The sequence below is a fragment of the Triticum aestivum genome, chromosome 1D (genome assembly GCF_018294505.1).
Source record: "Triticum aestivum cultivar Chinese Spring chromosome 1D, IWGSC CS RefSeq v2.1, whole genome shotgun sequence".
Classification (NCBI taxonomy): Eukaryota; Viridiplantae; Streptophyta; class Magnoliopsida; order Poales; family Poaceae; genus Triticum; species Triticum aestivum.
This window is the reverse complement of record NC_057796.1, coordinates 4,146,343-4,217,440: the sequence shown is the minus strand read 5'-3', so window position 1 is coordinate 4,217,440 and position 71,098 is coordinate 4,146,343. Positions and strand designations below refer to the sequence as shown.

The 71,098-nt window shown below is 45.2% G+C and overlaps 4 protein-coding genes and 1 long non-coding RNA gene across 6 annotated transcripts; 2 read left to right on the top strand and 3 right to left on the bottom strand.

The window, feature by feature from the left end:
- The first annotated feature begins 29,593 nt into the window (after positions 1-29,593).
- On the top strand, positions 29,594-30,456 carry LOC123179803 (uncharacterized). The gene is made up of 2 exons (XR_006490593.1): positions 29,594-29,975; positions 30,048-30,456. It is a non-coding gene; the product is annotated as an uncharacterized lncRNA (long non-coding RNA).
- Positions 30,457-34,894: 4,438 nt separating this feature from the next.
- On the top strand, positions 34,895-40,273 carry LOC123179801 (putative disease resistance protein RGA1). Its single transcript, XM_044591692.1, has 3 exons — positions 34,895-35,351; positions 35,465-39,732; positions 39,907-40,273. Exons 2-3 carry the CDS (start codon positions 35,502-35,504, stop codon positions 40,011-40,013), a joined length of 4,338 nt encoding a protein of 1,445 aa, XP_044447627.1. The 5' UTR covers positions 34,895-35,351; positions 35,465-35,501; the 3' UTR covers positions 40,014-40,273.
- Positions 40,274-40,889: 616 nt separating this feature from the next.
- On the bottom strand, positions 40,890-44,322 carry LOC123179802 (leiomodin-2). Of its 2 annotated transcripts, none has more exons than XM_044591693.1 (2): positions 44,137-44,322; positions 40,890-41,746 (listed from the first exon to the last, which is right to left on the bottom strand). In XM_044591693.1, the coding sequence occupies exon 2, from the start codon at positions 41,730-41,732 to the stop codon at positions 41,184-41,186; it is 549 nt and encodes a 182-aa protein (XP_044447628.1). In that variant the 5' UTR covers positions 41,733-41,746; positions 44,137-44,322; the 3' UTR covers positions 40,890-41,183. The 2 variants fall into 2 exon arrangements, with proteins under 2 accessions (XP_044447628.1, XP_044447629.1); XM_044591694.1 differs by having other exon boundaries at positions 44,165-44,299.
- A 1,014-nt stretch (positions 44,323-45,336) lies between these two features.
- Positions 45,337-49,326, bottom strand: LOC123179799 (inversin-B). The gene is made up of 13 exons (XM_044591691.1): positions 49,156-49,326; positions 49,007-49,069; positions 48,716-48,889; positions 48,437-48,568; positions 48,153-48,292; positions 47,726-47,812; positions 47,250-47,375; positions 46,809-46,961; positions 46,657-46,704; positions 46,420-46,521; positions 46,041-46,211; positions 45,824-45,903; positions 45,337-45,711 (listed from the first exon to the last, which is right to left on the bottom strand). Exons 1-13 carry the CDS (start codon positions 49,181-49,183, stop codon positions 45,639-45,641), a joined length of 1,377 nt encoding a protein of 458 aa, XP_044447626.1. The 5' UTR covers positions 49,184-49,326; the 3' UTR covers positions 45,337-45,638.
- Positions 49,327-51,814: 2,488 nt separating this feature from the next.
- On the bottom strand, positions 51,815-56,102 carry LOC123179798 (protein DJ-1 homolog A). The gene is made up of 5 exons (XM_044591690.1): positions 55,586-56,102; positions 53,101-53,439; positions 52,703-52,987; positions 52,418-52,558; positions 51,815-52,338 (listed from the first exon to the last, which is right to left on the bottom strand). The coding sequence occupies exons 1-5, from the start codon at positions 56,003-56,005 to the stop codon at positions 52,138-52,140; spliced, it is 1,386 nt and encodes a 461-aa protein (XP_044447625.1). The 5' UTR covers positions 56,006-56,102; the 3' UTR covers positions 51,815-52,137.
- Positions 56,103-71,098: the final 14,996 nt, after the last annotated feature.

Sequence of the window (71,098 nt, the reverse complement as noted above, 5' to 3'; positions counted from 1 at the left end):
GTATTTAAGGTGGTAAACACCCTGTTCGCTTAGCAGTATGGGACTAATCTTATGTGCGAAAGGGGATGGTACGTTTGCAATAGAGAGTGTTGGAGAAAAGCGTTACTGCTAAATATGTTAGCAGTAGCGCGTCTATGAAAAGGGCGCTACTACAATACATAGTCTGGGGGCAACCCCTGGCAATTGTAGTAGTAGCGCTTTTTTATCCTAGCGCGCTACTGCTACTTTGGTATTAGCAGCGCGCTACTGCTACTAGCAGTAGCGCTTATTTTTAGACCACGCTGCTGGTTATTTTCTGTGTATAAGGTTTTCCCTAGTAGTGACACGTAATCCTTGTTTATTCTTGTTCTTGACTTTCTCGAGTTTCAGCTAATGTAACCAACTTGGGCAGCCAATAATGTGGTGGATTAGCGCAACGCTATTGACGAGTGATTTGGTGAGATCGTGATCCGGGAAGATTTCTTCCAGTTTCCTTTTACCATTTTCCCTCTATGTTTCTGTAGTCGAGTTTCCTTCTACGTTTGATGGAGGTTTCGTTGTTTGCATGTTGAGCAACCGGAGGAGGATGACCGGTTGTGGCTAATTAATTAGCACATGCTAATAATTTAGGGGACGCTAGGCGTCGGCCGGTCCGCCGGCTCGGCAGCCATTAGATCTAGTGCTAACCTATGACCCAGACACGTTCTTATAATTGCAACAACGATGTTGTTGCGGAAACTTTTGCAACAGATGTCATGTTACAAAAACTTTTGCAACAAAACTCCTGTTGCAGAAATTTTTGCAACAGAGGTCCTGTTACACAATGTTTTTGCAACAGAGGTCATATTGCGGAATTTTTTGCAAACCTCGGGTGATAATTCACTGCAGCGAACACACAACGCTTCTGAGCCAAAGAGATAAGACTAAACGTGGCCTGAAAAAAGACACGTGGCGATTGGAGCAGGCGGTGGATGCAGCCGAGCTATCCACCGGTTGATTATTAGCATCTCCCAATAATTTAGGCCCACCACTTAACAAAATCAACGGTTCAAACTTTAAATCAATCTGGTACTCTTACTTTTGCTCAAAAAAAATCTGGTACTCTTACCTAGTGTGAGGTAAGAGTGACCATCTTAAAAGGGCTCTTGTTGTTCTTGATGTGATTGATCCTGAGGGCGGAATTCCAACATTCTTCACCTTCCTCCTTACACCCAGTCACAAACCTTCATGCAAAATGCAAATTAAATTTGCTGGGAAGCATTAACCTTGCACTTGTCTTTCAAGTATCAATGACGGAAGAGAAAAGGAAGAAAAAGAGGCAGCCCAATGAAGAGAAAAGATGGAGGCGATGAATACCTTGGCCGGAGAGGGTGTCACCCTGGTTGCACATGCGAAGCTTGGTGCAACCTCGCGGAAAGGGCTGGGAGGGAGCGCCAATGGCAGAGGAAGTGGTGCCGAACCACTGCTATCACCCATCGGAGTGAAGCCACATCGGGCGAGGCCGACCAATCTGAAGAACCTATCCTAACGGTTTGTAGTTGTAGCCCACCACGGCCGAGCAAAGGTGGATAGCCATTGAGAGGGGAGGCCGGGGGGGGGGGGGGGGTCGCATGGAGAGAGGAAGTGGGTGAGGGGGCTGCGACGGTGGTATGGTAAGCGGTCCGGCGACACATGAGAAGGGCCTGTGTTGAGATGAGGAGAGATATGGGTGGGTTTGGGGTGTGAGAATTGTTATTGCTGTTTCGGCTCAACCAACGATAATACATGGCAATAAGCCAAGTGAAACAACTCAGGACCAATAGAAGACATATCAACGCTGGAAATCACGTCCGCAAACACACAGAAGCGTATGGTAAACCAACCAGACCAGCCCAAAACAAAAAACCGGCTACAAAACCGAAAATGAACGAAGTAGAAAACCAAAAACAAGTATAGTCCTAAGAGAGAGCACCAATATGTACGCACCAATATGCCTCTAGCTACCTTGCTAGAAACGTGTAAGCACCAATATGTTGTCGGTGTCAACCAGGTCGCCCGGCCGAGTAGAGAGACATTTGAGGTTGATGCCCCGAGGGACCGTAATCTTCCGAGAGAGTGGGTTCATCAACAAGCACCCGTCGTCGCTGCGGACAAGGAAGAGTGTGCTGCCTGTGGAGACACGATGAGCGACGTCATCATCCGGGAGGAGGACGCGGTGATGGACCTCACCATCGGGAAGGCTGAGGAAGGAGCCGTCTCGAAGAGCGAGCCAAGGGAACAGGGCTGGCAAAGGAGCCTACAGGCGCCCCACGGGTGGCAGACGGACGCGGTCGGCGTGGGACGGCAGGCGCTGGACCACAAGGCCCAATAGCTCTGACGGGAGGTCCTGTCATGATGGGCGGCGGCCGCATTGACTCGGCGGCGCCAGTACCTCCATCGCCCTTATGTTTTGCCCTAGATGGGTCTAACCGGTCCTCTCTCTTGTTTCTTGATTGACTTGGTCCAGTCCAAGTCCAAGCACGTTCGAACGACTTACGGTAAGATCGTTCCTGTCGGACGAACATGGCCCGGCTCTGTTAAGCAGCGCGTTCAGGACTCTCGGCACAAGGCCCTTGCCACGGCCTGCCGGCATCAAGGCCCTTGCTCTCTCGTTCACATCCTAAGAGCATCTCTAACGCGCCGACTAATGGATGCGTGCTTTATTCGCTTTTTGTCCAGTTTAGGTCGACTCGTCAGCCCCTTTTGTGTTTAGGTCGACCATACTTCCAACGAGCAGACCCAAGTCTCATGCACACTTGATTTCAAAAAAGGCATGCAGCCATAGATTGTGCCAGGGGCCATGTGTAAGTGCATCTAGTGCCCCTTAGTGATTTTGGTGTATTGAAGATTTATAGGTTAAGAAACTGATGAGTTTGTGAGTGTACACAGGTCTATAAGTTTATGAGAAGTTTGATATTTACAGATAAAGTCGACCCCTAAAGATGAATGTCTTCGACTGAAGACTTTGGATTTCTGAAGACTTTTTTGAAGACTTTGAAAGTGAAGAAATTGATGCGACCGCGATGACTTGATATTCATGCAAGGAATATGAAGCTTGAAGACTTTTGTTTTCATAATTTGGTTTTTCTCTTTCTTGAGTCATAGGAAATACCGTACTGTTAAAGGGGGTCGAGGAAATACTAAGGAAAAGTTATCAAGTGATGCTCATCTGAAAATCCTACACCTACCAATCCTTCGAGTGAAGCCATTGAAAATCTCATACAGTTCAGTCAATTTCTTCAGTGACAGAGACGAAGTTCTTCTAGTGGCTGAGGAATTTGTTCTGACTGAGGAGTTAGGAATTCGCCAGTGCGAATTGCCTACAAGTGAGGAACATGATAGCCCTGAGGAATTTGATACTCACATTTCCGACCGTTGCTGTGCTATGCGCCAGCGGTCCCAAAATATCTTATCCACCTAACGGTCATATCATTGAAGAGCATTTATGTCTTATCATGTCGGGCTGCTCCCTAGGCTATAAATAGCCGCCCCCTACAACCACTAGTTGGTCGGCTGCTCCGAGAGAAACTGACACTTGTCATTGAGAGCAACCCATCCTCCGAGGACTTTGAGAAAAAATCAACAAGTGAGGAAAAACCCCAAAACCCAAACACCTTCAAACCCAAAGTGATTGAGTATCACTGAAGAGATTGATCATGTGTGTATCCGACGCTTGTTACCTTTGAAGACTGTGCATCTTTCAGACGGTTAGGCATCATGGTCTGAGCATACAAGAGGGAATTGTGGATCGCCGAGTGACCGAGTTTGTGAAGGTTTGGAAGTCATCTAAAGACTTACCACGAGTGATTGGGAGAGGTCTGTGTGACCTTAGCTCAAGGGGAATACTGTGAGGACTGCGTGTCCAGGACTGGGTGTCCGGGACTATGTGTCCTCAGGTTTAAATACCTAGCCGCCCTAACCAGACGTACAACTGTCACAACAGTTGGAACTGGTCTACCAAATCATTGTCTTCACCAAGCTACTGGTTCTATTTCCTCAACTCTTTCATTTCCTCATTTCTGTATTATTGCACTTGATCATTACTGTTTGAAGACTTTGAATGAAGAATTTCTCAATTTCCTCAAACCTATTTCTTCAGTCAGTCCATCTTCTGCCTGCTTATCCTCTGTTTACGCTCTCTGTACTCTGTGCTAGTTTTCATTTCATCATGATGACCATGCTTATGCTCTGCTATGTTTGCATCTGAGTACTTATTCCGCTGCAAGTAGTTCTTCACCCAGGAATTTCCTCACCCTTAAATTCCTCAGTGAAGAATTCATAAAAATCGCCTATTCACCCCCCTAGTTGATATAACGCACTTTCACCATGCCATCGCCTCATTCCGATGCCATGCCAGCGGCCGGATTACATGCCAGTCTCCAAGAAAAACAACACACAGTTCATGCTGGCGCACTTGCCAGCACACACATAAAGACGAGAGTTCAAGCACATCATATCGGCCGTGGTCATGCCGGCACACTTTTCGACATAAAAAAGATGGCACTCTCCACCATAGATCACTCATCATCGAAATTGAGCATGTCGGCCTGCATCTTCTCGAACAAAGGCCTCTTCCTAGGCGACACCATGCTCAAGTCCACCTTCTTGATCTCCACCCCTATAATCATGCTAGTGAGATCCACTTCTTTTGCCTTAGTCTTGGCATTGGTGGCCTCGATCTTGATTATCTTCCTTTGCTTCTCTGCCTCCATCTCGAGCTTCTTCGCTTGCTTCTCAGCATTAAGCTCAAGCCTCCTCCTTTGGATTTCCATGAAGGCCGTCATTTTCTCTTCTTTGTCTTGCCGGCGCTTCTCCTTCCTTGTGTCCTTTTTGGTCATCCTGTCTTCCAAACTGGCATGCAAGGGAATCGGCGCCGCATCATGCCTGTCCTCTTTCTTGGAGTTGGTCTTCCCCCGTGACCGCGGCTTCTCTCCCTCACAAGGGTCCTCGACAGCTTTCTCCCCTCCACGCGCCTTGATGGCGGCATATTGCGCTTTGAACTTCTTGTCCCCGTTGATGACCATCCAACAATGGATGAGATTGAAAGACTTATTGTCATGTTGAGCCTTGAATGCCTTTAAAGTTTGGAATGCCTACAAATGAATGCCTCCTAAACTAGCTGGAAATCATATTAAGAATGTCGTGACGAGAAATTCTTGGCTTGTTTACTACCCATGGAGTGGAGCACAGTTAGGGTAATAATCACCAAGTCTGTGTCTATGTCACGAGCAATACTATATATATGTTTTTTCGGAGGTGGTGGTTTATGGGGAAATAGCACATGGACTCTTTAATTAGGTGGATGGATGTTTGTCTGGTGAGAATTAACATGTTCGGCTGTGGTGGTTTACAGGCCTTTTTTAACATGCTCTCTCTTACCTCCCTAATTACTAGCACATGTTGTTTACCGAAGCAATCCAAGAGCTCTATGTTATTACTTCCTAGTCAAGTGATGGTACTTAATTAAGGACAAAACTAGCATAACATGCATATAATTTCATCTACTACTAGGAATTGGTTATGTTGGATCATACAAGACTAACCCATTTCCATATGCAATAGCCGTTCGACTACTCATTCATTCAGAAACTTCTCGTCATTCTTTTAATCGATCAAGTTCCCTTCAACCAAACACAACATTTGCCTTCACTTTGTTTCTGGCAAGGGGTCACAAACTAAGCACACAGGTAGGGTCGTAACACATGATTCTGTAGTCCAGTGACATAATTAAAAGGCATGATAAACAGTTCTTGAATTGCTTTATCAACACATACCCCATGCTCACTGTTTGTTTTCCTCGGAAACTAAAAATGCAAGTAGAAAGGTCATATGATATGATTCTGCAGTCTAGTCACATACATGGCTAAAAAGAATGTTTTTGCTTGTATCGAATTACTGGTCTTCACATGATAAAGAAATGACAAACCGCTTTGACATACCTTTCTTAACACCGTAAGTCCGTCATGCGGGCGACATGCTGTTCTCAAAAGGTAGCTGAAAACATAGCTGAAAATGAGTTGGTTCCATCGACTAGAATAACATGCATATCAAGTTCTACTCTTGTAAGTTGGTTACTGTGAATTATTCAGGACAAATTTATTTGCAAATGCAATTCCCTTCAACAGCAGGCTCGTTCGAACATTCTTTTCATGTGAGTTGGCTTTAACAAAACATAGTATTTCCCATCATTTAGTTTTCGTCGAGGAATCATACACGAGACATGCAATTAGGATGTCACATGACTGCAAAGACATGATTGAGTGGCTTGCTCAAGACATATCCCATGCTCACGGTTTATTCATCTATTTCTTAGAAAGAGATAATGAAGAAAAGACATGCATAGAAATCCTATATATACTCCACTGTCTTAGGATGTCAAACAGTCAAAGTGAATGTGGTATGTTTTCAGATTTGCTTCTCTCTTTATCCAGCTTCAGTCTATCTAAAATATTGGAGGGAAACAAATATACATCTATCCTCTCCCGCCTAATCCATCTCCCAATGTATTTCCTCAGTGGTACGAGCCCATTCGCTCCACCACTGCCTTTGTCAAGCTAGAGCTCATGTCTATGCCACCATACGACCTTGCAATGACACTAGAATCCAAGGTCGTGGTCATGACCATCCATGCCTCGTCGACGAAGGGAGCACAAAGACAGGCCATGCAAACGCTAGGTTGTGTGTAGCATCAGTGGAAGCATAGAGCTTTGTTGATATGACGATGGAGGCTGGCAATGCCAAGGCGGGCTGCTTTGGTCGGGTTGCCCAAGCTCCGTGACGCTAACTGTTCATGCAGTAGGCGTGTTCGAAACGTCGACCATCCTCACCATGGCCTCGACTTGCGCGATGGTGTGAAAAAGTCTACTTCACTCCGTTTCAGTGTTCTTTAAGTGGCTTCATTAAATTAACCTGTGAGCTCAGTATTGTTCAGTTCCAACCTCACCGAGACGTTAAGTAGTGTCGAGTTGCAACATGTTGGTTGAGGTTGCGGATGAGTTCCAAAGTCAAACATCTCAATTTATTGTATGTAGGACGGCACACACAATGTGTGTGGGTCGTGGCGTTTTTAAGATGAGTACTTTATTATGTGTGTTCCTTTTTGGTGTTTGTCCTGCCCCGCGTGTGTCCAGATTCAAGCTCTACGATCTAAGGCCTGAGATGGCCTAATCTCAGCCTCCCTATCTTCTTACACCTCGTGTCACTTTTATTCTTCTTTTCTCCTTCGATAAAGGATCGCGTTGGTCCCAGCCCTCTCTCATTTCCTCCATGGATTGTCGATCTCGCTGACATGAAAAAATGGATCACAGTACATCAGTAACCATTGTCGATGTCTCGTGTAGTCAAATCGGTCACTGTATTCGGAAAAGTTGACGTAGTCACACTGAGACTAAGTAGGTCATTTTTTCCTATAAAGGGTGGATTTTATTACTCAAAATGAGCATCAAGATAATACAAACATAGTGAGCACAGACCCGGCCTCTTCATATCTAGGATGTACACAGCCAACACTAACGCACACACACAAAAAACCGCCGACAAATAGCAAAGTCTATAAACCAAAGCTATGCCTAAGCAAGAAAAAAAAAGCCCTAAAGCGTTCTAAATCACGACCGACAAACTACAACAATGACCATATCCGCATCAATCATCTCATGACACCACAAGGAGATCGAGATTCTTTAACAGCAACGCCTTCAGGAAGGGAGCGACGCTCGAGCACCGCCATCACTGGAACCAACCACCAAAGAGCAAAGTCTAGATTTTCACCCTGAAAAACCTGTTCGAGCGTTTTCAAGCAATGTCTTCAACATGGTAACGACGGCAAAACACCGTCATTACCAGGTATAACCGACATGGACCAGACCTAGGTTTTCGCCCTGAAGCTCAAGACCGGGTGCTCAAAAAGCACCACCATCGAAGTCAAGCATGTGTTATTGTCGCTACCACTTTTCAACAATCTTAGCAGCTACATGTGTTGGGTTAGCAAACCAACAGTCTTCGCTGCGCAACCATACCCTCTGCGTCAGGGCATCGTCCATAGATTGCATAACACTGCCGAAGCAACCACCTGATATTGGAGAGTATCGCTCGCAAAGACCTTTCAGTCTCCATCGCAGTCCGCTGTGAGGCCTCTGCCATAACCAACACCGACGAAGTAGCACTTCACCACCTATTGCCACCTCGCCGGCCTTTGAACACCACCGTGTATATCCAGCCAAGCCTGCTACTACCGGTCGGACCTCACACGTACCAGTCTTGCCGCGATCCGTGTTGCACCCGCCGCGCCAGAATCCTTTCAGAAGCGCGGTGGAGAATCCCGATCCAGCTAAGGACGAGGGCCTCACGTCGTCACCCTCCCTGGCCAGATGCAAGCCGGACCACACCGGTGACACACTGTTGTAGGTGTCGGACATGCACCAGCCAAAGATCTGGGACCAACCGATTGCATCTCTATTAGGCACTACCGGCCATGACGGAGGATCGTGAATCTGCTTAAAGGACTCAGCCGGCAAGGAGGCAAGCCAGCGAGAGCCGTGCCACCCTGCAACTAGGAGCCACCATGCCACCGGACGCCATGCCCCACCGCCAACCGATGGGTTGCGTCGACACGCCATCACGAAGTGCTGCCCTGCAGCACGGGAGCCGCCGCGAGGAGACGCCCCGTCACCGCAGTCGGCCGCGAGGGCTTCTCCCGGGCGGCGGCGCGGCGGGAGGAGTGGGTAGATCGGCTGGCGGCGCTAGGGTAGGGCGTGCGCCCGAGTCACCGTGGACTGGGCGATGCGGGGCTCTAAGTAGGCCGTGGTGAATCAATACAGTCACCGAGCCAAGGTGCATCTGCTTTGGGAGACGAAATGCCATACATTAGGTTAGACACTGCACTTGTTCTACTCCAATTCATTACTGGGCAAGGATCAAAGGTCCCTTCTCATACGCAATCCTGGTTCATACTGATGGTTCAGCGGCAATGCCAAATTAGCCCTTCTCAGGAGGAATTAATGCAGCTTCAACTTGTTGGGAAACTTTGCTGTACTCTGCAGTTGGGAGTCCTGCGGAAGGATGTTGTGATTTTCTTTTTTCCCGATAGAAGGCCTCCCCGATGGCTGCTGCTCTGCTCGGGGAATGATTTGTGATTGCTTGTGCGGCTATGCTGTACTGCAGTAGCTGTAGCAATTCAAGGAGAAATAGTTTGGGCCTGCAGTGTAGGATGATCATGCTTTTAAATCTAGGCCGATACGGCCGATATATCACTTTTAGGGCTCTACCGATATAAACATAACATATCATTTCGTAAATTTCATTTTCAAACATATCATCCGATATGAACCGATATATCGTCTGATGTGGCCGATATCTAGCCTGATATGTCCACCGATATAGAACGATATGTAGATGACAACAATTATTTATGAGAATGTAGTGAAATAAGATTATGCATTTACAACTACATTATATGTTATCAAAGTCATGCACAATGTTTCGTGCAAATGCATATATATCATATTGTTTCCATTCATAGAGTAAGGATTTTGTGAATCTTTCCCTAATAGTTTCTTTTTTTCGACAAAGGAAATATATTAATATCGCGGAGATACCAATAGTTTCTTAATCAACAAGTTAATAAACTTGAAATGTAAAAGTGTCATGTTAATGCATTGACATCATACATTATGTTTTACTAAAAATAAATGTTTTGAACAAGAATAATGCGAAAAAAAACTAGACATGTTTTCTCCGATGTATCTATATATCATCCGATATATCACCAATATCCGACATCCGATATGTCAAAGCCAAACCGATACCAACCCGATATCCGATATTTCAAAGCTTGAGGATGACTGCTTGGTGTGAGTGGAGTCGAGTCGATCATCGCTGGATCACTTCCCCGGACGGCCAAGAAGATGTGCTCTGGATTTGGTTTTCTGCTGCTCCTTTTGTTTGGGTTGTTCTATACAACAGGCGGGGGTCAGCAGCAGTTTAGTCTTCCTCTGCGCTGTAGCCAGTAGGTGGTGTAGATTCTAGGCTAGCAGGTGGTACTGCTCCAGCATGCAACTCATGTGAACGGCCATCACTATGACCAAGCCTACTATCAAAGATGATGTCATCTATCCATCTCGTTCAACTTTTGTGAAGACGGTTTCTAATCGCGAGACCAAGAAATTTAAGCATTCCGTGCGAGAAGCGGGCAGGAAGGACATTTAATTTGAGCATGTTGCACGCTAGGTTTGAAATTGGTCGGGGTCCTTCTCGTTTCTAGAACAATAAGGATGTCTTGGCAAATATTCTGACATGTTGTGTGATCCTACACACCATCATATCATCATTGAGGATGAGGGGGCCGGGATATTCCAAGCCCCATGGACCATGAAAATGTTGGATCAACTATGAGGCCTAGCAGGCACACAAACCGCATTCAAGCATTTCTTTAGGTGTACAGGAAAATTGAAGACTGGGTCTCCCATGATGAGCTATGTGAGGATATCATTGAGCATCAATGACGGCTAGCTAGGAGATAGCTATGATTATGTTTCTTTCAAATTCATTTATTTATATTTGGAAATTTTGTTTCATTGGATTTTTAGTTGTATTTTAATTATTTGTTATACTTGGATTAATGGTTTTTAATAATATTTGCTAAATTATTCAACTATTTGATCTAAATTCAAGTATAAACTAGAAAACATAAAACATAAAAAAATGGAACACGCATTACGGTGATTATGTGCTTGCGTGAAGCCTCAAAAAATTATGGAGCATGCTCCATACACATTATGGAGGCTACGAATATGGCCACTCTACTAGTGATGTTACCCACCGCATGCCACTTCTCATTTCTTGTGGGCATGCAACTGGTAACCATTTTTTCAGTAGTGTTACTTGGTAGCATTGTCAGGCCTACAACCGCACACAGGGACACAAGAGACCCAAGGGCAGGGGCAGAGCCAACACCACACCACCACCACCATCACCTCCAACACACTACAAGGAAATCAGTCTATCGTACAACAAAAAATTGTTGCAATGAATCCAAAATCATGGCTGTCGGGTCTATGTTCATGTATGACGGTGTAGGACACATAGCGGCACATAGCCAAAAGAACAACTATGGAGGAAGAATGCATAAGTAGACGATGACATGGCAATGATGGGCTAGGGCGGTCGGCTACGTCAATGCCTTGGTGACCGAGGTGAGGCGGGCTGCACGGGTTTGATCCGGATGACGTGGGGCTCGGCGGCATCCGACGATGACTTCACATCAAGGAGACGACCCACAATGAATGGTGTCGTGATGACTGAGGTGACACAGGAAGCGACGGGGTAGATCCAGGCGATGTAGGAGGACTCTAGATGTCGGGAGCGAGAGGAGTCGCGGCTAGGCAGGAGAGTGGTGGCGAAGATTTGGTTGAGAAGCGCTCGATAGTGATACAAGAGGGAGGGGTAGGGAGATGAGTGTTTGGGTTATGGGAAGGCAGTCGAACGGCTATAATGCCCCTTGAGATCACCACTGAAAATTTAGCGAGGTGGCCGGTCAATGGTGTCACCGCTCATGGGCGAAACTTGGCAACCAATCTGTAATGGCGATGTATCAGTGATACGCCCACCCGAGCAAGAGGGTGAACTACAATCATTGGTCCATCTGTGTTGACTAATCTACATAGCCATCGATGTCTCATTACTTATCGGCCGGTGTTGTCTCGTCTGTGAGACTGTCACCACTGACAAATGTTCAGTAATTGTAACATTATTTATGGTAGTGATCTTTCTCAATGGTAAAAAGTTCATCTAGATAGTAGTTTGCCAAATGTGCAATGTGATGTCGTGTATGGATTAATGGTACGAGAAAATAGACAAGCAACCATTAAATGTGGATAAGTATATTTTCATGAACAAAGAACAAATAAGGTAAAGCATGTTCAAATTGTGAAACAAATAAAAAAATACTTTTTTAGTTTTCCAACCTTGGTGTCTAATTAAACTATATAATTTGGTTTATAAAACATGAATATATGAACATTTAGTATATTAATTAAAACTAAAATTAACATTATATATTGTATTTGATCATTGTATGTTTGAAAAACATTTATGAATAATATGAGAAGCATTAATATAATGAAAAACGTTTCCAATGCATGTTGTGGTGGTCCCTTGGCAGGGCGGTCTGCCGGAACTAGAGGCGACACTTTTCAATCAATTATTTGCTTCTCTTGATCTTTAATAAGCGAAGCAACGAGCCTATAAGGTGCTATTGTGGTGATATAAGATGTGTACATGTTGAGATAAATAGAGTAGTGGGGATGAAGTAATAACGAAAAACTGTTTTTCATGCATGTTGAGGTGGTCCTTTCATGATGTGGCATGTGTGCACGCTAAAATAAATATAAGCAGTGGTGATCAACTACTAGATATGTACAATTAGGCATAGTACTAATTGTAGGTTCAATTAACTAGCTGTTTTGATTTGAATGCAAACAAGAGGGAATAGTTAGCTGTTGGTATTGGAACTTGGAAATGATTTTTATTTCTAGTGCAGGAATTTGGAAATGACTTCATACAATATTGATGGGTGACTGTTAGCGCAACAAGTTTCTTGTGTGATGTGATGACAAGGACTGGCTGAAGGGCCCTATTTAAAGCTTCATACATGGTTGAGCATAGCTATGTTGTAAGAATTTTCCTCTAGATGATCAAAGTCCGAATCATGTTTCTGCTACTTAACTTTGTTATGTAATTGAGATTTGTACATTGAGATATTGGAGGAACTACCACACATTTGCAAAGCAGGCATGGCTACTAAGATTGGTTATGCTTCTTCGCATGCTCCTCTCTTATCAGAGTCCACAACCCCTTACAATCGACCTGGACAACCAGAGCTTCGAGGAGGTTCACCAAGCAATGGAGCGGGCGTTGGCTCCTCGCCTTCCGACGGTTTGCCAGGCGAAGTGGATACTCTTCCATGCGGACGGCCTGCAGGCTCTCGTCTCCTTGATGACTGCACTGGCAGATGACCTACAGGCTGGCCGCATCCCGGCCAAGAAGGCCAAAGCTGTTGCCGTGCACTGCCACGATGTGGTTGAGGAGGAGGTCGACTTCGGCGAGTTGGGGGTCCCCCCTGCACCACCTACCGTAGGACCCCGTACTGCATGATGGACGAATTGAGCGCTGACATCTCTATTTCGCCAAAGCTCCCATGTGTCTGTCGTTTGTCGGAGGGAGGATTCATGACATATGTTATCGTCCTGGTTACCATGACAAGGCAATGCTGGTTTGAACTTGGTTCCTGCCGCAAGCGGCTAGATGTGCAGGTACAAAGCTAGCACCACACTCCCTGATCGATTCCTTTGTGAGAGACGTGCTAGTACTAGTTGGCCGTTGGCAAAAGCTAGCTTAGCTAGAACGATCAGCTTCGATCGACTTCCTAAATAGCGTATCCTATCCGGACACTGCGTACACACATACTACGGGAGAAACCCACGTCGGGTTTAACTTCAACAATAGCAATCTCGGGACCGCTAACACCAGCGTTTTCGACGCACCTGCGTCACCAAATCCAAACGGAGAGCAACACAGACTTATGAGAGGGGACACCGCGCCTTTATAAATTATGTTGTGTCTCCTCCCACAACCGATGTGGAACTAAACCCAACAATCACAGACACCAAATCCGAGCCCTTAAATGCCGCGCACGCGTCCGGGTGCGCCCACGCGCAGTGACCAGTCGCATGTCAAATTTTCCTTTAAACAACCGTACACCTCAATTAGCAAACCTCAAATCCATACAAACACATCCAACGTAACATAAACAATGCAACACAAATCGTCCGACTACTACATCAGGACGATAGATTCAGTAAAGGAAGGCCTCGAATCAGCTGATGCCATCGGACTACCAAAAATTTGCATGTTCTACCTATATACTAGCTATGGAGAAGATCATCCATGGCTGCCCTTTCCCTTCCCGTCACCCATCTTTCTCGCGAAGTAGCCCTAAAAAATGCAAAATGGATCAAGTCGGATCTACTCTTCGTCGGAGCTATCTGACCCATTGTTGTCCTCCTTCTCATCTTTGGGGGGGCAGTCCAGCCATGCCACAGGCCACCCAATTGTGCTCTCGGGCGAGAGCATGCGTGTTCCTCCGCTGCTACTTTTGTTGGATGCGGCCACGGATGGCCTCTTCCTCTATGACAGAGTGCCCCACCTATTCCGCCACCAACATGTCGGCAGTGTGGCGGGCCTCGGCCACCCTCATTCTCTCCTTCCCACAACGGCCAAACCGGTCCCGGTAGCACTCATATTCCGAAGGACCGGAGATGGGGAGGCTAACGGACCACAATGATCCACCCCTGGCGGACCTGAGCACCCGTTGTGCCTATGCAATGGATTCGCGTCGGACATATCCCGCCGTCGGTCGGGCGCAGTCCTCCTGGAGTGGTTGAGGGCAATGCGGACGGCCATAGCCTCCTCCAACCCGCATGGGTCGACACCCGGCGGATCCAGAGAGGTCGAAGTCAGATCCGCTTCCTGCCATGCTGGAGAAGGCCGAATATCGCTGGATGTGAGTTTGGGGGCGGAGTGGAGTGGCTAGGGTTTGGAGAGATCTCCATTTCCATATAGGGGCATGTTTTCTCTGAATCAGTTCGTTCCTAGCTAGTCTATAGTGGAGCTTATATTATTCTGATGGCCGTCATGGATATAGTACTAGACTATATACGTATCAAACAAATGGAAGGTCGAGGCCAAAGCAGAGGAGGAAACAAAGGAAGAAGCACTTCTGGTTTACTTTCAAGCGTTTTTTTAGTTGATGCCCAACCGTATATGGTTTACCAGTACCAGGTCTTAAATACTTTAACCCCGAAAAATTTCTACAGTAAAGGTATTTGTCGACGACAGCAATTTTTAAGTTGCATGACGGATCTCCGTATATTAAACAATTTTGCCCTACTACTATGCTGGTTCATGTGTGATATGACTCGTTATCTTAATTTGAGTTCTGGCAGGGCATCAGAAACTAAACATGATTCAGATATCTTTGCCGCGAGATACACCTATTTAGCATTTGCCAGTCTATTTTAAGACCTCAATGGGTCATTATTACGTTGGGTTGCGTCTACTCTTCGTCATGCGGTTGGTGTTGCCCAACTACAAAGCAATTCATGCTGATTTTTTTTTCATTAACCATATTGTCACTTGTATGCAAGTAGCTCTATTATGTCACACAATTTTGTTGTGTACTCACATGACAAAGAAATAATAACAGCTCCTGAATGCATGTTAAAAAGTTAACACATGTCATGCTTACCTGGATGGAGAAAGATCCTAACAAAGACTGTAGTAGATATAAGCCAGACCTATATGTATGTACTCGATCACCTGTCTTGCCTTAGTTAGGGCAGTTCTAACCGATCCCCAATAAATAGTGGAGGATCCGGCCAAGTAAACCCTTAGTGGAGTACATTTACTCCACGAAGTTTTGGCCGGACCTAGCCGATCCCCTATATATAGCGGAGTAATTTTTTGTTTTTTCTGAACTTTACAATTCTATTATACATTGCAACTACATATTAGCGCACATATAGAAACTAAACATAACATAAATGTTCAAGCAAATCACGAATATAGTTTACACACCGAATTTAAAGATTACAAACCGTTATTCAAATTTGAACACATCAAATGGTCCAAATGTATCGAAGAACATGTGATAAAATAATAGGACTCACTATGACCTTGCTAGTGATGCTTAATAAGATTTTCTTGGAGTTGAGCATGAACATGTCGGTTCTCGATCTTGCGATGCTCTTCAAGGAATGCCAGGATCCTGTTCATATCATACTCTGGCTCAAACGGAGTCCCGTTGGTGATGTACCAAAAGTTCTCAGGCATATCCCTCTCGTCTTCAATGATCTTAAAATATGATGCAACAAGTCACGATCCGCCATAGAATCTTGGAGCTCCAGTACTCGGTAGGGACACGAACAATTGCAAAGCGCTTCCGAAGCACACCGAAGGCTCTCTCCACATCTTTGCTAGCAGCTTCGTGACATTGGGTAAAGTGAATTTTTTTTTACCTTTTGGACACGAAATTGTTTAGTTCTTCCTGATTACATTGCATATTTGACGGAGAATCTGCTGCCAAGTCATGTAAACATGCCGGCTGAATCCAAGAAACCATCTTCCACCACTAAGCCAGAGTTCTGACAAGTCCTGATGCTGTTGCGGTGGGTGGAACGGTCAATCAGAGATATACACTTTCTCCCGCCAGAAAACAGATATACACCTTAATTGTGGGGAACTGCAAACACGCCTTAATTGATCATTGTCTCTGTATCTAGTATTACCTCTATCCCAAAAAACTTGTCTTAGATTTGTCTAGATACATATGTATTTGTGCTCTTGTCTTTTGATTCCAGCATCGCGTCCCACCAAAGTACTTCTTTTGCTTGTTCAGACTTCAGAATCATCCTTATTGATCAGTGTTTTTTTTTCAAGCCAAGAGCCACATCGTCGATTTCCATTAAAGAAACCGCAACAAAGTTTTACATAGAACATAAACCATAATAAAGAAAAAGGGAAGCAGAGGGCACTGCATGGTAAAAAGGCCACATCCAGCCCATGCAACTACGCCATGAAGCATAACTACAATTCATTTGTGCACTACAACTAGAACAGTGGAAACCAGTATTATTTGTGTGCCCCACTTCATTTTTGTTCTTCCTGGTTTGTAGTGCTGCATCTGCGAGACCATTCTTTTTTGCTTCCTAAAAATCCTTCAATCAAAGTGATTATTTCTCATGTTTCATTTTGTAAGGATTATATAGGCAACTAGGCTCCAGTGGAGACCAAAATTTTTATTAATTAATACCTGTGCATCATGTTGTTTGTCAAGCATATTAATGCTTTGTTGGGAAAAAAATCATCTCTTTCTATTTGTGTCATACTGCAGATGTAGTGATTGGTTGCCATCTAGCAAGAATGATATATCATTTGAAAGTTGTACTGAGCACGTTGCTGACGAAATACACCACCATAATTATATCAATCCACTGTTTGATGGATCCAGTTTAATTAATCGTTCAACTAAATGATGATTTCATACATTTCAACTGTTATTTGTGTGTGTACAAAAGCTAGTCTTGATGAATCTTTTGAATCCAGTGCATTTTCGCGGGTAACATTTATCTTCAGCTACTTTGTAAATGATCTCCGGTGGGTGCAGCGGTCGCAAGGCTTCTTCGATTTTGTTGATCCGCCATTGTCGGCATTTGTTCTTTTTTTTCACTTTCGTTTCTTTTGGGCATGACTGTGCTGCTTCCGCCTCAGCACCTATCGTTGGTTGTATTGGTATTGGTTGCTTCGTAATACGAAACGGGAAACCCTTTTTCGGAGTTTGTAAATGATCTGGCAGCTGCTGAATGTGTTGGTAGGTGTGGTGCTCTCATTGAATAGAGTGAGGGAGGTGGGCCATCTAATGGAGTGAGAGGTGAGCCATTCAATGTGTGGGTAGGTAGAGACATCTGCTGGCCTTTTATCTGACAGATGAACACCATTGTCACTGTCCTCCCTGTTGCATCATTAATTACAAAGATGATATTGTTTTTGTTCACTATTTTAGTAAGTGAGCTATCAACTTTTTAACCTTTGTGATAAACCTTTTCCCTACACCTTTCACTTTCTATATTTTCTTCACTATTACACATTTTTCTTCCTAAACAAAAGATATTTTCAATGGTCGTTGAGTAACTAGTCCGTGTGAGTCAGGATGGCACTTTTTACCATTTCACGCCCTTCTAAAAGTTCTATTCTAAATTATACTGTAGTTGCTTTAGTTGACTTGTTTTGTTAATTTTGTTTCACCACTATTTTAGCAAGTATTTTCAGTCCTAGCTAACTTGCCACTATCTGAAAATGGTATTTCTGTGAAGCTAAATAGAATGGAACATTATGCATGTGAATGCTAGACTATTTTCTTTTTATTGAAAAAACTTTCCTATTATTGGAGTTAAATGTGTGTGTGTGGTGGGGGGGGGGGGGGGGGGGGGTTGCAAGATTAATTGCATTCCACAGTGGAAGCAGCGTTTGGACTCCACGACAGTAGGCTGAATCGCAACAGTGGTGTCGCACAAGTTGTGCTGCAAGACTAGACCAAAGTCTTTCGTTTTCCCACAAGCTAGTACCCGGTGACTTTAACTCTCAAGCGCCAGTAGATAGTTCGGTGATGCATTTATATAACTCCTTCTGTACACAACCTAGTCAAATAATGGTGGCCTGCAAAAATGTCATAGGCCTCAGTCTTTCTCTTCCTCGCAAGCCAGAAGGCAACACTTCTTCCTCACATCATTCTCTTTTCCATTCTGCACTACACTAGCTTGTGTGTTCTCCTGTATTGTGTCGAGAGTGTTGTGCCACAGCCAGTTGAAGCTTTGGACGAGAAGCGCGCGGGGGGGAAGGGGGGCACATGCCCCCTGTCCACCCCATAATAGTGCGCCATTATCTATACCTAATATTAAAGGATGAAGACTTTCATAGTTCTCCATACATCATTTGTTTGTATCCGTTAATTTTATGTTACACAAAGATCGATAGACGAGATTTAAAAACAGGTAGATTTTTTATTTTAATAAAAAAACAATTCATCCATTTGCCGGTTTACATTAGACCGTCTTCCGTCATGCCCTGCCCGGCCACGCGCCCACCGAAAAAAATTCAAGCAGGACTCTAAGCCACGCAACGTGGTTAAATAGCACCGAGCCCTCACAGAGCTAAACAATGTTTCGTGGATACATCCAAAAAAACATGAGCCGGCGCATGCCTACCCGTTGGTCCGTCCCAACGACCCGATCCCATTGATGCCCGTCGGAGCACCTCTCGTCGCTCTCCACCGCCGGTGACGCCAACCTCCCCCAAGTCGCTGGTGTCTGCGCCGATAGCTCCACTCCCGACCAAACAGACGAGGCCAGCACGCCACCCCCGGCTCCTCTCATCCCCGATCCGGAGCACTAGCCTCTTCTCCTCCCTCAACCCACATCTGGCAGCAGCGCCAGGAGCTAGGCCAGCGGCAGCGATGCTGGTTGTTGTTTTGCTAATAGAGGAGAGATGGTTTGGCACTGCTGCATGCGGAGGGCTTCAAGATCGGATCCACCAGCGGTCGCCATCTCATCCAAGCGAAAGACTTCATGATCTGCATCAACACAAATCTTGTTGGAGCACACTGGCCGAACGACGGCGTCCAGGCGGCTGGGCGACTCATCATCATCAGCAACTCCGGCGCGTCTCCAGCTCCATAGCCACGCGCCTGCAGCGTCGTCATCAACCCATGCACCGATCTGAGCGGCGTGCAGCTGCGAAGGACACGCGTACGTCCGATCACGGGAGGGCGTTAGCTCCCGCGTAAATTTCCTTCGTGTACAAGTATGGACGAAAGCTACCGGCGTACACGAATCTCCGACAAGTGGCAACTCCGACGCGGGCGAGCGACTTGAGCCAACTTCGATCCAGACAACACCCCGCGAGCAACGGTTGGGCACGCGACCCTCAGCCATTCCACATGTGTGGCATCCAAGACACGTGAACACCAGCAGAATCCGGCAAGACGGGTCTCATCATCATGAAAGCACACGATCAACTACGCGCGCCACGCATGATACGTCTACATCTACGTAAGCTATAACATTGGAACACCAGCCGGTATGCTGACACCAAGTCAACTTCCGTGCAACCGAACGAGAGTAAATTGCTGAAAGCCATCACATTTGTGGCACGGATACTGCTAAGCCACCACTTTTGCCAAAAATTTCAAAAAACCACCACTTCCTCGGCAAGTGAGTAACAAAAAGCACTAAACGTGCTGTGAGCCGCGGCTAACTGAGAATCTGACTTATCGGGCCCACCTGTCGAAGCCGCCTGGCAAAGGGCAAACGGCAAAGCGGAAACGGCCGTTAGGACCCCGCTAGTTAAGCCCAGCGCGCGCACGTTAGGGCATTCCTCCCCAACCGCTCTCTTCTCTGCTCTGCTCCTTCCTTTCTCGTCGCCGCCGCCAGCGCCGTCGCGAGCAGCTTCGCACCGCTGACGGGAGGGGAGACATGGTTTCTTGGTCTGAGCCTTCCGACTCTTCCGACTCTTCCTCTGACGATGTGAGCCGGGTAAGATTCTGCTCATGTGCATCTAGGGTTAGGGTTAGGGAGAAAGGGGAATTTCTTCCCGATAGCAATTGACTTCATTTTCCCTCTGCTTAGGTACCTGCCAAAATGGAGTGCACGGAATGGAGCAGCATTGCTTTGAATCATCCTGCACGTTGTGAGCATCGTGCGCCCTGTGAGAAGTTTGTTGCCTTTGAATCGACTGACAGCGGTAGGAGGTTCCTGGGGTGTGGGAAAAAGGTGATTTTCTGACCAGTTCAATTAGTTCTTGAAGTGTTGAAGTGATTTTATGTAACATGTGAATTCATTACTAATAGAATTGGTCTGAAATATGTGAATCCACTGAAGTGCTCAGTTGACTAATACAATAAGTCTGAAATTAGGCAGTGATACAACAACAGTACAAAATCCATGAGTAGGCAGTGGAGTAGTTTTGTACAATAAGTCTGAAATTAGGCAGTTTCCAATTTCTTACAGGTTGTGGCCATTCTGTTTTTAAATCATTTTAGCTCTATATTTGCTATCCAGTAGTAGGCAATGTTGTACTAGAAACATGGATAATTAATGGATTGTTGTTTTTTATTTTTATCACTAATGTTTTTAGAAATTGGTTTAATTAAATTTCCTTTCTTCATACATTCATAGGATGTACCCAAGTGCAACTTTGTGGACTGGATTCCCAGAGTGGCCAGTCCAATTGAAGCAAGCTTTAAATACCATCTGGACTATGCATGAGGAGGAGTTGACCAATAGGTTGAGGCAGAATGTTCTTAATGCTGAAGAAGTAGTGAAGGTAATGGAAGAGAAGAGGAAGATGAAAAATGACCTGAGGTTTTTTAAAGTTGACTTTGCCAAAATGGTGGCTGACAAGGAGGATGCAATTACCCAGTTAGGCAATGCAAGGTTGGTTATTAGTGACCTGAAGGAACAGATTGAGAGAAAGAACTTGGCTGACAAATCAGACACTAACATTCATCAAGTGCTGAGGGCCAAAGCAGAGAAAGAGAGAGACCAAGAGAAGGAAGAGAAGGTGAAGCTTGTGCAGGAGATGGACAAGATCAAGCAGGAGAGGGCCACGTTGTTGGAGGAGAAGGAGAAGTGGAAGCAAGAGAAAAGGCACCTGGAGTCACTATAGGTGATCTGTTCAAAGAGAAGGGGGCCACCAAGGGGAAGATCAGGAAGATCAAAGAGATAGTTGATGAATGATTCAATGATTTTGTAGTTGTATCTGCTAGAGTACTCTATCTGCTATTTGTGTCACTAAAAGTGCAAGACATTTGTACTGAATTTAAGCTGGATTAATTTGTGTTGCTGGATAATGCTATTATTTTGTGTTGCTGGATAATGCTATTAATTTGTGTTGCTGGATTAATTTGTGTTACTGGATAGTGCTATTTCTGCCACATTTTTGTTGAACCTGTTGATGTTGATGTACTCCAGGTCTTCCATATTTCTGAGGTATTTTACCATCATCAGCAGGTGATGTAGATGTATAAGTAGAAGTACCAGTTATTGTTTAGGGAGTAGGTGGTTTTGGTTGTTTTTGTTTAGGGAGTAGGTTGTTTTGGTTGTCGTCGAGGGTTCGATGACCCCTAATCTAGGGTAAGGTAGTTTAGGTTGTCGTCGAGGGTTCGATGACCCCTAATCTAGGGTAAGGTAGTTTAGGTTGTCGTCAAGGGTTCGATGACCCCCAATCTAGGGTAGGGTAGTTTAGGTTGTCGTCGAAGGTTCAATGACCCCTATTCTAGGGTAGGGTAGTTTAGGATGTCGTCGAGGGTTCGATGACCCCTATTCTAGGGTAGGGTACTTTAGGTTGTCGTCGATTGTTCGATGACCCCTATTCTATGGTAGGGTAGTTTAGGTTGTCGTCGAGGGTTCGATGACCCCTATTCTATGGTAAGGTAGTTTAGGTTGTCGTCGATGGTTCGATGACCCCTATTCTAGGGTAGGGTACTTTAGGTTGTCGTCGATGGTTCGATGACCCCTATTCTAGGGTAGGGTACTTTAGGTTGTCGTCGATGGTTCGATGACCCCTATTCTAGGGTAGGGTACTTTAGGTTGTCGTCGAGGGTTCGATGACCCCTATTCTATGGTAGGGTAGTTTAGGTTGTTGTCGACGCTTCGATGACCCCTATTCTAGGGTAGGGTTGCACCCAAATGACCCAAACCATTTAGGCTTGACCAAAACCCACAATAATTCTGCTACAATAAGAACATGTAGGATTGACCCAAAACACACAAAAATTCTGCTACACTAACAGCATTTATGCACTCAAAACCAACAATAATTCTGCTACAATAACAACATTTAGGCTGCACTCAAAACCAACAATAATTCTACTACAATAACAGCATTTAGGCTTTACCAAAAACCCACAATAATTCTGCTAGATCAACATAACTCCACAACAGCATGAAGGCTTGATCACACATAACATAGGTTCACATAACATAAATACCACATAGGTTTTTAGGACTCAAATTGAAACATAGGTTCATAGGACTGAAATTACCACATAGGTTCAGAGGACTCAAATTACACAGGTTCACATGACCCCAATTCAAACACAGGTTCAAAGGACTCAAATCATCACACATCCAAGTTTCTCAAGACAGATACATGGTTTATAGCCCCAAAAGTTTCAAGCACTGGCAGATATCAAAGATCACACATTTCCACTTGCTGTGAAGTAGCTCTTCAGTCTTCCATATTTCTCAGGTTTCTTCCTTGAACCTGTTGCAGCATTTGATGCTCCACCAACTCTTCCACCTCTCACTGACCTCTGTTTTTTAGCAGCAGCAACAACAGTTGATGAAGATGTAGAAGTACCAGCAGCAGAAGAAGTCCCTTCTCCACATGCAGGCCTAGCTGCTGGCCTTGGTGCTGAGAAAGCAGCCCTTGTTGCCCTAGGAGCAGCAGTTGGTGCCCTAGGAGCAGCTCTTGGTGCCCTAGGAGCAGCTCTTGGTGCCATAGGAGCAGCAGTAGCATTAGGTGGAGTGTAGGATTCTGCCTTTTGCCTTCTCTTTTCCTGCAGTTTTTAGAACAAACAAATAATTAAAATCTACATAAGCAAAATCAGATACAATGATGAAAAAATATGTACCATGCTTCTATTTTTCCTCATCTGGAGATCAGGCCTCAAAGGTTGTCCACAATTAGTAAACCTGTGGCACATTAACCTACAGTTGCCACATCTGATTGTAGCCATTCTAGAGGTATCTTTTGGTTTAGGCACTTCAAACCTTCCCTTCTTCCTCTTTTCTTCTTTTCTTCCACTCTGGTCCTCTTTGTGGAATACAGGAGGCTCAATATCAGGTTTTCCTGACTTGACCCAAGCATCTTCTCTAGGAACTGGATACACTATTGGTTTGTATGCCTCCAAATACATTGCTTTCCTCAAGAAAGGACTTACAAAATCCTCAGGTTGCATCTTGGCCTTGTAAATTGCACTGCAACCATGGTTGCATGGCAAACCTGACATGTCCCACTTCCTGCATCCACAAGTGTGCTCCTCAAGGTTCACAGCATAGGTCTTTGGCCCACTGCTTACTTGCCACAGGTTAGGCCCTGCCCGAATTGCTTTGAAATCTCTTTGAAACTTCTTGCTCATCTCCAGCTGCTCTGCATATGTTGGAGCTATTTCCCATCTAGAAGTTGCTGCACTTTCTCTTTTTCCATCAAACCTGACTAGCAGCTTGTCTTTGATTCCATTAATCATTGTCACTATTGGTTTGTTTCTAACATCCAAGATATATTTATTGAAGACCTCACTTATGTTATTAACCACCAGGTCTGTTTTGCAATTTGTGTCCATTTCATGCCTAGCCCATGTGTGTACTGGAATACCAGATAACCACCTCCATGCATCCTCACACTCATTCTTCAAATTGGCCATGGCTACATCAAAACCATGCTTTGTGTAGGAATAGCTAGCACTGTCCATGCATTTTTTCAGATCTTCACCTCTAAATCCAGCTCTTTGAAAATTTGCATAAATGTGCCTTAAACAAAATCTTTGTGGGCAGTTTGGAAATACAGCATTGATAGCATTAAGCAGGCCCTGATTTCAACCAAAAAGAAAGTAACTAGGTTTCAATCTTAAGTTCAAACGATCACTAACTAATAAACAATCCACTAACTAGTAAACAATTAGAGCATACTTAAGGCACAAAAGAAAATATGTAGGTTTGAAAGAGAATATAGATCACTGACCTTCTGCCTATCTGACATGATGGTGTATTTGCCAAACTTTCCCTCTTATGTGCCTCCCAGAGCATACTTAAGTTGGGTGAGAAACCAGCTCCAACTGGGTGTGTCCTCCACTCCTACAATTCCAAAAGCAATGGGATACATGTTGTTGTTGGCATCCCTACCAGTAGCTGCTAGGATTTGTGCTCCAGTTGTAAGCTTTATGAAGCATCCATCCAAACCAATGAAAGGCCTACATCCATTTAGAAAACCCTCCCTAGGTGCATTGAGACAAAAGAAAAGACCATGGAATCTGGGACCTGGATGTGGGTTTTCATTTGTGCTTTTAGGAGTGACAGTTGTGACAATGCATCTAGATCCTGGATTGCATAATTTAATTGTTTCAATGTAATCAGACAACCTATGGTACTGCTTCTTATGATCTCCTAGGACAATTTCCTTTGCTACCTTTTTAGCTCTCCATGCCATCATCTTTGGAACTTCAATTCCAAATTTCCTCTTTGCCTTGTCCACCAATGCTGGCACAGTTGTGTTTGGGTCTGATCTAATTGTCTCTAAGATAGTGCTTTCTAGCCACTTTGAGCTCACTTTACTATGTTTGTCACTAGTTGGGCAAGTATGTTCTGCTCTGAACTTCTTTACACAAAATGTTTGCTCATTCTTGATCTGAGAAGCAACAATATAAAAAGGACATCCTTTGTCCTTGTGGTCACACCAAGCAATGACCCTGTCTTTGCAGTTCCTGTGATATCTGAAAGACCTCAGCTGCTTGATGTGAAAGTTAAGTAGAGCACTCCTAAATTGGTACACATCTTTGAAACATAGCTTCAAACAAAATTGCTGCTCTGGATTGAGTCTGCTTTCATCATACCATTTTCTTGGCTTTGCCTTCTCTGCTCTTGTTTTCCTTCCTGAGGGAATAATAAAAGACATAGGCTCATTGCCATCATCATCCTCTGAGTCCAAAAAACCAAGATTTTCATCCTCATCACCTGAGGGAAACCAGTCAGGCTCAATTGGATCATTGGCTGATGAGTGTGTTCTTGCTGTTGGCTCCACTCTCTTTCCAATCTTAAGCACAGGCTGCTGCAGTACTCCATCTTCATTCAAATGTTCTTCTTGAGCTTAATTTGGAGCTTGTTCAGTGTGCTCTTCCTCTTCCTGCTCCTCAGGAACATCATAGATGTCCTCTGGTTCTGTGTCACCCTCAAAGTGCAGTGCTGCCTTCTTCATATCTGCTACAGTTGACTGCAGGTCTGCACTATCTTCATTAGAGCTATTTTCCTCCTCACTTTCTGAATCCAGATCCATGTCATCCATGTCTGCATAATTGGCCCTGTCAGGAGGTGGCATAGTTTGGATGGGCTGGTAATTTACACTCTGTTGTGTGGCCAGGAACAAATATTCATCTGTGCCTCTGCATGAACTTGAACCAACATAATCACCAAATTCCTTATGGGCCACACCATCTTCACTGACTGCAAACACTATACCAGGATCACTGCTATATTCTTCATCAGATATCTGAATTGGTTCTGCTGCCTTTCTCTTTCCCTTCTTTGCTGGAGACAAAACAATAGCATGCTGCCTCTTGCCCTTAGTAACTGACAATGTGATCCTCCTGATGTCCTGGTATTGCCTAAGCATTTCATCCACCTTAATCTGGCTGTCAAGCAGTTTAAAACCATCCAATCCTATTCCACCACAGCTCATGTAATATAGGCAGTCTGAAAAACTATACCCATTGTCAAGCAACACATTCATAAGATTGTAATATCTTATGTCTTTCTTAAAGAACTTTGTCCTGATGTATTTAATCCCTTCAAAATCAATATGCACGTCCCACTGCTCATAGCTCGACCTACAATACCAATTAAAATGTACAAGTTACTATAACTTAAATTTGAACAACACATAGTACAACTGGAATGTAATCCTAACAGTGTAATTACCTAAATTTGTACAACACAAGTACACTGCAATCCTAACAATGTAAATATGCACAAAAATTATAGAGCAAAATAGTTGTAGGTTCTAATCTGTGCTCAAACCCTAGTCAGGACTAAATTCAGAGGCAATACAAAACCCTAGATCGACCTAAACCTCAAGAACGAAAATTCAGACGAAGAAGGAGCTTGAGATAGAGGCCGTACGTGTCGTCGCCGGTGTTAGTAGGGACGACTGCTGCATCAGACGGCGACCGCGCCGCAGCGGAAGCCTTGCCTGCACGGCAAGAAGATGGCGGCTCTTCCTCATCGGGTTGGTCTCCCGCGCCTTCAGCTTGAATGGATGTGGATCCAAATGGAGCAGCAGGCGGCGCCGCCGCTCCCGCAGCCGCCGCACCCGCCCTCTGCCCGTGCCACGGCGATAGCGGGCTGTCCTCTGAGGAGGACGACTCATAGTCGACCCCAAGCAGGTCCCGCCCGCGACTCCGTCTGGATCTGGAGCCGCCGTCGTCACCACCCTCGACATCGCCGGAGGGAGTAGTTGCCATGGTTGCGTGCGGAGCAGAGAAGAGAGGGAGGGGAATGAGAGCACCAGGTCCGGCGCGCTGGGCTTAACTAGCGGGGTCCTAACGGCCGTTTCCGCTTTGTCGTTTGCCCTTTGCCACGTGGCTCCGACAGGTGGGCCCGATAAGTCAGATTCTCAGTTAGCCGCGGCTCACAGCACGTTTAGTGCTTTTTGTTACTCACTAGCCGAGGAAGTGGTGGTTTTTTGAAATTTTTGGCAAAAGTGGTGGTTTAGCAGTATCCGTGCCACAAATGTGGTGGCTTTCAGCAATTTACTCCACCGAACGACTGCGCCGAGTGATTTACGTCAAACCACCGATTTCTGCACCAACACTGAGCTCCGCACCAACACCACACCATGACGTTCTGTATGATTGCATCACGCCCAAGAGAAAAGAAATCATTGGCCACGTCTTCGAAGCGACTCCGACATGCACCATCCACACACCAGCTGATGTGGAAAGAGATGCAATTCGTCAACGATTTTTAGTATGGCACGACATCGCCACTTCGTCGCCGCAACGGATGTCTCCAAGCAACATCAGAGTCGGCACGTCGTTGCAAGGCCATCATCGCCGCCATGGTGCCCGCCGGAGAGCCAACCATGTGGACCTCCATCCGGGGCCGCCACCCCGGCATCCATGTCCAGGACTCCACCAATCGCCCACATCACGATGCACCTGCCATGGAAGGAATAGAAAATGGGGACACCTTTTGTTCATAGCCCGTCATCAGCCACGAAGTCTGGATGGACGCTTCCACAGTAGGAGGCATCCACGCCTGGGTCTCCAGCTGTTCCCAGTGGACGGGGGAGACCCTACTCCATGACTACCGACGGCCCTCGCCGAGCACGCTCGCACAACGCCATGACTGTGGCCCTTGACGCCAATCTGCCAAACAATGTAACGGAGTCCCGACCACCACCAATGACCACCGCACCCGCGACGAGCACGAGCACCTCCCGGATCGAGCCCAGACAAACCTACCCGGAGATGCAACTCCGACTCACCTCGGGTCCCAACCAGATCCGCCCAAGCACAATTATCTTATACTATTTTTAAAGGTGGGAAACCACACACCTACCCCTAAATACATATCACAACTGTATCTGTTTGATCATTTAGCTGTATTATTATTGTTTGGTTGATCGAAACAGTCATTTTCTCCATCGGCAGACTTCGTACTTGGACCTTTGTTAAAAGACGGTGTAAGGGCAAGTTTTGGGGATATAAATTGACCACAATAGCTGCAAGCAGGAAATCAAAGTACAAAAACTACTTCATTCACCAACGCTTGAACTGGAATTGCTAATTAGAAAATTTGCATTTCATGTGTCACTTAGCCATTTAGCTAAATTATGTTCCTTGGCCACTGAGTTGGATAATTATCATAGTTTCAATTTTTGACTCACAACATGAAAGGAGTTCCATAATGTTTTTTCTGGTCCATACATTGAATGGTCAGTAATTTATTTTTGGCAAATATTAGGTTTTTGATGGTGCATGCATAAGAAAGTAGATACGAAGAAATATTTTATGAGCAGTTCATTGCCTTTTGATTGTAACAATAAAGTAGGTTTAAGTTCGTATTTGCATGACAAGAGATTCAATGGTGGAACAAGGTCCCTAGGATTGATTTGGTAAAAAAGTTAATTTCATTCTTGTGTTTTTTCTACGTACCAATACATGAATTGCGCATGTATTAATTATGCTTTAACAGAATGAGGATTAAACTAAATGAAGTTTTTGGTTAAGTTGTTTTTGAACACAACATAGCCACATACGCTAATGCATAGGTATATATACTCACCCCTATGAATGCAAGCATGCACACCCTACCCCTGTGAGCAGCTTCGAGAGACTGAGTCGGCACATCATTCTGAAATTGACGAAGTCATCACAGACGCTTTTGTAGTCGACGGAAATGCTTAAGAAGAATTTTGATAGCATCATATTATCCATGCATACGTCATGTGTTCTCCCATGGCAATAAATACCGGTCCATAGGCTAGAGACATGAAATGAATCTTTTTTCTCCCGTTGCAACACACGGGCATATTTTCTAGTGTTCTACAAATCAAAAAACCAATGTGGTGATCCGCATGACCATGCCTAGGACAAAATGTCTTCTTCCACCCATCCAAAATGCAAGGAGGACAAAGTGGACCGTTCCAAACGCCATATATGCCCTTGCATTGTGACGTGGTGATAGTAACGCCTCCTCCTGTTCTGCATCTCCTCGGCCATCTGAATGGCCCAGGAGCGCTGCCTGCTCATGAAGGGGGTGATCATATTCACCGACCCCTACATCGTCCGCTTCTCCAACATGGACTTCCCGCACGACCCACTCAACAACGAGTGGAACTGTCAATTACAACTACAACTAGTTATTGTGTCCCTTTCCATTCTCCACATTTACAACTACAAATAATTCATAATACGCAAGGTTAAAGCTTCAACTCAGTTGGGAAGTTTACTTCACTCTCAGTTGAGTGTTTATGCACATTAATTTTTGTATTGGAAATATGTTCTTATCTTATCCACTTGGTTCCGTTGTCATCACTTCTCACTTTCTCAGCCAACTTTGGAGTGTTGAGTAATTGTTGGCGTAATTAACTGTTGCTCTAATCTCATATTTCCTTTAAAAGGGAACGAAGGAGTTGGTTTAAATGACAGTTCAACTCATCCTCATCTGTTTTCTCTTGTTTTTATTGAAGAAGAGAACCCATCCCCATCCGTAGAGCAGGCCGCGGGTGAGGGACGAGAGCGGCCCAAATTCCCAACCCAAATCACGGGCCCAGCTTTGCCGACTCTGCTGCATCTCTCCCCTTTCTCTCCTCGCCGAGCGGAGACGAGGACGCCCCGCCCGCCGGACCACCGACGGCGCAAGCCACCGCCACCTCCAAGGAAGGCCGTACTCTTCGTGCTGCGGCTACTCGCCGGCGCAGCGAGTCTCCCGAGTCCCACCACCGCGGATCGCCGGCCATCCGTCCATGGCAGCGTCGTCCACCACCGGCGTCAGCAGGACCAGCACGGCGGCGGGCAACAACGTCAGCACCGAGTTCGGCCTCGCTCCCCAAACCTCCCATCCCGCCTGCCGCCACCACCACGGCCGCTCAAGGTACTCCTCACTCCTTCCCCTTCCGTTCCTTCCTGGCCCCAAATCTCCACTCTGACCTCCATTTTCCTGCAGATTCCGAACAAATTAGCTAGGTGAAATGGAGCGGTTTGGCCGGACAATGCTGTGGCACAAGTGTAGGAGGAGGAGGAGGTGAACTAGATAGCGGCTGGATAATTTGTGATGTGCTTTTGTAGGTTCCTTTAATGGACCGTTTTCTCAAACTGGAAAGTATGTACCTGCACCTCACTCCATATCAAGATCCTGCAACAGGACGAGATGAAGGGATGCTTGAATATATCCCTTCCAGTATGCTTGCACACGTAACTTCATATTGAGGATCATGGTCGACAGCAGTCAGTGCTGGGTTTTCAAATGACTTGTTATTTTTTTTCCATTGGACAAAGGTATTATCGAGAGTTGTGCCAGTTACTCTGTCGTTACATATATTGTGGGTGTTGGAAACAGGTTGGTGTTTGCCTTCTGAATTTAAGTACCTGTAGGACTTAGGAACTAACAACGCGTTTGGTTGGCGATTTTTGCGCCGTCTTCCGATTACACCGGCTCCTGATTACATTACCGGTGTTTGTTTAGGTCGGGCCGGTTCCAGATCCCCTGTAATCAGAAACAGTTCTTCGCAAAGCCAAAAACGGCCCATATGGACTGGTATGGAAAAACACCGCTCCTCTCGTAACGCCGCACGTTCTGATTTTTTTCCCCACCACGAGCACCCCGCAACCGCCAGCAGCGCCGCAGATCTTCCTTCGCCTCCGTGGACAACACCGCCCGCGATCTTCCGAGCAGCAGCACCGCGATCTTCCGTCGCCGCCATTGGCAGCAGCTCCGGCGCTCTTCCCGGCCGTGAGCAGCAGCGCCGCAATCTTCAGTCGCCACCATTGGCAGCAGCGTCGGTTTCCTTTCGCCGCCGTGAGGAGCAGCGCCGGCGATATTCCCCGCCGTGTGCACCAGCGCCAAAGATCCCGCCGCCATCATCGGCAACAGCGTGGCTGATTTCTCTCCGCCGTCTGAGCAGCTGGCACCCTCTTTTCTCGTTGCAACCCAACCCTCTGCTGGCGGCTGTAGGCCACCGTTTCCTCTTCCCTTGCTCGAACCAAACACATCGTGCATTCGCTTAGTTCCTGATCTAATACAGCATATTCTGATTACAACACTGAATATGTTACCTGTGTCCCAACCAAACGCGTCGTAACCTTTTATGCTTGGAGAAAAATATAAGTGTTTCTTGCAGTTCCCTGTAAATTTAGCAATCTTCAGCTGTCAATCTCGTAGTGCCGTATCTCTGAGACTCTGTTTGCTTCAGAGGAAATTGAATTTATTTGTTCGCCCCACTTCATTTTTGTTCTTCCTGATTAAAGCTCAGCAATCAAACAGGTTATTTCTCGTGTTTTATTATGTAAGAGTTATATAGCGCCTCTAGGCCTTCATTAAGACCTTCCACATCATGTTTGTTAAGCATGTTAGTGCTCTGCTCTTCCTCTTCGCATCATCCTGCAAATTTAGTGGTTGGTTGCCATCTAGCAGGAATGCTATATCTTTGAAAGTTGTATTGAGCACATTTTTTACAAAATACACCACCCTATTCCCTAATCAATATTTTTCAGGGTGTAAGGATGCCTTTTTATATTCACTCCACTGTTCAATTTATCCAGTTTAGTTAATTGTGCAATTAAATGATGCTTTCATGCATTTCAATTGATATTTGTCTGCGCTCAAAAGCTAGTTGATTTTTTTGAATCCATGCATTTTCTCTGATAATATTTATCTTGATAAAGCTTGTAAATGATCTGGCTTGTTCTTATGTTTAGGATAATGTGCAGGAAACTAAATAAGCAGTTGAATTGATCAGAAAGTGGGAAACAATTGATGTGGCTGATGCCCTACAACTTCTCTCACAAGATTCTGAAAGCGAGGAAGCTATCTAGCACCTCTATGTGTGCTTATTTTTTTCTTAGATGTCTATGTGAGAGGAGATTTTTAGATTTTAATGAATTTGTTCGCGCAAAAAAGAGATATAGCTGGGTTTATAGAGTTTTTCGTTCTTCACCCTTGTGAATTACTCCCTCCGTCCCATAATATAAGATCGTTTTGCAAGAGCTTGCAAAACGATCTTTGCAAGAGCTTGCAAAACGATCTTATATTATGGGACGGAGGGAGTAGTCTTCAATAATTATGTAACTGTAAAAATGTATGACATTGAGAAAGGCAGGTGTCCTTTTGTCAAGTCTGTATATTCAGTTTGCGCCATCTGTTACGAATGCTCATCTCACTTTAATGCTCCAATTTAAATCTTATTTATTTACTTGGTGTCTTGGCCTATTTCATGGCTGAGGTTAGCATGATAGGCAAACTATCAACCAGTTTGAGGACTTTCTGGTAGATGGTGGCATTGGCCCTCTGATTCACCAGATGGCCCGTGGCCTAGCAGAATTATGGAAGGGAGGGAGTAACAAAACTGCCACTGAAGACGGTGAGAGAGCGTGGGGTGGGGGTGGCAGCTTGGCTGGAAGCGTCTAGCTTCTTATCTGGCACATGAATGCCAATTGTACTTGTCATCGAAATGGATAAAAGGGGATGTATATATTACTCCCTCCGTCCGGAAATACTTGTCATCGAAATGGATAAAAGGGGATGTATCTACGTATTTTAGTTCTAGACTAGATACATCTCTTTCTATCCATTTTCATGACAAGTATTTTCAGACGGAGGGAGTATTATTTAAACTTGTGAGCTTCCTTTATGCTTACTTTAAAAATCTTCTGATGCACTGGTACTAGTAGGTGTTCTTCCCAAACAAGGTTTTCTTAAGGTCTTGTTGCTTACTTAAAATTAATCTAGACTGCTTGCCCCAGGATGACACATTTTAGCATCTTACACCCTTCTAAGTATTTTATTCTAACTTGTATTTTTTTTTCTGCACAGGTCCATGTTTATACTGTAACCATACTTGCAAGGGCTGATGATGAATAATTGCAGGCTTCTTCGTCGAAAGTTCAGGCACACTTTCTTGTAAACCGTGGTATGCTTTATCTTTTTTGTGTGTGTTGGAGTAAAATGTGGGTCAGTGGGAGCAGTGTTTGGCATCCGTGACGGACATAAAGCTGAATGATAGTACAAGTGGTGTTCCAAAGTCTTTGCCCTCTTTCACACGAGCACTAAATTGTACTACCACATGAAGTTTCGCCTCGCATGCATTGCTGCACTTTTAACTTTTCTGTATCCAGTTTATGGTCTAGTATGCAGGATGTCAGAAATGCTCGTGGTAACTTTGATTAGGTAAAAGTTGTTGCATCATTAACTCGCTCACTGTTTACTGTTCTTCAGTACTAGAAAAACAAGGAACATATATATAGATTAACTTGTCTTAGTTGCTTTAGTTGATTTATTTTGGTATTTTTGTTTCAGCCAATTCCGATTCGTTCACCGTTAGCAGCAGCACTTATCCTCGTGCCCTGAGAGTCATCTATATTCAAGATTGCCTTAAAATCCATCCTGCCTCGAATGGAAGAAGACCTCTGCCAAGATCAGTTGGTAGTTATTCTAGTTCCTTTTTACATGTCATGAAAATCATTTTGGCTTTTGTTCTAGTCCTGGCACACTGGATGTGTTGCCATCTCTAGTAATGGGTCTGAGCTAGTGGTTACAGTGTAATATTCCTGTGAAGCCAGCCAGCCAGACTGCATTTTTAGTCCTTGCTAAATAAAGTGAAACACTATGCATCAACAGAAATGCTGTACTCATTTGTTTTGTTTTAAAGGTTGCCTGCTGTCTGTTGGGGTTAAACGTGGGTGGGGCCGAAAGATACTTATGGTCGTCTCAGTGGGAGCAGTATTTGGCACCCAATCACCCACTCCACTTGTGTTGGCAGCATTAGGCTGAATGAGATGATGTGATGTGCCAACACCAGAGTCACATGCATCACTGCACTTCCACTTTCCTGTGAGTAGGGTCCTTCTGTACCCATTTTCCAATTAAAAAGATTCTGCATATAATCTCAATCATCAGACCTAATTGTATGTGTCGAACAGATTAAAATCCTACATCTAATCCTAAATCTATATTCGAGAGTGCCTTAAATCCATTGGGTGTTACAATTAAGATTACAGATGGGGGAGCATACAAGATGACTTTCAGAAAGGGAGATAACCTCCGGCAAGATCAATCCGTAAATTTTCTAGCTAGCCTGTTTACTTTTACTGCAAATCATTTTGGCTTTTATTCTAGTCTAGTGATTGCAATACTGCTAATATTCCTGCGAAGCCAGCTAGTCGTATCCTAAGTATTTGCTAATTTGCCACTGTCTGCTTAAGCATGGGCTCGGTCGATTATGATTTGGTTATGTTGGGAATGCAGTGGCCACTGGGTGGGGTTCAAAGACTCGTTGCATCAGGGGTCTTGCATTGCATGATTGTGTCAATGTTTAGCTTCACTAGTGTAGGCAGCAGTAGGCTCTTACACAATGATGTGATTTGACAGGGCGCATTAATAAGTGGTGTTGCATCTGCAGCATGCCAGCACCACTAAATTTGTACCACATGCATTACTGCACTTCAAGCTTTTCAACAGTTCCTTAAATCTAATGCGCCTTGCATTTAAGATGACTAATGGGAGAGCATCCAAGATAATTTTTAAAAAAGATAGATGATCTATTGGTAATTATTCAAGTATGATTTACATTTAATGAAAACCATTTGGAATTTCTTCCAGTCCGTATGTATGTATGTATCGCCACACGTACTGGCTCTTACATATTATTTTTTTGATCCAGTCATATTTTTAGAGACTCCTCTTTTTTTGTTTTGAAAATTGCCTGCTATTGTGGGTCGTCTCAGTAGAGCAGTGTTTGGCACCCATGATACACATGCAGCAGTGTGCGTCAGCTTTGCAGCACAAGTGGTGCTGCATATAATCCATGGCCTCTTGCTAACATGTAAAGTTGGGCTGGAGGGAAATAAAGTAAAGTGCTACAATCCCATGACCCCATATCCATCTATCAGCATCCTTTTTTTCCCAAAGAAAAATTCCTTCCAGATCTCCTCCAAAGTTCCCCATTAGGACTCCCGAATCCCTATTCCCACTCATTCACAAGCTTCAAGATCTCCCAACTCCCAGTCATCGGAGTAGAGCCTGCCTACAGCCCCACCCATGCACCGGCACGGCGCTAGCCACCACAACTTCACCCGAGTTGCTGCCTGCTTCCACGACTCGTCGCCGGCGCCGACAAGGTTCTGAATCTGCTGCTGCTGCTGCTACCGCCGTTACAATGCTTGAGCTGGCGTCGACGTGCCTGTGAGGACCACATCTCCCTCGCCGCTGCTGCGTTGCTTGTCCTGGGTGCTGATCAGGGGCAAGCTCGTGAAGGTAACTATGGCTGCAAGATTGTATTTTGACTTGTAATTTGTTCAAGAACATATCCCAAACTCTACTTATACACGTCTTGCTCACACCATTCTCTTCTTCATTAATTTCTGCAGTGCACCTGTGTTGGAGGAGTTTCTTCCAAGAGTTCCAATGGCGGAGCTAGTGGTCACCATGGCACTCCGGCCACTGGTTGCCATGCTCAGGGACAAGGCGTCCAGCTATCTCCTCGACCAGTACAATGTGATGGAGGGAATGGAGGAGCAGCACAGGACTCTGAAACGCAGACTTCCTATCATCCTGGACGTCATCACCGATGCCGAGGAGCAGGCGACGGCCAACAGAGAAGGGGCGAAAGCCTGGCTCCAGGAGCTCAAGAGAGTAGCCTATGAGGCAAATGAAGTCTTCGATGAATTCAAATACGAAGCACTTCGCCGTGAAGCCAGGAAGAATGGACACTACAAAAAGCTTGGATTTGATGTGATAAAACTCTTCCCTACTCACAACCGTGTTGTGTTCCGTCACAGAATGGGTAGCAAGCTTTGCAGGATTCTGGAGGATATCAATGTCCTCATTGCAGAGATGCATGACTTTGGGTTGAGGCAGACATTCTTGGTGTCCAATCAGTTAGGGCAGACTCCGGTGTCCAAGGAGTGGAGGCAGACAGATTATGTCATCATCGACCCACAAGAAATTGCCAGAAGATCCAGACACGAAGATAAGAATAATATCATCGACATACTACTTGGTCAAGCTAGCAATGGAGATCTCGCAGTAGTTCCCATTGTTGGAATGGGGGGCCTTGGAAAGACCACATTAGCGCAACTCATATACAATGAACCTGAAATTCAGAAGCATTTTCCATTGCAGCTCTGGGTCTGCATCTCTGATACCTTTGATGTGAATTCAGTGGCTAAGAGTATAGTTGAAGCATCCCCCAAGAAAAATGATGATACAGACAAACCAGCACTGGATAGACTTCAAAAACTGGTCAGCGGGCAGAGGTATCTCCTTGTATTGGATGATGTCTGGAACAGAGAGGTCCACAAGTGGGAAAGGCTGAAGGTCTGTCTTCAGCATGGTGGCATGGGTAGTGCAGTGTTGACAACAACCCGTGATAAACAAGTTGCTGAAATTATGGGCGCAGATAGAACCTACAATCTTAATGTTTTGAAGGATAACTTCATAAAGGAAATTATTGTGGCTAAAGCATTCAGTTCAGAGAATGAAAAGCCTCCCGAGCTACTCGAGATGGTTGGTGAGATTGCAAAGAGATGCCGTGGCTCTCCTCTAGCTGCAACTGCACTGGGATCTGTACTTCGTACCAAGACCAGCGTGGAAGAATGGAAGGCTTTATTATCTAGAAGCAGTATTTGCACTGAGGAAACTGGAATTTTGCCAATACTCAAGCTTAGCTACAACGATTTGCCCGCACACATGAAGCAGTGCTTTGCTTTCTGTGCCATATTTCCCAAGGATTACAAGATTAATGTGGAGAAGCTTATCCAACTATGGATCGCAAATGCCTTTATACCAGAACAGGAGGAAGATAGTCTTGAAACCGTTGGAAAACATATTTTCAGTGAGCTAGCATCGAGGTCATTCTTTCTGGACATAGAGGAATTTAAGGGTGACATGGAAAATCAGCAGTATTGTTTCAGAACTACATGCAAAATTCATGATCTTATGCATGATATTGCAATGTCTGTTATGGGAAAGGAATGTGTCGTTGCAATTAAGGAGCCCCAAATTGAGTGGCTTTCGGATACTGCTCGGCATTTGTTCTTGTCATGTGATGAAACAGAAGGTATTTTGAATGATTCTTTGGAGAAAAAGTCCCCTGCCATTCAAACACTGATATGCGATAGTCCTATTCAAAGCTCATTGAAGCATCTATCAAAATATAGCTCTTTGCATGCCTTGAAGCTCTGTCTGAGAACTGAATCATTTCTACTCAAACCAAAGTATCTGCATCACCTGAGGTACCTTGATCTCTCAGAAAGTTATATCGAAGCACTTCCTGAGGATATAAGTATTCTATATAACCTGCAAGTGTTGGACGTTTCCAACTGCCGTTCTCTTGAACGACTTCCAAGGCAAATGAAGTATATGACTTCCCTCTGCCACCTCTACACTCATGGATGTTCGAAGTTGAAGAGCATGCCTCCAGGACTTGAAAATCTCACTAAGCTGCAGACACTCACAGTTTTTGTAGCAGGAGTTCCTGGCCCTGATTGCGCTGATGTTGGAGAGCTGCATGGTCTAAACATTGGTGGTCAGCTAGAACTATGCCAGGTAGAGAATGTTGAAAAAGCAGATGCAAAAGTGGCAAACCTTGGTGGTCAGCTAGAGCTACGCCGAGTAGAGAATGTTAAAAAAGCAGAGGCAAAAGTGGCGAATCTTGGAAACAAGAAGGATCTCCATAAACTGACATTAAGATGGACTGAGGTTGGCGACAGCAAGGTGCTCGACAAGTTCGAACCTCATGGTGGGCTGCAGGTTCTAAAGATATATTCCTATGGAGGAGAGTGCATGGGTATGCTGCAAAACATGGTTGAGATCCATCTTTTTGATTGTGAAAGATTGCAAATTTTGTTTAGATGCAGTGCAATCTTCACTTTTCCAAAACTGAAGGTGCTTATACTAGAACATTTGTTGGGTTTTGAGAGATGGTGGCAAATAGATGAGAGGCAAGAAGAACAGACTATATTTCCTGTGCTTGAGAAGTTGTTAATTAGGAATTGTGGAAAGTTGGTAGCATTACCCGAAGCACGATTGCTGCAAGGACCTTGTGGTGAAGGTGGTTATACATTGGTATGCTCAGCGTTTCCTGCCCTAAAGGTACTGAAAATGAAAGAGTTGGAGAGCTTTCGGAGATGGGATGCAGTCGAAGAAACTCAAGGAGAACAGATATTGTTTCCTCGGCTTGAGAAACTATCGGTTAAGGATTGTCCACAACTGATAGATTTACCTGAAGCACCATTGCTTCAAGAACCATGTAGTGAAGGTGGTTATAGCTTGGTACGTTCAGCCTTTCCTGCCTTAAAGGTGCTCAAAATGAAATGCTTGGGGAGCTTTCAGAGATGGGATGCAGTTGAAGGGACATTGTTTCCTGAGCTTGAGAAACTGTCAGTCCAGAAATGCCCAAAACTGGTAGCATTGCCCAAAGCACCAAAACTCAGTTTATTCGAAATTGAAGATGGGAAGCAAGAGATCTTCCACTGTGTAGACAGGTATTTGTCTTCATTGACCAAGCTGACACTGAAGCTAGAACACACAGAAACAACATCAGAGTCTGAATGCACTTCAATTGTACTGGTCGACAGCAAAGAGAAATGGAACCAGAAATCCCCACTTACAGTTATGGAGTTAGGACGCTGCAACTCATTCTTTGGAGCGGGTGCACTAGAGCCGTGGGACTATTTTGTACATCTTGGAGAGCTGGTAATTAACAGATGCGATGTGCTCGTCCACTGGCCAGAGAAAGTGTTCCAAAGCTTGGTATCCTTGAAGAGGTTACAGATTAGTGACTGCAAAAATCTGACTGGATATGCAGAAGCTCTTCTTGAGCCGTCAGCATCCAGAAGGAGTCGACACCTGCCAGGTCTGGAGTCCTTTAATTTATATGGTTGTGTAAATTTAGTAGAGATGTTCAACGTCCCGACATCTCTCAAGAAAATGGATATTGATCAGTGCATTAAGCTTGAGTCCATATTCAGCAAGCAGCATGGCATGGCAGAGTTAGTCCAAGGATCTTCTAGCAGTGAGGCAGTCATGCCTGCAGCTGTATCAGAGTTGTCATCTTCACCCATGAATCACTTTTGTCCATGCCTAGAATATCTGACTTTAGTTGGATGTGGAAGCTTACAAGCGGTTCTGAACCTTCCTCCGTCTTTAAAGTACATTCGTATTGCTAGCTGTAGTAGTATTCAAGTCCTATCATGCCAGCTGGGTGGGCTCCAGAAACCAGAAGTCACTACCTCCATAAGCAGAAGTCCTATCATGCCACAGCCACCAGCAGCAGCAACACCAACTGCAAGAGAGCATTTACTTCCTCCCCATCTCGAATCTCTAGTAATAGTGGACTGTGCTGGCATGTTGGGTGGGACTCTCCGTCTACCTGCACCCCTCAAGGGACCGCAGATTATGGGAAACAGTGGGCTGACATCGCTGGAGTGTCTGTCGGGAGAGCACCCCCCATCGCTGGATGTCCTTCTTCTTGAAAGATGCAGTACCCTGGCATCCCTGCCGAATGAGCCGCAAGTATACAGGTCTCTCGTGTATCTTCAAATTAGAGGCTGCCCTGCTATAAAGAAGCTCCCTAGATGCCTGCAGCAGCAACTGGGCAGCATCAGCCGCAAACGACTAGATGCCTGCTATGAAGGTATGCTTGCAGCACGTCCTTCTATCTTTGCCACATTTAACAAACAGATGCAGTCATCCATCCCATTAAATATACCACGCCAGCATGTGTGTACATACTTGCAGCGGTATAAATTTCCATGTTACATTATTTTGTGCGTTTCTGTTCTGATGATGTCATTTGTGATATGTGCAGTAACAGCATTTAAACCGAAGACATGGAGTGAAATACCAAGGCTGGTTCGAGAGCGGAGGCAGGCCACTCGAGAAGCCAAGAAACTCCGGCAGTCCATGCAGGAGTAAACAAGGCAGAAAGGGCATGGATTTTGATTGCTCTGAACAATGTACAAGATTATGTCGTGACTGTGATCAAAGCCTCTACCTAGTTGAGATATTTGTTATGTGAATCAAACGAATTTCCCCGGTTCAGTAGAAATTAGGATAATATACTCACATGTGTGTCTGTGAGCTATCTATGTATCTATCTGTTTTTGCTTTGCTCAGTTAACTGACAAGACACTGGCCTTTAATGTGTTCAATAAACTTTTTCAACTGTGGCTTTATCTGTGGATTTTCTTGGGTGATAGGCCTGATCCCTGATTTTCTTGTATTGCTTCTACAACTGAACTGTGCCGCAGTCGCTCTCGGTCGAGAACTATCGGTGCCTGCGGTGTAGGGCGACTACTGCTTGGCGTCGAGTCGAGCATCTCTGAATCAACACCCTAGGGCGAGACCATCTGATCTTGATCTGGTTTGCTGCTGCCTGCTGGCCCTTTGGGTGTGTACAACATTCCTGTCATGTAGCCTAGTGTTGTAGTATCTGAATAGCTTGAACAATACAATCTTTTGTCCACCAAAAGACTGGGTAGTAGACCAAGATGATTTTTTTATCCCAACATTTATGCCTAACAACATATACAAGGTTCCATAATTTTTTATCAACCACTCAGACATGGATTTCACCAATAACCAGCAAAGCAGCAGCAGCATCAGGTGATTTTTTTTTTTTGATCCCACAAAAAACATGCCGCAGCTGAAGCTAAATCACATTAATTCGCACCCGCGATTCATGTTTCATTTTGCAGCGCAATGTACTTATGCGACACGGAAGAATCAACATACAATGGTTATCCAAACTCATCCCAAACAAGCGAGCTAAAATCCAAGGAACCCTGCAAATTTCACAGCACAATGTATGCAGTAGACATTAATTTTGAACCCTGCAAATTTCATGTCTCATTTTGTAATATGTATGCAAGTAGCATGGAGCCACTCCCCTAAATTCAAGGACACTCATGGCCTCTTGTTGCCAACACCAGTAGCAACCCGTTACCAGAATTAATCTACAACTGATGGTGTTTCAGGTCTCACCAAACAAAAATCCAGGCAGGTTATTCAATCAATCATCCCGACAGAAGCAAAATCGTGTGCTCGACACCTCGCTCACTCAGCCCCGACTCCCAGCGCCACTGCCTACTGAGCAGCTCCCATGGTGGTACCGCCCCGAATCGCCATGCGAACGCACGCCTCGAACCTCTTGACCGCCTCGGCGCACTTGAGCGGGTCCTGCACGTTGCTCCTGTAGCACTCAGCGCAGCCTGCCCTCTCGTCGGTGCACGGCGAGGGGTTCTGGTAGGGCAGCTTGAACTCCTTGTCGTGCAGCTCCTTGGCCCTCTTGGTGAGCTCCTCGCGCATCGTCGCCTCCTTCTTCTGCAGCTTCTCCAGCACCTTCTCGCTCTCCACAACCACGGCGCGTATGGCTTCCACCTCCTGGATCACGGGCGGGGGCGGTGGAGGAGCGGGGGTCACTGGCAGGTACATGGGTGGCGGAAAAGGCAAAACAGGAGCAGGGCTGCTCTTGGGTTCAGTTGGAAGTTCCCTGCCATTGTCCTGAGGCTCCTCTGGTTGCTCCACGACCTTCCTCGGCTTGGGTTTCCTGGTCCTCCTCTTCATCTGCTTCTCGTCATCGCGCGCGAGCTGCTCGATCAAGCTGGTGCTTATCCGGATTGTGTAGTCACCCATGGCAGACAAGAATCCTGGAACAGCATCACAATCAAAAGTCAGGGATTAACAGCAAGATTTATAAGGAGGTTAATTCAAGCAAACAAAGGTCTCAAGCATGTTAAACAGAATGAACTGCTGGGACCTATACTGAATGATTGGTGTGCATTAACAACATAATCGCACAAATCTTGAACACGCAAGCTTTCTTCCAGTTCAAAAATTGAAGGCCTCATGGATGCCTGTTAAATAACAGAATGAATATCTGGGCTCTACATGAGGGCAGGGCATCCACAGTTGTAGAATACTTTCCAATTAAAAGGTCAAGGATCTATTAGCATGGTCACCATTTCATTTGCCAATCTTTTATATATCCTAATATAGAATAAAGAAACATGTACAAACTAAAAAAACAAAAACCTGATGTTTTGCAACATTCAAGACACAGCAGTTCTCCTGGCAGCTATAACAGAAAGCAAATACTAGCCCATACTTATTGAGGGGTGTATGGACCTTTTATTGGAGATGAATGGAGATCTGGAGTTCCATCAGTAATAAACTGGATGGATGAGTGGATAGGAGATGAAGAAAGATCTGGACGAATTTCAAAATAAATTTTCTTGGCCACCCCTCTGGTAATTTTGGGTAAGGGTTTAGCCAGCCAGATCACAAATGCTGAGGTGCATCTGATTAAGTCATATTTTATTCAAGTATTTTCCAAATAATTCCACTCAAATTATAGGGGTAACATTCTTTCTTTAGTCAAACGGACTAGCATATCTTCATAAAATTCCTCAACAACATAATCACACAACCAGTTCGCAAATTGAAGGCCTCATGAAAGCATGTTAAATAACATAACAGAACGAATATCTGGGCTCTAAACTGAATTCTAGATTGACAGCATGAGGACATCCACAGTTGCAGAATACTTTTCAGTTAAAAGGTCAGGGATCTATTAGCAGGATCACCATTTTTTCCAACCTTTTACATCATAAAGACATAAGTGAACATGTAGAAAGTAAGAAATAAAAATTGGATGCTCGGCAACATTTAAGAAACAGCTGTTCTACTGGCTGCTATTACAGAAACAAATACTGGCCCATAATGAGTCAGGGGCGGATGGATTTAAAAACGGAAAAGAAACTGACTGCTCTTAGTATTATGGTACACCGTGGAAGGGAAAGGCAGCAAACAGAACCTTCAGCGACAAACTAAATGGACAAATGGATACGAGATGAAGAAGGATCTGGATGAGTTTCCACAGCAATGTATCCTGTTAAAGGTACCCCACACACAGGGATGTTAATGGCAGCTCAATGACATTGATGCCTGGGGAGAAGGGATACCAGATTTGGCCAACAGTGAAGAATATTTCCAGAACATATCGATCTCTCTCTTTCCGTTGTTGACTTTGTTGTCCATGCCCCTGTAACTGCATGGAAGGGCTCTCTATCTAAGGAATAAAGACGGCCTACCTAGCCAGCCATGGCACAAACTGTTGGGGAGGTGCAAATCCTCATATTTTAGGTAGGTATTTTCTTAATGATTCTCTCAACGTATGGAGTAACGTCGTTAACCAAACAGGCTAACATATCTTCCTACAATTCCTCCAGGTGCGACTTGTTTGCACAGCAGTTGGTAACACTATTTAGACACATTATTTATCCATGGAGCTCTACGCAGATTTTTACAGATAAACAAACATCCCATGGCCAATATAACCAGGTGGATAATTTGGTTACTAATCATGTGTACAAGGGTGAGCAAACTGTTTGTCCTTGCACCTCTACAGAGTTTATTACAGATAAGCAAACATAGAGTCATATCTAATACAGTCGGATGGATAATCTGGACAATTGGAAATTTAAGCAAATTTAAGCTATCTCGCTACAGTATGTGTATGTATAAAAGAGTAAAGTGCATAAATAAACTGACGACTCCTCCAAGCTGGGAATAGCCAGATGGAGGCAGAACATTGGCCAGAGCAGAGCCGAAAACGAAGCCGTTGGGCATCGACGATCCGGCAACGAAGCGCGCAATGTATGTATGTAGCATGATGGAGCGATTAGGAGCGGCACCTGCAACCCAATCTGGGCAGTCTGCCAGGCCTATTTCATGCAGCTGGACCTCGAGGCACTAACGCACCACCGATTTATCTGCATCATCCTTGAGGCTCCAGTAATCCATCCCCCAATTTGGTTCCCTAATCGATCCCCAAATCCCTAAAACTCCGTGGCGGAACACATGGGCGCCCGATGGAGCGCCATGGCGGGATACCTAGTGCCTACGCGCGCTGCCGGCGGGGGGCGAGGCCGAGCTCGGACGGGGGAGATCCGGGCTGGCCGGCCGGACCGGATTCGATCCGGCCCGCCCCGGTTCGTCACGGCGGAAGGTCGTACGTGAGCGAGAAAACGAAGCTTACCGGGAGGAAGGGGAGGGCGGGTGCTCGCCTTCGAGGGGGTTCTCCGGTGGAGGGGGCGGCGAGACGCTTCGGGGCGGGCGGGCGGACGGACGGAGACGGACGGACAGGAGGAGGAGCAAAGAGACGATTTTGACGCGGCCGCCCGGGCCTGAATCCTATTCCTACCGACCAAGAAAACCCACGGTGTGATCTAAAAAAAAAAAGTGGTGATAACCTCGTCAATCTATATACAACCTTAAAAAATACTTAGAAGAGAAAAAAAAAGTAGTAATCAGATATATCATGCACTCATGAGTCATGATAGAAATATAAAAAATTAATATTACAAGAACAACCCTGATGAAGTAGAAATTACAAGCAGGTCCAAACCCGATGGCTTGCCCGCCCCGTAGCTCCAGGCTAGTCCACTTCGGTTCGGGACGGTGTTTAGGGGGAAGCAAGTTTGAGGCAACAACAGGTCTATGATGCCGTTCTGGGCCGCACGCGTGCTACACTGATGTGTTCAACGAGTATATAAGCCATGGCCGCCCGGGTAATCTTGGGAAATTTTATCGTGACGGGGATAGATCATTGCAATTGCTGGTCTTCGACGAGAATGCCTAGTATATTTACCTGCCGCTAGGAAGTCATGGGGACCCCACCCCACATCGACAAAAAACGCACTAACATGAGATCTTATTGACGAGACCACCGCCGCCAACCAAGGTGGAACAGCCACAATTGGCCAACCCCAACATCTCCACCCTCCTATCCGAGTTAATTGACTGTCATTTTTAAAATATGCAATTACCAATTTCTTCTAAAAAATGGCAATTTCTTGGTCAATTCCAATAGAGGGGATACCCCATAAATAAACGGGAATGCTATCTAGCAACAGTTCCGCTATTGCAGTCCTAAATAAAATGTTTAATGAAGCCTGGTCAAACAGAAATAATACCATTAGGTTTATAATGTAAAATATTTCATGATGACTATAGTAGTTACTCTGTTCACTTTTATAAGACGTTTAGACAATTCAGACAGCACCCAGAATAGTTCAATGTCAGCTGTCTAAAACATCTTACAAACGTAGGAAGTATATATTTCTTTCTTATTTACTGTCATATCGATATTGCACGTCGTCAGAGAACATCACCAAAATTTCAGAACGGATGGAGTAACAAATCCTATAACTTGTTTCCATTGTTGAGTAGATGAAAGTTGGAAGAAGCAGCAAAGAAACAATTAAAGAGAATGTATGCTGGCAATGTCAAAGGATAATCCACCACAAATTCACAGGCCATTTGTATGTCCTACGCTAACTAAGACAGTACTCATACCATAGAATGCTAACCGAGTCGCACAACCAAACGAGATTTCTAATCGAATTCGCAAACATCACCGCTTCCACTCAGCCTCCCTACCACTTTGACAAAGTAAAACGGATCTCCGATGCGATTCCACGGAGATACTCATACAAGCAAGTAACTAGCACGGCTTTGTTCAGTTCGTCGCTGCCATCCTCATTCTGACTTTGTTCCGTTTGTTGTTGGCTTGTTTGCCGAGTGGAACTTCCTCCCGTCCTCAACAGCCTCCCTGTCGTCACGACCGGCAAAACACGAATGAGTAAAACAAAAGCAGAGCATAGAAGTTGAAGTTCCTCTCTCATTTTCGACTGGTATGAGGTTTCGTCTCTCTTTTTTACTACCTGAATGCCTTCACGAGCTCTTTGTTCTCCGGCTCGAGCTGCACCCCCTCGTAGAACGCGTTCGCGGCTTCCTCAAACCTCTGTCAGGTGTAACCACAGCACAACAAGTGTAGACTTGAGTCATCAGGTATGCTTATGTAGCCGTACAAAGAGAAAAAGAAACAAGGACAGCAGGGAATAAGTGTCCAGTTGCTGCGCGTCTCTGAAAGTGACAAACCTGCAGAAGGCGCAGCGCTGCACCTTCCCTGAAGCAAGCTTTCGCCCAGTCTGGTTTCAGTGCTCGGCATGCTCTCGCGTCCTCCAAGGCATGCTCACCTTGCCCTGCCCGCAACCAACAAAGGCTTCTGTTCGAAAGCAATGCGGGGTCATTCGGGTCGAATTCAATGGCCTGAAATGCAGAGTTCCGTTCTGTTGTGATGATTCTCTCAATGCACTATAATCCAGTAAACTTACTGACACTTGATAAAATGAAGGCTGGCTGGCTCAGGATAGCATCCATACCCAGATGGCATGTGAACTTACAACTAAATTTCTAGTCTTCTAGAGTTCTTTTTGTCCCACACAACTGCTTTCAAGAAGAAGAAAACGATTCTTACCTGTGTATATGCATCCACTGCTACTAGGAAGTCTTTTCTTCTGAATGCATCATCACCTCTCGATTTGGCTTCCAATGATCTCTTTTTCGCCTCAGGTGACACCTGCATGGCATTTGTTTAGGCAATGTAAAACTTGTGCAGTGAAAATCAACAGTTGAATTTTTCAAGTCGACGATTATTATAATAGATACTAGATTCCTTGATTTTTATAAAAAAGCATATACGATAATGGCGCACCTCAACGGGTTGTCGTCTCTGTAAACTGGCTGACTCATTTTCTTGCGCCTGTAGAATGTATGCAGATGTCAAAAATGACAGAATTTGCAAAGTAAAGAGGTTTCATGAACATACGAGGATATAAAAATTTCAAGATTAGATTCAAGTGGCACCTTTTCCTCTTCCATTTTAGATGATGCGTATTTTACTATTCCATCAACAGTCCAATTCGAGACACCTGGGATTGGAGATGTCAATGGTAAAAGATGTTCAACGACTTCAAGGTTATCCCTTAAAGCAGCAACCTCTATTGGCTTAAATCCATCCTGCAGGAAAGAAAAAAGGAAAAGGTAATCAACAGTTAGATTCACTGGTTTAGGCAATGTTGCTTTAAATAATTACTACTACCCAGGAAGAATAAGTTTAGAAATGGAATATTATTATTTTCCACACTTTTGGTTTGCATAAATAAGACAGTCAAAGGCAATTGGACGATCTAGCTAAAATGAATGCAGACTCACCATGATTACACACGATGGGTACTATGAATAAAATAAATTATAGCATCACCACACTTGGCAAGTTACATGAAGTACTCAGACATGGTGGCTTACATCGTCAGAGGTATTTGGGTCACCTCCAGCTTGAAGCAAACATTTGATCATTTCAAGATTTCCACTATCTGCAGCAATATGCAATGGGGTTGCTCCACCAGCAGTGACATTTGGGTTTGCACCTGCCTATGTTGCACATTATTAAGTTAATTATTAACCAAATATATAAAACAATGTTGTGTATTACTATATCAATGCAGAAACAGAAGTAAAATGGCAACAATAAAACGAGAATAAACATTTGAATCTTTTCCTTCGACTCTGTACACTTGTATACACATTACCACTTGCATTGCAGTAATAAAGAAATATTATACTTATTTCCAATTCGTGTGCATGTTTGCCAAATTCCCAAGGCACAAACAACATTGTCTAACAGGAAAAACAGAGCATCCAGTAACCAAAAATAAGCATTGACATCTATATGACGAAAATGAACCAAATGAAACAAATCCTTTACTCGTCCAATCATGTACCTGGATTAGAACCTCCAAGCATGGGAGGGAACTAGCTGCAACAGCAGACAACAGCGAAGTGATACCATCAGCAGTTTCAGTGTCCGGCTGCAAAAGCAAGGTTGGTAAGAACTAGTTTGAGTACAGAATTTGCTGAAAACCCACCTAACTAAATTGAATCCATACACAAAACCTCAGCAAATTAATTCATGCTGCAGGTTTTTGCTGCTCACAGTTATAAATTTAGGAGTAAATGTTGTCCAAATCTTATTGTGTTACAGTAACAAGCTTATCCCCTATAACATGGTTAAAGACAGTTGCTGCTTTAGTTAATTATAATGGCTAAAATCACCACATAGTCATCAGTATTGCACTGAACCTTGGCACTGAATAACTGAAAACTCAGATTAACAAATTGGCGGAGAGAATGCATAGACGAGCAACCTACCTTAGCGTTGTGTTCAAGCAGAAGCTTGACTGCGTCTAGCTGTCCATGTCCAGCAGCCCAAACAAGGGGAGTACCGGACTCGCTTTCGGATTCCACATCGACTCCCTTACCAAGCAAAATCTTCATAATCTCTATGTGTCCTGTAATAACAAGAGAAATAAACGCCACAAGTTCGTTCATAATCTCTATGTGTCCACTTCAACATACAGAATTATCGATCAGCATCATGAGTCGGTAATCGACAATACACAGAGCACCACCATTAGGCGCAGCACCACCATTACCTATCCCTGCCGCATGATGCAGTGCCGTGGCTCCCATGTTAGACGCGACCGAAGGATCGGCCCCGCGGCCGAGCAGGTACTCCACCGTCTCCAGGCGGCCCTGCCGTGCAGCGTGGATGAGTGGAGTTTCACCTGGAAAATTGATTCAGGTAATATGTATATCACCATACCAAGTATCAATTGAATTGCAGTCACATTATGAATGAATCAGAACAATACAAAGAGAAAGTGAGAATCGCCGCATCATGGCATGGGGTTGGGGAGTGAGGGAGCCATTACCATCGTCGTCCTTGGGGTCGACGGGGAGGCGGAGCTGCTCGACGAGGAACCTGCAGACCTCGGTCTGGCCCTCCCGCGCGGCGAAGTGCAGCGCGGTGCGCCTGTTGGCGTCCCGCACGCCGGCGGCCACCGCGGCCGCGCCCTTCCCCTCCTCGTCGAGCGCGGACCCGAACTCTGCACCACCAACACCAGCAACAAGAAAACCAAAGCGAGCAGGTCAGCAAGCCGTGCCGAGCGGCGCAGAATAGTTCGCTGGCGCCGGAGTAGCCGAGGAGGGAGCGGGGGGCGTACTCCGGAGGGCCTCGAGGTCGCCGGAGCACGCGGCCTCCAGGAAAGCCTGCACCTTGCTCCGAGCTGCAGCGGCGAAACCAGATTGAGATTGGGCGGGAGATCTTTGCTGAAGAAGGAGAGGAGAGGAGAGGAGAGGTGGGCGCGCATACCTGAGAGGGCGTCGGCGGCGTCAGCCATGGGGGCCGGAGGCGGGGAAGAGGGGAGAGGGTTCTAGAAGCTTCCGGAGGCGGCGGGGTGCAGAGCTTGAGAGAAACCTATATGGCGATGGCGATTGCTACCGTGGAGGAGGAAGTAGGCCGGGTGGCTCTGGAAGGTTTGAGGCCCATCTTTCCAGCTTCGGCCCGTTTGTGTAAGAGCATCACTAGTAGTACCCTCAAATCTCAAAATTAACCGCTTTTTTTATAGATTGAAAAAAAAAACAAAGACTAGAACCCCTAAACCCGTAAACAATTTTAAGAGTTGGAGCCCGGGTCACTCGTCCAGCCTCTAAAAGCGAGGGTTGGAGAGGGGAAACAACCCCAACCTCTATTCCCCCGATGTGAAAGGGCGGACTAGAGTCCAACCGCACGCTTCGCCACGCCGTTCTTTTTCTTTTTGAGCGGTCACCGCGCCGTTCTTCATTCATAGGATTGTTTTTCTTTTGTCGTGCATTGCAGTCCGTTGTTTCGTCTTGATTTTATCTGCCTTGGCTTGGATTTAATTATGTTCTGATGGTATTTTTGTCATCCATGTCACACTGCGGTACTACTGGTGATGGTGAGACATTTATATGTGGTTGTGATGTCTTTGCACGTTTGGGTCTCCTTGTTAGTCGATGGCCGTTGTTGTGTGAGCCCATTAAAAGCTGCTATTCTAGGCTGAAATCATGGAATTTCTGCTATTATGTTCGCATGGGCTGGCCCATGAAGCTCCCGCTCGCTCAGCTCGACTTCCCGCTCCACTCGCTCAGTTAGCGTTTTTTCCTGCTCACTCTACCACTATATTATTAAAATTAGTCTATTGCTTTATTTTGAAAAAGTTCATTAAATCATAAGATGTTCATGATTTTGAAAATCTTGGATTTTAAAGCATGTTCCAAATTAAAAAAAAAAATTGGATTTAAAAAAACCAAAGATTTCAAAAAATATTAGTAATTTGGGATAATCTTCAGAAATTTAAAAATGTCCGTGAACACTAAATATATTCATGAATTTATAGAATATTTTGAGCATATGTTTTAACAAATGTGGGTGAATTAAAATGTAATAAATAAATAAATAATAAAAATATATTAGGAAAACAAAAGAAGATAATTAAATCAAAAGACAAACATGAACCCTCAACCAATGACACACATCCTTATAGGTGGGCCTCCAACGACCTCATTGTTTTTGACGCACCAGAAGGCTTCAAATCTAGGGAGCGTAGTATATTAATACATTCCAATTTTTTTCTAAAGAAACAATAATTATTCCCTTACCAAAAAATATGTTAATTTATTTGGTTTTGGTAAAACAAAAAATGTTCAATAACTACTTTTTTTGCAGGTCAGTTCAATAACTACTTAAGCTTAAGAAGCTTAAAAGGGGAGCCCGATGATACCCTCTCAATGGCTGGTTTCGGTTAAAAAATAGAGAGACAACATTTGCTTAACCCTCTTAAGCAAGTGAAAACATTTTATTCCCTAAAAATTTGACAACATTATGCTCTGAATGTGTGCCGCCATTGGAATCTCGCCGTCGGCCACCATCATCTATGCTCCTAGCAGCCGTTCGCCTTCCAACCCACCTCGACCTTGCCGATGGTGCATTGTCGTTGAAGGTTCATCAGCTGGGCGGCGTCTAGCCCAGCCAGCCCGGGCCACCGCCAGTCCTGGCCATGGGAAGCCCGGCCCGAAAAAGCCCGACCCGGCCCAGCCCGACGCTGCTCCCGGGCCGGGCTCGGGCCTAGATTTTGAGCCCGATGGCCAGGCCCGGGCCCGTCATTTTTGCGATTTTATGAAGGGGCCCGGCCCGAGGCCCGAGGCCTGCCGGGATTTTACGTGTTTGGGCCGGGCTCGGGCCTAAAAACCAGGCCCGATGGCCGGGCCGGGCCGGGCTCGGGCCTAAAAACCAGGCCTGATGGCCGGGCCGGGCCGGGCCCGGGCCTGGGTTTTTTGCCTCGGGCTTGGCTAGGCCCGGCCCGGCCCGAGGTTTGGCCAGGTATAGCCTCCGCCCACTCAAAGGGGTAGGACTATTTTTATAGAAATTTGACTGTTGGGCATATGAATGTGCTTGGTAATACCGAACTTCACACTCAGTATTATTGACTAGTTCAAAATTTGAATGATCAAACATGAAAACTCTCTTCACCAAAGTGGGTGTGGCACCTAGTGGTAGCACAATATCGAAAAACAACTCTGGAAAATATGGAAATACCTCGAAGGTATCGGAGAAGAATGCTAAGACAATTAGGGCCTCTTTGATTCGCAGGATTTTGAAAACGCAGGAATAGGAAAAGTATAGGTTTAGAGTGTCATGCCCACTTGAATCCTACAGGATTAGCAAGGAGTGTTTGGTTTCACGGGAAAAGCAAAGGAATTGTAAAAAGAGTTTGGAGTGGATGAGATTTTCTATGAAATGTAGTACAAAAGATTCCATTGAAAAAATTCCTATGGGATTCAATGCTATGAATGAAAGGACAAAAGTAGGAAAAATTCCAAAGGATTTCGATCCTCCAAAAATCCTATAGAATTCCTTTAAATCAAAGGAGCTCTAACTTGCTCCTCAATGCCTCGGACAACATATGTCGCTCCGTAGTGCAGGACAACCCCCCACTCACTTTGTCTTATGCCTTCTCGAAATTTAACTTTGGAAATATCTCCATCGAAGTTCTTGGTATGAAGCTCCTAGAAGGTTTCACACAATACAACCACACTCCCTAGAGTGTGTCGGGCATGCATCTGAGTTGTAATTCCATTATGAACAATTGCTGCTTTGCAGTCCATGTCAACCTTATTAAAGATCTTCAAACTGACATTCATCAGATATATCAGACGGGATTGTTTAATATGTGTACCTATAGCTTATACATAATCAACAAGTGACCAACCTAGATAGAGCCCCATATTAGCCATGTAAAATGGGCACTCCCAGCCTCAACGATGCACATTGTCACATAAAAACCAACTCCTTGGCTAATGCGACCGCTTTCTCCTCACCAAATAGCTTCTCGACGATGGCTAGGGCGAACTCTGTGGCGGTCCCTGGCGCTCTGCTCGTGATAAGGTTACCGTCGACGACGACCCTGTATTCGCACGCGCTCTGGTCTGTAAGCAGGTGCGCCATGGGTGGAAATGATGTTGCTTTCTTACCCTACAATGATGGCAGAAGTTGAAGAAAGACGGAAAACACAAACCCGAAGCATCAAACTCACATACAAATGACTAAATACCTTGAGTAATCCGTGTGGCTCGAGGACGTAAGCAGGGGAAGCGCATATTGCACCATAGGGTCTACCAGATTCCGCCTGTTTCTTCAGCATGCCCACAAGTTTCTCACTGCTAGTGAACTTGAGAGCACCTGGAAGACCACCCTGTGATACATACATATACACATACACCAAACAAACAACAATGTCACTCAAGTAGTCCAAAGAGCACCATTTATGATCAGAGGCCACATGTTCACCTTTATTTTCTAGACAAAGAAAGAAATGCTCCACTCAATTCCAACTTACCGGCATGACAATGAGGTCGAACTCCATTTCAGCAGCCTGTTCAAGCATCACATCGGTGATCAGATTGAGCTTGTAATGGCGGGTCACGATGCGTGGCGTGTCCTCGACCGACGCGACCGTGACGCGTGCGCCTGCCCTGCGCAGGACATCGATCAGGTTGAGAGCCTCCATCTCCTCCGAGCCGTTGGCAACCGGCACAAGAACCCGTGGTGTGCCGGTGCATTTCCATTGGATCTGATTATACTCTTGGATGCTATACTTGACTCCTTGCTGGGGCCGCATATACTAGTAATTGCATATGTAAGAAAATTCCACAAATTAATATTAATAATAACATCATGTAAGAAGATTGAACTGAAGTAGTAATAGTTGTTGTACACTAGCTAGACCGTACTTACCAAAGGTCCGGCGACCTCGTGTGCCTTGAGTTCGCCGTAGAGCTGCTCCACCAGTTCGAGCGCGAACTCGATCGCCGTCCCGACGCCCTGGCTGGTCACCACGTTCCTGTCCTTCACCACCCTGTCATCCACGGCGATCACCCCGTCGTCGTCGCCCAGCCGCCCCAGCAGGGCCGGATGGCAGGTCGCCGTGAAGCCCTTGAGCACGCCCCACCGGGCCAGCACCATCGCCGGCGCCGCGCCGATGGCGGCGCACAGGCGCCCCGACTGCGTGTGCTTCCTGACCATTTTCTCCAGCTGCTTGCAGTCCCCAAGGTTGGCTGATCCTTTCATACCTCCCTACAAGCAGCAACACGTACGAAGGTGGTGGTGATGATCGAAAATATTCAATAGAACACCTGCACCCCGGCCCGCTTATCCCGAACGTCCATGCACACATGGATATGTGCCAGTTGTTTCGGTAATAAGGCTAGTCATAGTGAAGAGTAAGTTAGACTAGTAACATGCAGGCCCGGCCCTGATGGGGGCCCCCGAAATCGAGGGGCCCCTCCCAGGGTGTGTATGAGGTAGCCTGTGGGCTTGCGCTAAGAAAACTATGGGCCATGGCCAGGCGTGGATTTCGGAAGACGTAGCGAAGCCTTCGTATTCCTTTCTATTTCTGTGATTCGTTTCCTTGTCATTCCATCAGGCAGCCATCGTCAAATCATGCGCCGTACCTAATTTCAACCTGCATACCCCGCAGCCGTCACTTGGCGAAAAATCAAGGAGGAGAGATGCGGAGTAGCCGCCATCCTGTTCGCGATAACAGCTTGCCTCCCGCCTCATTTTCTCCAAATTTCGTTCCTAATTCTTATCGGCAGTACGTCGTCTCGCCGATTTCTATTCCGGGGCCTCCCAATCGCGCGAGTGTCTAGCCAGTATTCAGTACACGCTTTGCTCTCTCACCTTGGGCGCTGGACAAGCACACACACATCATCGCTGATCCGTCCAGCTCTTGAGCCGGACGCGAACGAGTACAAATCATTGAACGCCCGATCGCCGACGCCGACCCATCCAAGGTACTATTTTATATTACCTTTCTCTTATCCCTACTCTCTATACGCACATTACTACTCCCTCCGTCCCATAATATAAGAGCGTTTTTGACACTACACTAGTGTCAGAAACGCTCTTATATTATAGGACAGAGGAAGTATTTAAATATTTAATCCCTCGTATACATGATGCATAGCTCGCATCCTTTAACCGTTGACATCAACGTCGGGGGAAATAATGCCAGTGTGATTGAGAGTTCAGTTAATTCATTAGGTTTTTCCTTTTTCTGAATTATCAAAGATTCTAAATTTCACTTTGCCAGATGGTATAATGCCATGGAGATTTTTAAGCATGCCACTGAATTTAATTGCTATCCTAATGTCTCTGCTGTTTATTGCATCTTATTTACAATGCATCTGATGGTGGCATCAATTGAAAGATGAAGCTTTTCAGAATTAAAATTATCAAGAAACTATCTGAGGTCAAGAATGCATGACTCATGAGAGTTTTAATTAATGGCTTGGCATCAGTATGCATTGAGATGAAATTATTGGAAGAGATTGAGATGAACCCCATCACAAGTGACTTTGTATCGAAAAATGATATAATTTTATAAGGTAATATGTTCATATGTATGCTGTTTTTGGATGCATTTAAGTGTTCATATGTAAATTTTCATATACAAGTATATAATCATTATTATAATATCTTGTTTATACTAAGGGCCCCAAATTTTAGTTCCGCCTCAGGCCCCTGAAATGTCAGGACCGGCCCTTTATGTTACTAGCCAATGTTAGTACCTCCATAGTGGGTAGTAACATGGTTGTTGTGTCATGGAAGCCTTCATTTATTTAGGCCTAGACTCATCTTGTCTCAAGTTGCGCTATGTTATGATAACACCCCAAACCTCTCTTTCCTCATTAATTGTTTGCCACATAAGCAAACTCGTCTTGATATGCGTTATGTTACTAGCTAACTCTCACTATGACTAGCCTAAGCTCGCGGCACGGTTATCTCGCACATATTTTAGGGTACAGCACAAAGAGACAAGGACTCCACCCGCATGCGGCCCGTGACCCCTGCCCCCTGGGCCCTGGTCCATGTTCGCCCCCCTTGCCGTAGCTTTCCCCAGGAGCATGATAGCACGGACGAACTGATAAGTTGGAGAGCACACGAATCGATCTATAGCCATCTTTTTTATTCCATGAGATGTGCCACCATGTGAATTTAAGGACTCAACGGGCATGGCTCGTTTTAGTAGAGTTGTATGCTAACCATGGCCCTGTTTGTGCATAGCATAATTACAGGAAGCTCAACAAGCATGGTGGTGTGTAGAGAGAGCCATGAGCCCTGGTCACGGCCGAGTCCTGTGCGGCTGTGCCCTAGTCACGTGGGCATGCAGACGCAGGGGGCGGTGGAACACAAAAATCTGCAGGTGAAGGGCACGTACCGGCAGGACGATGAGGTCGAACTCCTCTGCTTCCAGGCCGGCGAGTCTGCCGTCCGCGGCGAACCTGACCCCATGGCCGGCCTCCACCACGAGGCCCTCGGACGCGGTGCCGACGGTGACCCTGGCGCCGGCGCGGTCGAGGATGTCGGCCGCGGCGGCCGCCTCGAGCGGCTCCGTGCCGGCGGCCACCGCCACGAGCACCCGCTTGGACGCCGGCTCGATCGGTCCGCCACGGACGACGGGGCGCGAGACGAGCTTCCGGCGGCACCAGGACGTGGCTCGCCTCGCCAGAGACGAAGCCGCGGCACCGCAGCAGCAGCAGCAGCCCCCTCGCTGCTCGTCGTCTTCCACGTGGGCGGCCACGAGCTTGGCGGCGTCGGCGGCCACGCGGTCCTCCGGCGCGGGGGCGACGGCGGCCATCGGCGCTCTCTTTGCTGGCCGGCACCGGCAGATCTCGACGGTCTCTTCTCTCTTTTTCACCGCTTGCTTCCCACGAGGATGAATAAACAAGTTGGAAGTCACATGGGCACACTGACATGACGCTCAACTTAAACAATGGCACGTGGTAGGGCTGCACGCCGTTGCCCAGCCCAAGGACATGCATGTCCATCCACGTAGCAGCACGTGAGGGCCCCTTCATCACGGTGGTTCCGCATGTGCATGCGACATAATTTATCAATACTAGAAAACATGCTCGTGTATTGCAACGGGACAAAAAATATCATACATCTTCCCAAAGGTCTACAACCATTATTTTAGAATGACATCTATTTAAAAAGAGGTAATAACACTAAAGGTGTCTAAACTTGCCATCGATGTTCACTTTCGTGCCTAAACTTGAAAAATACACCGAACTGGTTCTATAACTTGGCAGTATGGTTCAAATACGGTTCAATCACGTCTAGATATGTATGTATTGCTGACTAGACATGCCAGTGTGGCGTGAGGCCCACTTACGGTGCCGGGACAGACTGCCATGAAGAGTGTGCATCTCAATGACTATCGGGTCCCACCTGTCAATGCACAACTGAAATAAACCAAAAAGTTGCAAAGCTGAGATTTGAACCGGCGAACTGTGCGCGGCGCAGGACATGCACCAACCAACTCCCCATGTAATTCTGCTGTCTTTTAAGCACTGCAACGTTTTATACATCCAATACAGCCGTGGAGTTAAATGTGCTGCAGTTATTGCACCCATTTTCCACATGTTAGTTTTTTTTATTTTAGAAATTACAGAATATTCAGGTAGTATATGAACGGTCCATGCTTTTAGGAAATGTATCTCTAGTTGTAAAAAGTGTTGACTTGTTTTAAAAAAGTATATGTGTTTGTGAAAAGATATCTTTTCGAATAAAAATAAATATTACAATATGTGTGAAAAAAATAAACAATGGCCTAGTGTTCCCCGGGGATTTTATACATTCTTATATTTAAATTAGCAAATTTTAAACTATACATACATTTATCTAGTTAAAAGAACATTTTACTCACCTGAATTTATAATAATACGTAAATATTTTTTAATTACATTAACATGTTTTAACATAAAAAAAATTATGCATATTATTTCTAAGGCAAGTGGATACTAGCTTTATTTTATTACCATTACAATAATTTGCATAAGTTTTAGAATGAATAAAAACAAAAAAGAAACCCACACGTCGAAGGGTCACGTACAAAAGGAAAAAGAACTAATATGTAAACAAATGACCACATGATATGTTTTTAAAATATGAAGATTTTGAAAATTAGATTAAGATTTCGAAAATGTATAACTTTAAAAATTGCAAAATTATTTTATTATATGTGTGAATTCTTACAAATATTATGAAACCATTTTGTTAATTATTTTTTATTATTTCAATTTTGTGGATATTTAAATTTTCATTAATATTTTTCGAGGGATCATTAACTATTAATTCAATATTGTGACTATAGTTTGAATATTTTTCTAAAAAATGAAAAATAACTAGCATGTGGAAAATTGGCCGCACTGATTGCACTCTAGTTAGCTACATAAAGGTTAGCAATGCATAATAGTCAACTAACTTTCCCTGTGATGTGGTTTGTGCAGGTCCTTCACAACGCACAGGTCGCCGATTCAAATGATAGTCATGCTTCAATTTTATTTATTTCGGTTGTGCACTGACAGGTGGGACCCGATGGTCATTTAGACGCACTCTTTCCATGTTGGTCTGTCTCGGCACTGCAAGTGGGCTCCGTGCCACGCTGGCATGTTTAGTCAACAATAGATACGTATCTGGACGTGATTTGAACCATACCGCCAAGTTATAGAACTAGTTCGATGTATTTTTTAAGTTTAGATACCAAAGTGAACATCGGTGACAAGTTTAGGCACCGCTGGTGTTATTACCTCATTTAAAAAATACTTTCTCCGTCTCAAAATAAGCGTCTCAACTTTGTACTAACTTTAGTGTAAAATTATACTAAGCTTGAGACACTTATTTTGAGACGGAGGGAGTAGTAGCTAATCTAAAGTCATTTAGTTAGATACTAACTCATTAGTTCCTCTTAAAAAAAATTAAAGACATTAGTTCTTCATCCTTTGAATAGTACCTTATATCTTTTTACGCCTAGAAAACATGACCATGCGTTGCAACCAGAGAAAAAAAATATCACACACCTTCTCACGGGTCTACAGCCTCTATTTCAACATGGCATCCATTTTTAAAAATAGTAGCTAATGTAAAGTCATTTAGTCAGATATACTAACTCATTAGGTCCTCTTAAAAAATTAAGATATTAGTTCTTCATCCTTTGAATAGTACCTTCTATCTTCTTCTGCCTAATGTCTACCCCTTTGCTAGTATCGTGAATATAAATCTCCTAATAATCAAATTACACAGGTAAAAGATTAAAATGACAAAACTATCATGCTACTGGATGAGTTGAATTACCAAAAAATCTTGGGAGAACTATTACAGTGAAGCTATTCTCATTATTCATTCTTCAGATACCAAAACTCTGCACAATAATGTAAAACTGTGTCTTCTTTTAAGAGGACCTGCTCAGGGCCGCGCCGCCACTTCGTCATGGACGCCGGTCTCCTCGAGCTCCCTGCCATGCCGTTCGGGCCATGACCACGGCCTCTGTTCATCAGCGCCATGCCGCCGTCCGCGTTCCTCTGCTCCAACCAATCAATCGCTCTGATCGAGCTGAGCCGCCTGCCTCGTCCCGCCATTGCTGCCCCGCAATCACAGCATGTGCATCCGTTGCATGCCCCTCCCTTTCCTTGTTTCATTCCTTCCTTCCCTCCTTTTCTTTTGGGGTCCTCGAGGCTTGCTGATAGTCAACTTCAAAACGTATATAAACCAATGAAACTTGGAGTAAAGAATCGAGGTGGGACTATTCCACGGTGAACCCAGTTGAGTTGCAAAGCTGTGCGTGTCTCAGTAGGTTCATGCCTTCTTCGCCGGATCGGAGCTTCTTGGGATCGAACTCCAGTTGAGATCAATTTTTGTTTTGCTGATCAATTCTTCCAACGAACAAGGGAAAAGAAAGGCAGGCCCAGCTCAACCCATCTGGCCCATGAATGTGTTTGAAAGAAAAACCGGACATGTACATTATTTTAGTACCACCTCGTTAGCGGCTTGTGCAAACTGAAAGCGTAAAATCACGGAAAAAAGCGTATTGTGACGGTGGACCCACGGAGTCAATCCGTGCTTTATTATTAGGGAAAGATTACTAGGGTATTTGCAAGACCCCAAATTTACTGTTCGGGGCAGTCCGTGTATACGAATACACGAGCCGGTCATTAACGATGTCTGTATATGTTTTAAACCAAATTTTAATTAACTGGACGAAATATATGCAAATACGACATATTTTCTTATTAACCGGACAAAATTCATCACATTTCAAACGTTCTTGGTTACAAAAAGCGCCAGAACCCTAAACCTATATCCTAGGGGCGCCCGTCGTCCACTTTCTTTGTACTCCACATCAGCGGCCACGTTCTTCATCTGCCGTCTCGATGAACGGTGGCGGTGTTCAAGACCCATGAAGTGGAGGTGCGGTCTTCAGCAAGGAGGATAGAACATGGAAGATGGACCAACCCACTTGAGACACAATGCCCTGCCGCCTCCCATGCCCTACTCATCCTCGGAGGAGTCCATGACCTGTCTGTCATCGGCACCGATGGACGTGAGGTCAATGATGGACCCGGACAGCCCGTCACTGTCCACCTGCCACATCTGCCCCCGAAAGTTGGACGGCGACTTGTAGGACGCACAACTGGTGGAGTTGGAGTCCTTGACCGCCTGTGCCACTAGCGCGTGTGCGGCCACGTTCACGTCCGGAGGCGCCATCTCTGCGTTGCGAGCGGCCGCCTTTAAATAGCGGATTCTGGTGACGCCAAGCGTATGGGTGCATCAATGCGCGGCGCCGGAGTTAGTTCCTCAGCGACGAGCGTGCTTAATGGCGGCACACGGACGGACGGGCATGGTAGATATTTGTCCCATCTCGTACAGTAAACGTCGCTCTGGCATTGGATAGGCGTGGACTCCGGATAGGCGGCGCGGGTGGCTCTCTCAGCCGGCGCAACGCTTCAACGCTTTGGGCCGGCGTCGTTGCGCAACGGCCGCTCTGAGCGGCATGAATGTGGGCAGCTGGCGCCAGGCGGAAACACACACGGGTGAGGGAGGAGGGTTTCGGGTGGACCAGGGCAGTCAGACATGTCCCCCCCACTTTGTCTCCGGTTTACGGGAATAGTGCATCTGGTTCGACCTGCAGGACGATACTATACCACATTGCACTAGTAGAAAACAGGGCTTTGGTTCGGGCTGGGCAAGCCCATTAGTCCCGGTTCAGTCACGAACCGGGACCCATGGGGGCATTCGTCCCGGTTCATTAGCCCAGGGGGCCGGCCGGGGCCTCGTGGGCATTGGTCCCGGTTCGTGGGGACCCATTTGTCCCGGTTCTAGGCACGAACCGGGACCAATGTGCCTCGCTCCTGGCCCACAGCCATTGGTTCCGGTTCTAACCACGAACTGGGACAAATGAGTTGCCTATATATACCCATCGCCACGGCAGAGCACTCCATAATGCTTTGTTTTTTCTGGCCGGCGAGGGGAGGGCATTTGGGTGCTCTAGCTCACCTCCTATGCACATGAGGTGTTCGATGAAATGTCTGAGCCACACTAGTTAATCTTTCTCCTCTCGAAACTCGACCTCCGAGCTCCATTTTCCCCGAGATTTGTCTAGGTTTAGCGGTCCGTCACGTCCAGTCCCCGTCTTCACCGCCGTCGATCGCCCGCGCGGATCTCGTCGCCGACACCACCGTGGTGAGCCTCTTGTTCTTATCTCCTTTCTGAAAGAAAAGTTCTTACTTCAGATAGATATTTGTCTAATTTTCTTACTTTTATTATTCCTTGTTATTATATAGTACGATGGTTTTGGTATCCGCCCCCATCGGCCCTCGTCCTGTCTATGATTCGGATGTGGTATATATTATCTTTTTATAACTATTTGGTTCATTTATTTTTTATGACAATTATGCCGACCAACGTGACGTAGATTTTATTTATCTAGGAGGTGGTTGAACCGGAAATTCCAACCGACCCTATTGTCGAGAGGTTAAATTTAGTTGAAGAAGAAAACAATTACTTGAAGAAAAAAAATAAAAAAATTGAGGAGGAGAAGACGATATTGGAGTTGCATGTTGCGGATGTCATCGATGATCACAAGATCAAGATGGATGCAATGCGGTTGAAGATTAGAAAGATTAGAAAATATGCCATTTATACCGAGGCTTCGTATCATTATGCAGTTGGATCAATTGTTACCTTGGTTGCGATTATGATCGCATTTGTTGTTGCATTGAAATGTTTTACATACTTTCAATGTATGGTTAATTTAGATGCTCTGGATAGCTATATGTTGTTCAATGAGAACTATGTATGTACTTTGGTTTGAATGTGATGATGAACTTCTATTAATTTGGTCACTTATCTACTTCGAAAGAGATTGTCCGTTTTGTACACGAAGTGCATCCAGTTTTTGCCGTAACCCTCTGTACTTTCTTGCAGATGCTATGTGGGTGAAATGATGATACCATGCCAACTTTCAACCTTTTCAGAGTTCATTTAAAATGCTTTTCAATTTCAGGGTCTTATAGCTCAAAATAATCAGTAAATTCATGAAAAATAACAAATGAAGTCAGAAAGGGTTGAAAATTGATGATGTGGCTTTGAATGGTGCATTTTGAACACAGAAAAACTCTGGAGTTCAAATAAGTTCAAAAAAATGAAATCCCTTTGTAACAGACGAGTTTCCGTATGAAACCCTGATACTTCGAAAGAGATTGTCCGTTTTGTACACGAAGTGCATCCAGTTTTTGCCGTAACCTCTCTACTTTCTTGCACATGCTATGTGGGTCAAATGATGATACCATGCAAAAAGAATATTAACTAAAAAACTTCTATAAAACTCTAATAGCAAAAGGAATGAACTAAAAAGCTTTTATAAACCTATAGTATTTTTTAAACTAAAACTCAAAGTATTTTCTGTTCAAAACATGAAAAGCAGAAAGAAACAAAATAAACTTTAATAAATAAGTAGAAACAAAATAAAATAAATTAAAATTTTAAAAAATAAATAAGTAGAAACAAAATAAAATAAACTTTAATAAAATAAATAAGTAGAAAAAAAATAAACTTTAATAAAGTAAAATAAATAAACTTTAATAAAATAAATAAAAATAGCAACAGTAAGTTTTTTGTTGTAAGTAGAAACAAAAAAAAAACAACAAAAATAATTAAAAAAAGTGCAACCTACTGGGCCACGACGGCCTGAATACGACTAGAAACCCAACCACGGGCCAGGATTCAGACCCGCAGGAGGCCCAGTAGGCCCACAAGCACATCGAGACAAATTAGGCCCGCAAGCCTGCAGTTGAGAGGAGCTCGAGAGGGTTGGCGCAACAACGCTTATAAACCACTCTCGAGCTCTCTCAGCTAGCGAAGTGGGACTAAAGTTTTGGCCGCGACGCGGGCAGCACAGGGCCTTTGGTCCCGGTTGGTGCCACCAACCGGAACTAAATGGGGGCATTGGTAGCGGTTGGTGCCACGAACCGGTACCAAAGCAGCCCTTTAGTCCCGGTTGGTGCCACCAACCGGGACCAAAGGCCGCCGCTTCCCGCCCTTTGGGCTGCCGAAAACTGACCTTTGGTCACGGTTGGTGGCACCAACCGGTACTAAAGGGTGCATTGGTACCGGTTGGTGCTACGAACCGGGACCAATGCCGTGGGTATATAAGCAGGACTTGTGAAAATTTTCACTTCTCATCTCGCAGTTGCCGCCCCCACGACGCCGACGGCATCGACGCCGCCAGGTTGCCGCCCCGTCCGCCGTCTCCGTCGTCGCCGTCGCCCCTGCCCCGGCCTCGCCGCACCCTGCCCCGGCCTCGACGCGCCATGCCCCGACCTCGCCGTCGCGCACGCCGAGCCCCCTGCCCCGACCTCGGCGCCGCCGCTCGCCTGCAGTGTGAGCCCGCGCCGTCCCCCCTCCTCTCCCCCTCCCCCCCGCGCCCCAACGCCGCCGCGCGCCCGCCCCGGCGCCGCCGCCCGCCCCGGCGCCGCCGACAAAGCAGGCCCCCTGTTCATATGCAAAAGTTAGGATTTTTGGTGATATTATTGTAGAATATGATGATGATATTGTAGAATATGCAAATGTTTGTATGTTCATATGCAAAGAATTTTTATTTTGTTCATAGAATTTTTATTGTTTTTTTTGTTCATAGAATTTTTATTGTAATTTTGTTCATAGGATTTTTTATTGTAATTTTGTTCATAGGGTTTTTTTCTGTTGTAATTTTGTTCATAGAATTTTTATTGTTAATTCTGTTGTAATTTTGTTCATAAAGTTTTAGGATGAAAAAAAAGAAGAAGAAGAAATAAAAATTCTATGAAAAAGAAGAAGAAGAAGAAATAAAAAGGGAGGAGGAGGAGTTTCGTTTAGTTTTAGGATTATTTTAGTTTATGTTTAGTTTAAGAAGAAGGAAAAGAAAAAGATGAAGAAGAGGAGAAATAAATAAGAAGAGGGAAAAAGGAAAAAAGGAGAGGAAGAAAGGAATAGAGGAGAAGAAGAAAAAAATAGAAAATATTCTATTTTTTCTTCTTCTCCTCTATTCCTTTCTTCTTCTCCTCTTGTTTTTCTTCTTTTTCTTCTTCTTCTTCTTCCTTTTCTTATTTTTTATCGGGTATGTCGTTGTCGATATAACCCCCTCTCGACCGTGATAACTTATACCACGGGAGCACCCCCCGGCCCTCTCGCTCGACCAAAACTCTCGAGGACACCCAAACCCTAGAAAAAAACGATGTCGGTCTCGTACCCCCTCCCACCGCGCCCCTACCCGACAAACTCTCTCGAGGCCACCCAAATTTACCAAGTTGTAAATATTTCCAGAAGCTATGGACCCCCGAGACGAAGCAACAGAAGCGGTGTTGGGGGACATAATCACACACGGAAGTGATGCCGTCTTCTCGTTTCTCAACGACACCGATGGTCTAGAAGAACAGGGTGAAGAAGCAGACTACGGTGACCGAACAATGGAAGAGGAAGGACATGATCATGATGGTTCCGGTGACCCAATTATAGGGTTAACGTAGCAGAAAACAAAATTTTTCCGACTTACGCACCAGTCCAGGACCACTATGGAGACTGCATACAAGGTTTGATCTTTTTCGTTACCGACTCGTAGCCAGCGGGAAGTAGAGTCGATGACGATCGGCGGTGCAGATCCCCGCAGCTAGGATTTTACAACCTCCCAACCGCGAGGATGTATACCCTCATCTGCCCCTCGGACAGCCCTCCGGGAGGTGGTCGAACAGTCCCCCGGACGGTGTCGCGGACAGCCCTTCGGGAGGACCTTCGAAACTCGGACGGTCACTCAGACAGCCCTTCGGGAGGACCTTTGAAACTCGGACGGTCATATGGACAGCCCTTCGGCTCTACGAAACTATTTCGCGGGGAGGGAGAGAGAAGCCAGATCATTGCAATGGCACTTGTATGTGAGAAAGAGTGAGTGTGGAGAGTGCCTCTCCACCTCTATTTATAGGAAAACCCAAGGGGTAGGGGACACATGAAAAACCCAAAAATGCCCACACTTTATGTCACACATAAAGGGCATAAAGGGCATAAAGGGATGACAAGTGGAGCCCCATGGAGGAGCTGCACCCTCCAACGTCCCACCTTCATGGGCCCCCCCCAAAGTGGGTTCCTTGATCCCCAAGTCCTTCTAGAAGCCTTTTGGGAAAAGCCCCAAAAGGTGGCTTTCCATAAATATCCCAAAAAGCACTTTCACTATTCATGACGACATTTTTCAGCGTCCGTTCGAACTGAAAATATTTATGTGGGCTTAGAACATTTCCAGTACCCACTCAAATAATTTTCAACGCGTTCTGAAACAATTCCGGATTAGTGATTTTCATCTGCGAAAAGCATCTGAAGTGGTTCCGGCAGCTCCGGAGCAATTCCAGCTTTTATCCCGGAAAATTCCAGAAAGTTTCAAGAATGACTCTGGCACCCTCCAAGAATTATCAGGCATGTGCCGAAACCAATTTGACTTAATAGTATATCCCGAAACAACTTTTCGATTTCACCGAAACTCATCCGATGACCTCTCTCTGTGAAACTTTTCCGTTGTCCGAAACTTTTCAGTGTCCAAAAGTTTTTCGGTGATTTTCTCTCAGACTCCCTGTCTAGTATTCAACAGATAGATCACCCTTAAGCATGTGACCCTATAGGTTTGGTGAAGTATATACATGACCCGGAACCCCTTCCGATCAATGATCAACATCGGAGCTGTGGACACCCATATTGACCCCTATACCCACACGAATAAATATTCGAGTGAACCTCCAGTTGCAGTGAGCTATTCCTGTTGCTTCGCGATATGTCACAAACACCCGAGGTGAGATTTATTGCATCCCCATGGACGAACAATTTGTCCACCATGCAAGTTACCTCGTTACCGGTTTTGTTCTCTTTTCTCGTTTCCGTGTTCCGGCATCCCAGTGATCAAATCACAAGGTGTCTGGCCAGACGATGATGGATACCGTAACACCGAGAGGGCCCGAGAATATCTCTCCATCGTCGGAGGAGCAAATCCCAATCTTGAGCTATCAAGTTACTTGACATACTTTTGCATGAACCCGTAAGCCGCCGTAATAGCCACCCATTTACGGATGACGTTTAACAAACCCCAAAGTTCATGAAGCAAGCATGAAGAAACTCGATACTCTCATGGTCTAAGGAATCATGGAAACATTAACCATCTCTGTGTTATGTACCATTAACTTGTGACGAATGAATCTCATAGCATAACATCAATCCGGGTCGATTCAACACAAATGTTCTCTTAACATTGTGCTATTGGGGAACGTAGCAGAAATTTAAAATTTTCTACGTATCACCAAGATCAATCTATGGAGTCATCTAGCAACGAGAGAGAGGGGAGTGCATCTACATACCCTTGTAGATCGCGCGCGGAAGCGTTCAAGAAACGGGGTTGATGGAGTCGTACTCGTCGTGATCCAAATCACCGATGATCCTAGCGCCGAACGGCGGCACCTCCGCGTTCAACACACGTACGGAGCGGGGACGTCTCCTCCTTCTTGATCCAGCAAGGGGGAAGGACAAGTTGATGGAGATCCAGCAGCACGACAGCGTGGTGTGGAAGTAGAGGGATCCCGGCAGGGCTTCGCCAAGCGCAAGCGGGGAGGAAGAGGTGTCACGGAGGGAGGGAGGCGCAGGCTTGGGGTGCTGCTCCATGCGCCTCCCCACTATATATAGGGGTGGAGGGGGCTGGTTTTCTTGCCCTCCAAGTCCATTGGGGCGTTGGCAAAGGTGGGGAAAAGAAATCCCATCATTTCCCTTCCCCATCGATTGTTATCCCCCCTTTTTAGGGATCTTGATCTTATTCCTTCGGGATATGATCTTATTCCTTCTAAGGTGGGATCTTGGTGCCCTTGACCAGGGGTGTGGGCCTTGCCCCCACTACCCACGTTCATGTGGGTCCCCCATGCAGGTGGGCCCCACTTCGGAACCTTCTAGAACCTTCCCGGTACAATACCGAAAAATCCCGAACATTTCCCGGTGGCCAAAATAGGACTTCCCATATATAAATCTTTACCTCCGGACCATTCCGGAACTCATCTGTAGGAGATATGCCCTAGAGGCAATAATAAATGATATTATTTATCTCCGAGTTCATAATTATGTTTATGTTCCATGCTATAACTGCTATGGTTCTCGAGTCTGCAATAACCACGAGGCTCGGAGGAAGACTCATATGCACGTGTGGAATAATAAACGGTAAAATGTATTCCTAGTCTGGCCTCTAAGACTAGCTCAAGTGTTGCATGATGGTTATGTTTTCCTGATCATGGGCATGTCTATGTCAGCAACCTTGAGGGCATAATGTTAAGAGAACATTTGTGTTGAATCGACCCGGCATGATGTTATGCTATGAGATTCATTCGTCACAAGTTTATTGGTACATAACACAGAGATGGTTAACGTTTGCATGATTCCTTAGACCATGAGAGTATCGAGTTTCTTCATGCTTGCTTCATGAACTTTGGGGTTTGTTAAACGTCATCCGTAAATGGGTGGCTATTACGGCGGCTTACGGGTTCATGGAAAAGTGTGTCAAGTAACTTGATAGCTCAAGATTGGGATTTGCTCCTCCGACGATGGAGAGATATCTCTGGGCCCTCTCGGTGTTACGGTATCCATCATCGTCTGGCCAGACACTTTGTGATTTGATCACGGGGATGCCGGAACACGATAACGAGAAAAGAGAACAATACCGGTAACGAGGTAACTAGCATAGTGGACAAGTTGTTGATCCACGGGAATGCCAACATGTCTCACCTCGGGTATTTGTAACATATCGCGAAGCAACAGGAATAGCACACGGCAACTGGAGGTTCACTCGAATATTTATTCGTGTGGGTATAGGGGTCAATATGGGTGTCCACGGCTCCGATGTTGATCATTGATCGGAAGGGGTTCCGGGTCATGTCTATACTTCACCGAACCTATAGGGTCACACGCTTAAGGGTCATCTATCTGCTGAATACTAGACAGGGAGTCTGAGAGAAAATCACCGAAAAAGTTTCGGACACCGAAAAGTTTCGGACAGCGGAATCGTACCGCAGAGAGAGGTCATCGGATAAGTTTCGATGATACCGAAAAGTTGTTTCGGGATACACCATTAAGTCAAATTGGTTTCGGCACATGCCTGATAATTCTTGGAGGATGCCAGAATCATTCTGGAAGCTTTTTGGAATTTTCTGAGATAAAAACCGGAAATGTTCCGGAGCTGCCGGAGCCACTTCAGATGCGTTTCGCAGATGAAAATCACTAAAACCGGAATTGTTTCGGAACGCGTTGAAAATCATTTTAGTGGGTACTGGAAATGTTCTTAGCCCACATAAATATTTTCAGTTCGATCAGACGCTGAAAAATGTCGTCGTGAATAGTGAAAATCAGCTTTATGGTTACTTTATGGAAAGCCACCTTTTGGGGCTTTGCTCCAAAAGATCTTGGGGATGACATGGATGGATAGGAGCCATTTTTTGGGCCCCTCATGGGGGTGTGGCCGGCCACATGGGGTATCCCCCCTTGGGGACCCTCTTGTTCCTTGGTTTCACTCCTAGGTCCTTGTGGAAGGACTTCATTCATGTGCATTTTGGGTTTTTTGTGAAACTACCCTACCCCCTTGGGATTTCCTATAAATAGAGGTGGAGGGGCAGCCCTCCACACTCATCCCTTGCTCTCATACACATGCCATGCATTATCTGGCTTCTTCTCTCCCTCCCACGAAAAGAGTTTCGTAGAGCCGTAAGGCTGTCTGGGTTCCGGCAGGAACTAGTTCTGGACGGCGAAGCCCTGCCGGATAGATGACACCGTATGTGTGCAACTCTGTAGAGAGATCGTAGTTTCGGTCTTAGTTCGTGAGTGCCTCCCGAAGGGCTGTCCGTGTGACCGTCCGAGTTTCGAAGGTCCTCCCGAAGGGCTGTCCGAGTGACCGTTCGAGTTTCGAAGGTCCTCCCGAAGGGCTGTCCGCGACACCGTCCGGGGGGCTGTTCGACCGCCTCCTGGAGGGCTGTCTGAGGAGCAGATGAGGGTATACATCCTCGCGGTTGGGAGGTTGTAAATCCTAGCTGCGGGGATCTGCACCGCCGATCGTCATCGACTCTACTTCCCGCTGCGCTACGAGTCGGTAACGAAAAAGATCAAACCATGTATGCAGTCTCCATAGTGGTCCTGGGCTGGTGCGTAGGTCGGAAATTTTTTGTTTTCTGCTGCGTTCCCCTACAGTGGCATCAAGAGCCGTGCTATGCGTAGATGCAGGTTTCGATCTAGAATACATGGAGATGTATGGGTATTGCATAATATAATTAGGTAGTAGATGAGATCTATTGCTGAAAATTATTTATGCGGGTGACAGATGAAATCTGTTACCCGAGGTTCTTGTTGCTTCCCTAGAATTTGCGTTTGCTCAATCTCGAGACAGCATGGTGGAATTTGACAAAGTTCTGGCAATCCGTGATCCTGATTGATCATGGAAGTGCTATCAGTTCTTTGGGTTCTGCCGTAGTCAAAAGAAAGATGAAATTCGCAGATGAAAGGGCATTGCAGATATGATCTGCACGGGGGTCATGCGTATGACGAAGTTTAGTATGGGGCTCGAGATTTAATTATCCCGTGTTTCATACACCCCGAGATGTTAATCTAGCAACTTGAATAATCATACTTGATGATAAAACGTTGGTAGCTGCGGTTTAAGTCAAAACCTTAGAAGCCACGTAAAATAAATTTTGCATAAACCGATTAGAGGCGTCTAACTTGGTTTTGCAGGATGTGCATGTGATGTGGTATAGCAGTGCTCATACTAATTCGATTATGTATGAGATGACTATATGATGTAATTTGATTAACATGACCTGCGTGTCATGATTCGGCATGATGGCTGGAGCCATATGATTGCATTTTAATGACCTGCGTGTCAACCTTGTTGTAATGCATTATTTTGTTAGCTATAGAGATAGCAATATTATCTGGTGCATCGACAAGGTGGTGGCAATCTTCGCGAAGGTGAACACCGACGCGAATGCCGAAGACGAAGAAATGAAATACTTCTCCGTCAGAAAGGGCTATACCATATCATGCTATTATGAATTGCCTGAGATGTTTATCCCTTATGATGCACCCTTCTTGATTGCGCGGTAGTCGCTTTTATTAGGGTGATCTCTCACTTAAAATATCAAGTAGTTAGTGTTCTCCCAAGTGTAGCACCGTCACGGCACCTATCTTTTCGGGGTGCGCCATGGATGCATGGGTACGAACGATTAGAGAAGTGTGAGGCGGGTGAGGTCAGACCTCGCAGCAAGATCACTTGGTTGTCTTGACGTTCATGGCAGGATCGTCCTGAGCTCGGAACACACGCATCGAAAGATGAGCAAGAGTCACATAGAGATGTGATCGGCAAGTTGGCCTACCGATTAAAATTCCCGTTATGAGATGATGATTCTATGGCGATGAATTGAAGTCTGGATCTTGTATCACTCAAAATTAATTGTGAGAGATATTGATTTGAGTGGGAGCGCACTGTTGAATTAACATGTTTAATTCTCAGTGCAATTAATTATGAACACTGTCTAAGTGTTTCTTGCAAAATAGTTGTAGAATAATGGCTCGCGTTTCCACCTTCCCTATTAAAATTGAATAGCTGTTAAATATCTGGTTAAAACTTTACGATTGGTAACGTAATATGAGGATTGTCCTCAAAAGTGCCGAGAAGGACTTTGTCCTATCGCATGCTTTCCGTATCCTCCCGCTAATGCTATGGATCATGTGACTCTCGTCCTTCGATCCAAAAGCTAGAATTCTGTTACGGTCAAGTGGAATATGTTTGCTTCCATGAAACCCAAACTTCGAAAGTTGGGATAGTTATATGATATTCATGGAACTGAAAATTATTTTCAGATACAAACAAAGCAATGTTTGTTTGCAAGTATTAGTAAAAGTGTTTACTATGCATTTGACTGTTGGGAAAGGGATCCAGAAGAACGCCTGTCATATAATGAAAGGTGAATAAAACAACAACTTAAAGAGAAAGGAAGTGTCCAAAGGGTGTTAGTATGACTTACACGCCTAGGAAGTCCGGGGCTAATGCCACTCTTAAGTTGGGTGCTTCTTCTGAGAGTAGGAGAAATACTAAAAGTTAAACTGTTAGAAGTATAAAGGCAAAAGGAAAGAAGACTGGAATATCCAGCTCATGTATGAATGTCATACAAGTTTTTGATGTATAGAAGGCTGGTCAAAGATATAGTTCTTGCGAATTATGGTTAAACATGTTAATCACTAATTCTTGGGTATTGTGAGTTCATCACAAAAATGCCCGCTCGATTGCATTCTGTTGCAACTCGATGTAAGAACTACTATGGCCTGAAAGACTAGCTAGAAATGAGGTTAAGGTATACAC

Coding starts and splice junctions, on each gene's coding strand:
- LOC123179798 (XM_044591690.1), bottom strand. CDS start 56,005: ATGGCCGCCGTCGCCCCCGCGCCGGAGGACCGCGTGGCCGCCGACGCC. Junction 52,988..53,100: donor ACGAGGTCGCCGGACCTTTG/GTAAGTACGGTC, acceptor TGCAATTACTAG/TATATGCGGCCCCAGCAAGG. Junction 52,559..52,702: donor TCGACCTCATTGTCATGCCG/GTAAGTTGGAAT, acceptor TATGTATCACAG/GGTGGTCTTCCAGGTGCTCT.
- LOC123179799 (XM_044591691.1), bottom strand. CDS start 49,183: ATGGCTGACGCCGCCGACGCCCTCTCAG. Junction 49,070..49,155: donor CGCCGCCGACGCCCTCTCAG/GTATGCGCGCCC, acceptor TCGCCGCTGCAG/CTCGGAGCAAGGTGCAGGCT. Junction 46,705..46,808: donor CTAAAATGGAAGAGGAAAAG/GTGCCACTTGAA, acceptor TACATTCTACAG/GCGCAAGAAAATGAGTCAGC.
- LOC123179802 (XM_044591693.1), bottom strand. CDS start 41,732: ATGGGTGACTACACAATCCGGATAAGCACCAGCTTGATCGAGCAGCTC.
- LOC123179801 (XM_044591692.1), top strand. CDS start 35,502: ATGGCGGAGCTAGTGGTCACCATGGCACTCCGGCCACTGGTTGCCATG. Junction 39,733..39,906: donor ACTAGATGCCTGCTATGAAG/GTATGCTTGCAG, acceptor TGATATGTGCAG/TAACAGCATTTAAACCGAAG.